The sequence below is a fragment of the Taudactylus pleione genome, unplaced genomic scaffold (genome assembly GCF_031769625.1).
Source record: "Taudactylus pleione unplaced genomic scaffold, aTauple2 ptg000250l, whole genome shotgun sequence".
Taxonomy (NCBI): Eukaryota; Metazoa; Chordata; class Amphibia; order Anura; family Myobatrachidae; genus Taudactylus; species Taudactylus pleione.
In genome coordinates this window covers 422,746-494,834 of record NW_028284652.1, presented here as the reverse complement: position 1 = coordinate 494,834, position 72,089 = coordinate 422,746, and the positions used below count along the sequence as shown (strand labels likewise).

Here is a 72,089-nt window from a genome sequence, read left to right as displayed (position 1 = left end):
CCTCATTAACTAAAGTACCACTTCTGAAAAGCTGCTCTTTTTGCGGAGCAGCTTTTCGGACTTGTGATACTTCTCCTCTTTACCTACGCTGTCTCCCTCCTAGCCCACAGCCTCTGGCCCGTGTCTACCCGTCTTACTACCTGCATCCTCTGCCGGTGTCTACCCTCTCCCTCCCCACAGCCTCTGCCTCTATCATCTCCTCTTTCTCCTATCCCTGCACTCCCCTGCCCGCTGCCTGTCTCCGGAGTCCCTTCTTCCTGTGCTCCCATTCCCGCAGCCTGTTCTAGTGTCCATGCTCCCTGCCCTTCCCTGCCAGCACCGGAGCCTGTCTCTGGGGTCAGAGAGACACCGGCAGTGTTGTAGATGGAAGCAGGAGCAGTGACAAGCCTCCGGAGGGGCTGCGGGTGCAGTGACAAGCCTCCGGAGGGGCTGCTGGTGCTGTGGAGGGAAGGAGCTGTAGCTCCCAGCCCACAGTCTGCCTCTATCCTCGCCCCCAGTGTTCCCTCTCCCCTCAATCAACTACCTACAGCCAGTCCAGAGTGTACCCCCCCCCTCCCTGCAGGTGTCCGATCACCCGCTGTGCCGCATCCCCTACCCTTCTCCCGGCTCACCTGTCTTCTTTCGGTAAGCCGGGCCATATGTTTGCAGTGCCCTGGTGCTCTCAGCTCTGGGGCTCGGCAGTGCAGACACAGCAGGGAGGGATCTAAATAGATCCCTCTGCTGTGGCGGTCTTGTACATTTTCACAGGCTGCCATGTAAACAGCAGCCTGTGAAGATTATAGGTGGCTGAACACCATATCAGAGTGACACCATCAAGTTCCGAAAAAAATGCTTTTACTTAATGAATGGGCCTGCCACTTAATTATCACATGCTTTTCTGAAAAATAAGTGATGATGAATAGGCCCAAATGAGTGATAATGATTAACAACAACACATTCATAAACCAACTGAGCCCTAAAACATTACCGTGAATCCAACCACAAATCGTCTTGTGTAAATAAGGGTTTTAGTGTTTTGTTTTGTACTGACAGGTGAACATATGACAGGTGTTTTTCTGACTTACAGTAAATGTACCAATAGTTGTCCACAATACACGGGCGTATTTAGGGTTTAGTGCGCCCCTAGGCACAACAGTAATGGCCACCCCCGCCATTCATTACTATTATTTTCGTTGTTTGATTATAAGCACTCATTTTGGTGATTGCTAATGGATTATTTTATTATCAGGTTATATTATACTAAACTACCAATTTCATTTATTTTTGATTATGTATACATATTTACCATGTAGGACAGCTTGCGGGGCAGTCTGCCCATGTCCTACCCATTCACACTCCACTGTACTGTACATTAGAGGGAAAATATTTTGTAGATACTGGTAATTTCGGACTGACAGTAATGAAACATGCGTCCAAGTGCCGCCCCCTAGTGTCTCTCCTAGGCACTTTCATCATGTGACTAATTGGAAATTCACCACTGCTACAATCCACGGGACCCTTTTATCTGGTGGGTTCTATCAGTTATTATCGCTACCCGTGATTCTCCATGTGTGTGAGCTGTGAACTGCCCTTTATTACTGTTTATGCGGATAGGCCATAATATGAGCCCGCTATGCTCATTTGCCATGTATGTAACATGAGAGGAGTGGTCTGGTTTACAGACAATGTATTGTGTGTAGAGGTTGAACAATGTTTGCATGTCATATAAAAATGTGCAAGTTTGATGCTGGAACTCTATTGATGTGGAATGTGTGAAGTACTCTTAGGCATTTACTTATTAAATTCGTAAATCTACCTTAAAATCTACAGATAGCCGTGAAATAAACACAGAACTATATGGAACATTAGCCACAGTAGGCCTGTGCCTAAGGACAGCAACAGCTGAGAGGTGGACATTTCTCTGCACACTGTGGATTTCAAACTTTATTTAATTTTTTCCACTAGCAAGGGAGGGGACGAAAGGAAGCAAGCCATGTATATTTATTGCAGATAGGAGGGAATCCGTATGTAATGCCGCTGGATCTATGCCCGGCGGATGAAATACCGATACCAGAAGATCCCGACTGGGGCAGGTAAGTACCCTAACCCTCCCCTCTCCCCCCCTAACCCTCCCTTAGTGGTGCCTAACCCTAAGACCCCCCGGGGGTGCCTAAACCCAACCCCCCCTCCCTGCACCCTAAACCTAACCCTCCTGGGGGGGGGGTGCCTAACCCTAACCTCCCCAGATGGTGCCTAACCCCCCTCCCCCTAGCCTAACCCTAAGTCCCTCCGCGGGTGCCTAAACCTAACTCTTCCCCCCCCCTCCACGGCTACATGCTACGATTCCTCAATTACCTTAATTCGGGATACCGACCATCGGGATTTTGGCATCTGGCTAAAAATAGGCGTCAGGATTTAGACACCTATATTTAGTACCAGGTCAAGCTTCCAGCATCGGGATTCCGTCAGCCGATTTAGAGGCCTATCTTTAGTACCAGGTCGGGCTTACAGCGTCGGGATTCCGTCAGCCGGCATTCCGGACGCCGGTAATTGAACTGCATCCTGATAGGGGTTAGGGATTATGTAGGGTTGTGCATGTATATTTTGCACCAGTACAGGACAAGCAAAGCTAAAGTATGTTCTGTATAAAATGGGTGGTTGTACCAATGTTAGTGCGCCTACATGCGCCAACTGTAATCCAGCATTGGGAATTCATATTCTACACTACATTTACTCTTTCGTGGCATGGATGGCGAAATGTGTCATGTTTATAGCAGGGAATATTATTTTACAATTCATCTACACATTTCGGAAATGTAAACTGTTTTTCAATACCACTATAGTCCTTTTTTTAAGATGATTGCGTTTGACATGCGGTAGTAACCAGCACTTATGCAGTAGCATTATAGAATGTAAGCAGAACCTTGTTTGTCTGCATTAGAGATTCAAAAAGTGAAATACAAAAAAATACAATCACTTATAAAATTGTAACTTAATCACAAATAAATAAAACCTGGAAATAATTGATTACATACATATTCTAATATCACCTGCATATTATAGTATAAGTTACATGCAAGTATCCTATAGCCATAATGTACTTTTTTTAAATGATAAATGTATAAAATTATATCAAAGTAATTGACTGCTCTTGTATATAGAGTTCCTCAGTAGCTTGCAAAATCCTTAAAAGTTGAGTATTTCTATGGCTTGTCAGTTTATTGTAATTGTTACCAGTATTACAGTATATAAGTAGTATACTTTAAGACAAATCAGCTGTTGTAGCAAAATGCCAGTGCACAAGCATTATTAACCCACCTTTCCCTTCAGAACTCCTCCACCACCACCAAAGACTTGTTTTTTCTCGATCCCCATCTGCTCAAATAGACCTCTACCTTTCAGTTCTTTTTCCTGGGATAGTCTGTTATGGTTTGTTTTTCTTGGTTCGTGGGTCAGGGATGATGCACTAAGATTGGCATCCTCCCGTTCTCCTCTACGCCAGGTGGAGGAAGATAAAGAGTCAGGACTGGAGCTCATGTCTCTATTTCTCCGAAGCCCTGGAGTTTCTACATTTGCCTTTGCCCTCGTAGCAGATAGAGTTCTCCCTTTCCTTCTCACCTCTTGCTGCTCCACTGCAGAGCTAAGTTGACTTCTCTTCCCTCTGGAACCTGAGCTATCAGTACTGGAATTCTTCCACTGCTCTCGGTTGCCAATACTCTGTTTTTCTTTTACTCCTAAAGAATTCAGATTTGAAGGACTTAACACCTGGACGGTTATTTCATCTAGAAACCGGGAGAACCTTTGCTTCTCCTCAGTGACTCTTTGGCCATTACCTTGTCTCTTCCTTGTTTCCTTTTCAGCTAGGGCTTCCATGGATCTGGCTCGACGAGCTCCATTTTTTAGGATTATTTTATCCTGTCTTTCACTCTTGCTGTTGGGCCCCACGTCCCTCACATGTCTAGAGTGACTCTTCTTGTTTGATCCACCTTTGTATATTCCTGGAGACAATCTCTCTGATCCATTTCTGTTGGATTTTTTAATATGTGAAGTATTCTTTTGCTGAGCAGAGAAATCCCTTTTCTCTTCATTTCCTCTCCCCTTCGCCACAGAAAGATCATTACAGGAGCGGGAGTGCATTGCTTGAGCATGATAACCAGAAAACCGCGCACGAGCCCCAAAATTAGATTCTGATGACCAAGGAGATGAAGAAGTTGAGGGTGAGGAAGAGGATATACACTCTTTATAGTACTTCTCTCTGATCCCTTCCCAGCTAGCTTCCTCCTTTGGCCTAACCTTGACTGTTCTACGGCCAGTATGGGGCAGTGGTGTAAAAAACTTCTCCATAACCTCAAGCTTTCCAGCTGCTACTTCAGAACTGCTCTGATCTTCCCAGGATGTCCTGGTTTCTGGAAGTCTAATTCTTCTAGCTACTTGCTGATTGTTCATGGTCTCTCAAATACACTGTGACTCCACCAGAAACCAAATATGTTCCCCCTCCTCTACAGGGTCTCAATATGAGTAAAGTGCTGATGTCTGTTGACGTAGAGAATGTGTTTAATAAAGGCACAAGGGTGGAAAATGTAACTCAACACAGTGAATAATATTGACTAGTTCAGAGGAATAGACCTTCAGCCATAGCTAAACTAAGAAAAAATCCATAACATGAACAAGAGCAACACAAAATGCAACTGACTGTGAATGTTTAAACTGGCATTTAATCAATTATCCATTGGCTGAGAGTGTGTACATGGCACAGTTATATAATAGCTCATATGCTGATTATTGTGTAGTGGAAGTTTTTAGCAGGAGAAATCATTATTCTATATTTTGTAGTAGTGTTGCAGGCTCAGTAGTACAAATTAAAGAAACGCTGACCCAATTTAAAAAAAAAAAAAAGCTTCTTAATGGGATTATAATACATTTATGTGCACAAAGTACAAAAGGGCTTTCTAAGGGCAGGATGTATTTAACCCAAAAATGCTGTCAAATCACCTTATGCATTAAAGTGGTCCACAGCGGATATTGAAGACATCTCCTGCGGCCCGCCGAATCTGCAGTCCCCATAGAATTCTATGGGGCTGCGTTGTGCCGGTATGGACCAAGCTCCAGAAAGTGAAGCCTGTACCGGATAGGCGTCGCCACCTATAGATGGTGTTGCCTATGGGCACTTTTGTGCAAAATTTCCCTTAAAGAGGTACAAAGAATCTCTCTCTGACCCCCTTGCCCCCATCACCACCTGTGTAGGCCAACACAGCACAGTAGGACTCCTGAGCCTTATTGGAAGAGCTGTCCTTTGTGTTGTTATTCACGCTTGTGGAGTTAATAAATGCTGCTTTGCATGCAATAAGTGTCGGGATAGTATCGCATGCAATATGCGATGAATGACACCAGTGTCGGACTGGGTCATGAAGGGCCCACCGGGGGAATACAGTGGTAGGGGCCCATGCTTAAGGGGTGTGGCCAGCCACCACAGATGTTTAGCTAACCAATAGGCAAATCTTGGTGTAGTTCCTATAGAAAGGAGCCAAGCACCTATGTTGATCAGTGGTACTACTCCACCAGGTAACTGACCATCTATTAGAGTAACAATGTATGATTGGAGGTCTGTAACCTGACAACTAAAGGATGGGGAGTGCGCCGTCAGGCAGTGGGCCCCACCGGGAATTTCCCCTGTGGGCCAGTCCAACCCTGCATGATATATCCCTCCCTTAATATATATTTTTTGAGTGAATGCAAAGAGATAATGTGAGGGAGCGAAAGGAACATCATGGATGTCAGTTATGTGTAAAAAATCCAAATCAGGGTTATTTAGGGGCCTATTTAGCAAGTTTTTTTTATAAAATGTAAAAACTGCAGTTTCTGCATAATTGTATGAATAGCACAATGCAGGAGATTTCACAGAGATCTCTGGCAGAATGGTAATTAGCACTGCAGATTGCAGTCCTCATTATTATAAATGTGGACTACGATTTGACCCCTATGTTTACATCATCTTCAAATGGCGCAAACTGCGTTAAGCCTATGGAGGCATACAAGCAAGAGAGAGCTTCCGTACTCTCTCCCGCAGCCTCCGGCTGACAGTGTGTGCATTCACAGTGTCAGCTTTTGCAAAATGCCGGGGATATAACTTGCAGGGACAGCGGTCACAGCAACTGCTGCAAGTTTCCCTTAGTACATAGCGGGGATGTTCTCATTAAAAATGAAAATATCCGCCGCAATACGGATCCGTAATAATCGTGGCAGTTCCTTCATTATTTATACATAGGCCCCTTAATGAGGTGCAATGTCTAAGTTTTAAGTATAACCATAACAATCATCAGCTATTTGAGTTCTCAGTTTAAATTGCACTAGATAGATAACAGCACATTCGGCACAGATGTTCACATCTCAGTAGGTAATCTTTACCAAAAAGTCTTTATACGAACAGGAAATAAGTGTTTTTGTATTTACTTGTCTGCACATAACATAAGTAAAAATGAAGATATAGGGCCTGATGCAGACCTGCTCGCGAGCGGGTCGATGTTTGGCCACTGCGCATGCGCAAGCCGGAGCCGGCTCCGACATGCGCGAGACCCGGCTAGCGACGGGTGCTCCGTCGCTCTGGGTCTCGCACCAAAAGGGGGCGGCTATTGATGTTGATTAACAGATCGCCCCGTTTGGAGGCGGGCAGGGGGGTGGCTGGCCAAACGGAGGCGTTCCCAACGGAACGACTGCCGTTTGGGGGCGGCCCCACTGACATCACGAGTGATGTCAGTGGTGAGCTTTCCGGCTCTATTAAGAGCCAGAAGCTCACTGGGACTTGCGGGAACGAGACCCTACCGCAAGGGTCTCATCGCAAGCCCCGAGACCATCACGACCATCACCTGGCCACACGCAATAGCTGTGGGTGGTCACCCACAGCTATGCGAGCGGCCAGGAGGCCGCACAATAAAAACAAAAAATTCCCTGATTCAGAGCGAGCGCTCTTTCAGAGCGTCCGGCTCTGAATCAGGCCCATAATCCCTTAATAATATCTATCACCAGAATTTAGTGCAGGGGTGGACAATAAGCGGCCCTCCAGCTGTTGTTGAACTACAAATCCCAGCATGCATTGCACCAGTTTTAGCATGGCCAAATAGCAAAACTGTGGCAGGGAATGTTGGGATGTGTAGTTCTACAACAGCTGGGGGGGGGTTTATTGCCTACCCCTAATTTAGTACATCATCCCTATTAAGCCTGTTATTAGCAAAGCTAAATATAAGTCATACTTGAGCAACAAGCTTTATAAAGGAAATACACAGAACCTGTCCATCAGAGCAGCTGCTATCCCCTAATTAGCTGCGTATAATGCATGCCAATTAGACATAAACTTGGCTGAAGGTCACTCAGCTATTACACCAGTCAGTGAGCAGTAACACAGGCATCGGAGCCACCAAGGTTCTGTTATATGATGGCAGTTTAACCTAATTCATTTAGACCTCGACCTGTGAACTTTCTTTCACTTGCTGTCCGATAGATGTCGGATTACCAGGGCAAGCTACAGCCACCGTGATAATAAAAATGTTTTAAACTCTGCAAACTATAAATTTGTCAGACAGCATTGTTAAAATGTTTTGTACATCAGTAAAATATATACGGTACAGGTAAATGAACCAAAGGTAAGGGCATGAAAAAGAAATCTGGAGGGGACAGCAGTGGTGCAAGTGATGTAGAGAGAGAAAATTAAATGAATATGTTCCTTTTTGTGTGCAAAGATCAGGTTTCAATTAAATACGCCTAAGTCGTTTAGGTAGATTCAACGATGGGGAGACCACAATATTCATACATGTAAAAAATAATAATAAATACAATAATAGTGTAATAAGGGCCTGATTCAGAGATTTACTGTAATCACACAGCTGCTGCATCCAAGGACACGGCCACTGGCTTCAACACACCCAAAAAACGTGGGTGATAGGCCCCCGCTCCGCCCCAAAATGGCCACAGCCTGTTATTCAGGCTACGGCATCTAGGGCACTGTAATATCTGCACATGCACAGCGCCAGGCACACCATCAGAGATGTACGTAAACCATACAGATTGTGCACATCTCTGAATTAGGCCCTAAGTCGAAATACAAAATAAGTCCACTGTGTGGTATGAGTTAGAGAAGTAATGGGCCACCTTCATCTCCAAATGGTATTATGGAGGAACACTCCTGAATCCATACACTCACAATAGTGTTTCTTTCATGTAGTGAACATAAAGTGTCTTTTTCACAAGACATTCTGCATCTATAGAATGGGATCCCGCTCCATATATGGATGAATATGCAGTCTCAATGAATAGAAAAAATACTTGATAATGTAATATTGCTTTTAATATGGTAAAAATTGTGAGATGAAATTTGAAACAGACATGACAAGTGAATAGGAAGAAATCCTAAATGAATAATGGTTTATACACACGGTATGACTTTCATGAACGATAACGATATCGTTCACTTTTTTGCAGTCACCGACCTGACAACAACCAACGATGCGCATGGACGATAAAGATATCTTTCATCGACCATGCATGCAGGCCACCTGGACGATATCGTCAACTTTGCCTGTTCAGAGATGTGGCAGGACCGTACACACGGTCATATCAGACAACGATCAGATATCGTTGTCTGATCGACCAGCATGTGCTACTATAACGACCCTCGATAAATGATAGTAACCAGGCTAACCTGGTCGATATCGACAAGGTTGGCCTGCATGCATGGACGATGGTCGATATCGACCATCCGTGCCCGCGCATCGTTTGATCGTTTAGCAGTTTGAGGGGGCAAAAAATGGTCGATTTAAACGATCAAACTATATAGTTTAAATCGACCAAGAAATCTGACCATGTGTATGCACCATTTGAAAGATATCTTTCAAGTCGTTGGTGGTACAGATCGTACCGTGTGTCTGCAGCTTAATGGGGCACATCAACTAATAGACTGTGAAACGTCTGCACTATTATGACATTGTAATCGTGCAGTCGTTTCAGTTTGTGCTGTGCCTACACTGTACGTTCAGTCGTTCAGTGTAGGCACATCAATCATCCCCTAACATGCTCAACCCAGGGCTGCAACTAGGGGGGGGCTAGAGGTGCACGTGCACCGGGTGCCAGATTGTAGGGGGTGAAAAAAGCTGACTCAAGGTGGCTTGGCGGCTGCAGACTCAGAAAATTGCCATCCAAAAATGGCCGCCGCCAAAGAGGAGACAAATGCTAGAGGTCCTTACTGGCCAGGGGGGTTTATGCTCATTGCCAGGGGGTTTATGCCAACCATCCGCATGGTCGAGCAAGGACAAACTTCAGGTACAGGAAGGGAGGGGGTGCAAAATTGCTGCCTTGCACCGGGTGACAGATATCCTAGTTTCGGCCCTGCTCAACCTGACGTTTACCAATGCGTTTCGATCCTGAATGGGTGAGCATCTGTCCTAAATTAAATACCTGAGGCACTAAATGAACAGGGGGAATGTCTGAGCAACAATTCAGTGTCTCAGTATACAATGAAAATGAGTCTCAGACTGCACACCCTGAACATTATATATATATATATATATATATATATATTTATATATATATATAAATATATATATATATATATAAATTGGAGGTGCTACCAGTGGAGACCATTGATATATACACAAAAAGAAGAAATACAAGTGCACAACTCCAAATTAACTGATTATATATAAATACATTTTGCAGTAAATAGAGGTGTTTGGCATAATCTTGGCCTAGGTTATGGGCCTACCCACCACATTCGGCTAACCTCTGTTGGGTAGGTCCCTAACATACTAAGGTTCAAATCCAGAGCGCAGGACACCCCCAAACTAGCCCAGCTAAGCCACCCCAAGGCACCACTCTAATAAGAAAAGTGAAGTGTAAAGGAAATAGTTAAGAGCAGCCGCATATAAAGAATAAAAAAGTGAAATACATATATAAAAAACAGACAGTGAAGCTTTAAAATGTGTTATAAACTAAAATGTGTTATAATGCGGTGCCCTGAAGCAGATCAACCAAAGCAATCCAGGGGGACCCATGGCCCAAAAATGAACCAAAGCTGCAGCACAGTCGAAATATTTGCAGGACTTACCTATATTGTGCCTCTGACTGGTGTGCATATTACAATGCCAGACTCCATGCTCTAAACCAGTGTTGGCTAACCTTGACACTCCAGCTGTTGTGGAACTATATATCCCAGCATGCCCTGCCAGTTTTAGCATGCCCTAATAGCAAAACTGTAGCAGTGCATGCTGGGTTATGTAGTTCCATAACAGCTGGAGTGTCAAGGTTAGCCAACACTGCTCTAAACCAATGTGGTAGGAGTGCTAGTCTGAGTAGAAAGTGTATCAAGCTTTCAGGTGTGCAAAGCAATGCACTGATTGCATTACATAGAAAATGGGTCTCAGACTGCACACCCTGAACATATATATAGTCCATTTGGACTTAGAGAATATTCATTTTGGGCCGTTTGTAGGATGAAAATTATTTAATAATGACTTTAATAATCCTATATTTATATTTTGAACTGTGAAGGATATGAAGTACAATTCTGAGTTTAATAATACTTTAAGAAATTATTATAAATGACAAATATATTTTGAGACTACTGTAGTTGATTTGGGTGATATTTCTATTTGCACGTTTGTTTTCCAATGTTGGGGCTTTGTCACACGTTTTTTTTAGACAATGAATATCTTACTTGATTGATGAACACATTCACAGGGCCAGATTATATTATTTATACACTATATATTTAGATTTTGGACACTATCACTTGATATAGATGTAATCATATATGAATTTGATATTAATATAGTATTTAATATTCTGCTACCTCTTGGTGATAAAGCAATTTTTTAGCATGTATATATTACTGGTGATCAGGAATACTATAAATATACATAAGTGTCGCTAACAAGTATATAGATCACAACAGGATAACCCTGATTCTGATAACAGTACAGAATTTCGAATGGGTTTATTATAAATAGATATAATTAGTCTGACCATATCACACAGAACTCATTAAATAAGCTATAGATGTGACATTTATAAGATTCTATATTATATCTATGTGAGAACACTGGTTTTAAACCACTATTTACACTATTTTATAAAAAATATATAATTTATAAACAATATTTCGCTGGTTTAAATATATAAATTTAATAAAAGTTGTTTTAGAATTAGTGGAGGTAATTTTTTGATCCAAAATATCTTTATATCAATCCATGAGTGCCTCTCTCTGGGAATACTTGTCTTTTCCTTTTGACTACCCATCCAGTCTTCAACAGCTTTGGCTACCCAGGCTCCAGCCATAGCTGGATGAGTAACAGCTCCAGAAGATGAAAATATTGCCTTAAGACATGCTTCAATTTTTCTGTTTGTAGAATCCTTCAGAGAAGATGCTGATGGAATAGGCAATGTAGCATTTCTGATTAAATGTGTCACGTGAGCATCCACAGTAGGCGGTACCTCCCACTTAGTACATAGAGAAGCTGGGAAAGGATACAATAATGTTATTCTTTTATTCACATAAAACAGTTTGTCCGGCTCAGTGAGCTGTTCAGATACAGGAAACTCCGTTTTGGCCACCTTCCAGTGGTGATGAAACACTGAAGCCTTCTTACTATGAGCTGGTTCATCATCCTGAATATCTAGGATTGGTTTAACCACCCTCACCAAAGAAGGAACATCCACTGTGGACCCGAACTAGACACTGGAGAGGAACCCTGCGCATCATCTGATTCCTCTGAATCCATATGTTGGGCAGACTGATAAAAAGATAACATTAGTTCAGCACGTAAAATATATACCTTCAAGCAATAGGTGAGGCCCAATGTCCTTAAAAAAACTAAAACAAAACACATTGAACTAGCAGTGCGCTAGATAGTAGGGCAAAATGTATAAATAGACAATGAACCAACAAGATGTTGCATAATTCAGGAGGTGTTTGTTATATTTGCCACCAACAAAATATCTGCTTCGGAGGGGAATTGGCACCTACTTCACATAAGGTGTAGATCATGCTGAATCAGTTTATTGAGCCTGACAGTAAAGGGTTTAAGGCGAATTCCCAAAGCAGCACTTGCCAATGCCGCCCCATCGTCAACATCTATATTAAATTGAGCAGTAATATTAAACACAAAGGCACTTGTGATTAATATTTTATATTATTGCCCCTCCAGATCCAGTGATTAAAACAGTCAGAACTTTGAAAAGTGGCACGTCGTAAATTTACCCCCAAGTCTCGCCTGCTTTGCTTTACCCATAATGCACTGCAGTGATGAGGGAAAAAAACAAAAACACTGTCTCTTAGTATACCATTGTTTTTGTGTGTGTTTATATGTGTAACATCAAGCTCTGATTTTATAGCAGTACCAATTAGGGGATGCTGCTGTGGATAGTTGCTAAGTAGCACACTGCTTAGGGAAGTAGGTAAGGAAAAGGTTTATTTTTTGTTGAACTTAGTGGTCAGAAATATACATGAATAAATGTCTCTGCAAAATGGTAAAATGTACTATTTGTAATCATGTTCTGGCTTATATTACAGGTATTGTAATAAAATTTGTATTTTTATATAAAAGAGGAGAAACATTAACTAGTGCACCAGTACAAAAACAACGTAACCTAAAGCTTCTAATCAGATGTTAGTAACTTTGATTGGTTTAGTGCAAGGGTAGGCAACCTGTGGTCTTCCTGCTACTGTGGAACTATACCTCCCAGCATGCCCTGCCACAACTTTGCAGTTAGGGAATGCTAAAACTGAGGCAGACCATGCTGGGATGTTTGTTCCACAGCAGCTGAAGTGCCATAGGTTGCTTACCCCAGGTATAGGTGGTATAGTGCATGGTAGACCAATAAGAGGGAGATGGTACTTGCTAGTTGCAGTAAGGGGATGTAATTTAAATCCCAGCTGTCGGGAAGCTGGTGCTCAGAATGCCAGCACCGGAATCCCAACACCAGCGGGTTTAGGCACTAGGGGGAGCGTTAGGATTAGGCTGCCGGTGGTTGGGGGGGGGGGGGAAATGGAGGGTTTAGGTGTTGGTATCCTAACCCTGTCAGGATGCCAGAGCTGGGATTCTGACCAGCGGCTTACCGAGCGCAGGCACCCTGTACCGAACCCGCAGTAAGCACTGTGTAACACAGCGGTTTTCAACCGCTGTGCCGCGGCACACCGGTGTGCCGTGGGCAGTTGTTTAGTGTGCCGCGCCGCCGTTGGAGTCTGCTGTCAGAGTCGCCGATCAGATTACTGCAGTACAGTCATTGCGGCCCGGGCAGCGCTGCCGCTGAGCTCTTCTGGGAAGCTCAGGCGCTCCCGGGCCGTGACTCTGTAGGCGCGGCGGCGTGACATCACAGGTCACGCCTGCCCGCTCAGCCAGCCAGTCATCCCGCCTGATTCCCCCAGCCCTCCCTCCCGCTCCACCTGTCCCCTAGTGTGCTTAGCGGCCCGCTCCACCCGACGGCTGCACTCTGCTGCACTGACAGCTCTGCACAGCCTGGTAGGTGCCAATAAATCTTTATTTATTTTTAACATGGGAGCAATGTGGGTTTTTTTCTGTAGGGGTCAGCCAGTGTTGTTGATTTTTTGTGTGTGGAGAGCATTGTGGTTTATTCTGTGTGGCCAGCCAATGTAATTGTTTTTTCTGTGGGGGCCAATGTATTGTTTTTTTTTCTGTGGGGGCCAATGTAGTGTGTTATTATTCTGGGACCAATGTATGAGTGTTTATTCCTGCGGAGGCCATTGTATGTGTGTTTTATTCTTGCGGAGGCCAATGTATGTGTTTTATTCCTGCGGAGGCCAATGTATGTGTGTTTTATTCCTGCGGAGGCCAATGTATGTGTGTCTTATTACTGCGGAGGCCAATGTATGTGTGTCTTATTACTGCGGAGGCCAATGTATGTGTGTCTTATTCCTGCGGAGGCCAATGTATGTGTGTCTTATTCCTGCGGAGGCCAATGTACGTGTGTCTTATTCCTGCGGAGGCCAATGTATGTGTGTCTTATTCCTGCGGAGGCCAATGTATGTGTGTTTTGTTCCTGCGGAGGCCAATGTATGTGTGTTTTGTTCCTGCGGAGGCCAATGTATGTGTGTGTTTTATTCCTGCGGAGGCCAATGTCTGTGTGTTTTATTCCTGCGGAGGCCAATATATGTGTTTTATTCCCGCGGAGGCCAATATATGTGTGTTTTATTCCCGCGGAGGCCATTGTAGTGTGTTTTATTCCTGCGGAGGCCATTGTAGTGTGTTTTATTCCTGCGACGGCCATTGTAGTGTGTTTTATTCCTGCGGAGGCCATTGTAGTGTGTTTTATTCCGGCGGAGACCATTGTAGTGTGTTTTATTCCTGCAGAGGCCAATGTATGTGTTTTATTCTTGTGGACGCCCATGTATGTGTTTTATTCCTGCAGAGGCCAATGTCTGTGTGTTTTATTCCTGCGGAGGCCAATATATGTGTGTTTTATTCCCGCGGAGGCCATTGTAGTGTGTTTTATTCCTGCGGACTCCAATGTGTGTGTGTTTTATTCCTGCGGAAGCCAGTGTTTGTGTGTTTTATTCCTGTGGAGGCCAATGTATGTGTGTTTTATTCCTGCGGACTCCAATGTATGTGTGTTTTATTCCTGTGGAAGCCAGTGTTTGTGTGTATTATTCCTGCGGAGGCCAATGTATGTGTGTATTATTCCTGCGGAGGCCAATGTATGTGTGTTTTTTCATCTGTCTCGCACCCCGCATTGCCGGATGGTGTGCCTTGGCAATTTTAAAATCTTGAGCTGTGTGCCTCAAGTTGAAAAAGGTTGACAATCACTGGTGTAACACATACCAATCAGCTGCCAGACTAATGAAAACCAAGACTTCTCCCTCTTTACCTCACCACATTTACCAGTATGCATATTTACTGCACAAATGTGTATTAAAGTACAATATATAATGCAGTACAAGGTTTTAGTATGTGTTTTAAAGTTGGCATGGTTGCATTAGGTTACAATGCTGTGTTCTAATTAGAATGTTTTATTAATTAGGCGCTAGCAATTGCTTTATATGAAATATAACATCCACAAAATACATGTAATCATTCCCATAACAGTTCATGATTCACATATTTACACTTGGCATGCAACTAAATTCAATCTATTCTTGCTTGCCATCAGCCATTTCTAAGTGATCGGTGCAAATGTCTGGTTAGCATAGGAGATAGGCTGCATTCTGCCACTTATATAGTAATCTTACATTTAGTAAAATGTGAATAATTACAGAAATAGTTCATACACTGAACAAACAATCCCAATGTAGGAGAGGAGAGAAATGATAACATGAATAGTTGACAGACTGTTACATAATAAAGTAAATTTCATAGTGCTGATTTACTAGCCAATGGGAATCATTCCTTGCCCAAGCAATTTACATAATCCTCATTGATAAGCATGTGTGCAGGTCCCGGATAGCTGACACTCATTCTTTTGTTTATAAGACCAGTAACAAGACATCTTAAACATTAAACATATTTAATAACCTCTCTTCTCCAATAACCCTATATGAAATTCATTTCACAAGTAGATGTGACATTATTGTTATAAGATCGCTTTCCAACATTCTTTTTTACACAAAAATAGGAGAGAATGATTACATTCTATATAAAACAACCTGACACTTTTTTTGTAAAATGCATACACAATAAAGGTGAGAACAACTGAAGACCTCTCTAAGGAGTACAACAAAGTCTATATACAAGTAGCGATTCGGGGTGGTGTGGTTCTCAGCTCGGTTACTCCACTAGGAGATCAAATTTTTCTGCCTCATCAAACTCTGCATTCATGGTCGCAGCCCAGTCATCCAGGTCCGATTTCTAGGAAAGGAAAAAAGAAAATAAATTAAAAAAACAACCATATAGTAGCATATTTATTTGTTACCTTATTTTATTAGGCAGTGTACTTGTATTAGATCAGTACGGTACAACACTAGGCATAAGACTAGGTAACATACTACCTCTGTGCATTAGCTGTCTATTGTGTGATTTATTATGGCACCAGTATCTGGGGCCCTTAATCTCTTAGTGTGCACAGATTACTTTTAACCATAGGTTCTCAAACTCTGTCCTCAGGACCCCAAACAGTGCATGTTTTCCAGGTATCCTCACAGAATCACAAGTGAAATCGTTAGGTCCACCTGTGGATCTTATAAAATGTGGCAGTGAGTAATTACTGCACCTGCTGGGTGACCTGGGAACTGTGTGTGGTCCTGAGGACAAAGTTTGAGAACCGCTGCTTTAATAAAGATCATTATGTGTTTACAAAAGTGCAGTACAATGTTGTGAGTCTTTGTGTAAAGCAATCAAATGGCGACAGCTGCAAACATCTCATAATGGGGGGTTATGAGCCGGCCCTTGCAGAAGGTGAGCTAGGCCTAATTATGCACCCACATGCAAACAAGAGATTATATGCAACATGATTAAATGAGACTCAAAGGAAGGACAGGGTGCATAAAGGGGCATTCCCTGCTCAGGGGGGCTACAGAGCACACCGCTGAATGTGGCAGAACCCAGGACAACTGTGGTGTTATCAGGGAGGACACCTTTTTGCAACCTCCGGACGCTCTTGTGTACCCAGCATTAAGCGAGGTTGGGATCTGTTCTGCTTTACAAGTAATCCACCTGAGGCCCTGTAAACTGACTTTTAAACCCTTTTGAATAACATACTTAGCACAGGATGGCAAAAATTCCTTGTGTGTGTTGCCTTTACTGATCAAACCAGTTTATAGTGACCAATGGCCTCGGTTATTCAAAGAGGGGCAATGTCAGTGTTATCAGAGCAGTGAGCTTTAAGATCTGCAGTAAATTCCATGAAGTCACTTACTTAAGCTGCATACGCACGGAACGATATTGTGAACCATATGAACGATATAGTTATCATTCAATATCATTCCGTGTATGCAAAACATCATTAAGGATGCGCACTACCGCAGATCGTTAACGATATCTGTCATCGGCCGTACTTGCAGGCCAATCTGACGATATTGTCAGATCCTGCAAGTTCAGGGATGCAGCTGGCGACATCACTGAATAATATCGTTAACGATACCGTTCAGTGTGTATGCTCAATGTTGGGAATGACATTGAGTCCGGCAGGGGAGGGACAACACTGAACGATATCGCTCTGGTTACCAGACCCGCAGTAGTTAAATTAACCTGAACAACATTCTTTATGGTCATGATTCATATATGAAAATTACATTTTTAGGGGTTTGCTTCTTTAACCTATTTACAATGAAGGGTATGTGCTACAGATATACAGGATGCAGATGATATGTCAGCGGACGCGATGCAGGCAGTCAAAATACAGACGCCGGAATCCCGCTGCCCCTGCAAAAGAAATATTAACAGAAAACAAACAGCATCCCGAACATCGGTAAGTATGTGTGCTTAGCCAGGGATGGGGGGGGGTTTAGGATTAGGCACTCCCCTGGGGTGTTTAGGTACCACTAATGGAGGGTTACTTTTTTTTGCATTTTGTTTGTAATTAAACAAAAAATGGTTTGGTTTTTATTATTTTCACTTTTTTTCTTTCAAAAAATGCACATATCAGCCATTTGCAAGCATTTTTAAAGATTAAAATATCTTTCTTTGGGACAGTAATAAACATTATTACTGTTTTTTTTTCCATTTCCTGCAGGTATTTGTAGTAAAAATTACTGCAACCATTTTTTTTCAATTGGATAGCGCAAGAAACGGAAGAGCGCTTTACCCATGTTAATGAAAAATGAATGAGATGGTCTCTAATTTTTACTGCAAACATCGCACACCTAGGGCCGGATTCAATTAGAGGCGAAAAGTTTGGAGAAAAGTTTCCGCCGATTTAGACTTTGTCTCTTTTCAAAGTATCTCCATATTCAATTCCAGGACGATTTAGCCCAAGCGGAAAGTCAATGCATTGTAATAGGTGGAAAAGTATCTCCTATGAATTGCAGATGAAAAAAAAGTGCAAAATCGTTATTTTGGGGTGCAAACGTGGGGAAACGACTCAGAACCCTTGGGACAGCCCCCCAAAGAACAAAAAAATTACCCCAGAACACCCGAAAAAAGTACTTTCATTTTGGGGGCAAAAAGGTGAAAAGTGTGTGGGTGGGGGAGGCAAGCATACAAACTAGCAAAAGACTTCTTGAGGGTCTGCAAGGATGGATCAGGTGTGTTTGGGATTGCAGGTGCATGTAGCAGGTGCGTTGACATTTTTTAAAAATTCACTTTAGAAACATTAAAATATGCTAGCACCCATTTTCAAGTACCCCAAATTTGACTAGATTACTTATTTTCACCCAAAAATACTGCTTTATGCCATTCTTCACTACTTTCGCGACATTCCGATGGTGATCGCAGAGCTGGGAACATGCAGATGAAGCAAGGTGGTGTCTGATACCTCCTTCTGCTTTTGCATTTTAAATGGAGGAAATTGCACAGCTGCTTCTGTGCGGCTGTGCGCTTCTGTGCAATTCCCTCCATCTGTGAATCAGGCCCTCAGTTTATCAGTGAATGGTGGTGGTAGTTTGATCAAGAGCGTGACAAATGGATAAAAGTACATTAAAATTTAGTGCTGTAACCCATTTGATATTAAAGGACACAGCAGCAGTAGAAAACCATTATCAGGCACAGGTTCCTCAGCAGGAATATTGAATATATGCTTTTTTAATAACTTTTGCAATATTTACGGCTTTCCTTTTGCAATCGTTTCTTCTTTCACTCTTTTCAAGTGATGCTCCCACACTGCTTAAACTTTCATTTAATGACTGCATTCAGTCCTGCATGTTGGGTCAATCCATATTAAATGGTGAAGAAATTATTTTTTTGGTTTGCTTCACCATTTTTAAAATTTTCATTTCTTGTGTGAGATGTCCCCTGTAAGTTAGTAGTCAGAGTTCAAGCCACATTTTTGTCATATAACTATCCCCTAACTCACTTCCTTATGACTGAAATTTAAGCCCAAAGTTAATTGTCAGATTTTATTTTAAAAAAGTCTGTATTTTGGATTGTATTTCAGTGGGAAGGAATAAGATTTCAGAGCTGTAATTTTTGGGGGAATAGCTATATACTCAAAGATTTACCAAACAAATTTTGATTTATCTGTCTTGTCTACTTTTTTTTTTTTTATTAGAGCACTTTAACATTATTTTTCACCTAAATTGACCTCAATATCTCTGGTGGGGACCTGATAAAAATTTCAAATTCACAACATGCACATTACTCTATGAGGGGTAACTGTAAAAAAAACTAAAGTAATTGTGGTTTCTGACTACTAACTTACAGGGGTCATCACACACACACAAAATATATATTTAAATAGTCAAGCAATGATTCACTGACCCCTGTTGCCACTTCTGTGCCACTTTCCTCATCAATTGATGTGCTTGGTTCTTCCTCAGCAGTTAAAGAATCCCTTTTAATTTGTTTCCTACAGTTATCACAAATCATTTGATCACTATTGACATGTGGCTGTATTTTAATCTTCCATGGTAGCACCATCCTTAATTGTTTTCTACTGCTGCTGTGTCCTTTAAAATCAAATGGGTTGCAGCAGCGAGTCCTAATGTACTTCTTATTCTTGATCAAACGACCACTATTCACTGATAAACTGTATTATATCTCTTTTCCACCAAAAACCCAGGTCCGACCTGGGTTTTTGGACATGGTTCCAACCCTGGTCAGACCCATTTACACTGCACCTTCGATCTGGGTTACTCCCAGGCCAGCCCTGGTCCCGAGTCCATCCTGGTAACTACCTGGGTTGGATTGCTGGGTCACTTGACCTGGGTTATTTTTTCAGGGACCCTTTTACACTGAGCTGCGACCCGGGTAGACCCAGCAAAAACCCAGGTTTTTGCTCTGGTTTAAAAGGTATTAGATAAACCAGAGGTTCCCAAAGGCACCCCAACAGTTCAGGTTTTAGAGAGATCCATGATTGAGCACAGGTGATTAAATCAAACTGACTGAGGTACTAATTAAGTCACCTGTGGTCAAGCATGGATATCCTTAAAACCTGGACTGTTAAGATGCCCTGAGGACTGTGTTTGGGAAACTCTGAGATAAACTGTCTTAAGCCGGCCACACACTAGACCAACTTTCATCCAACCATCCAACTAGTTGATTGGTTGGAATGAAAATCTGGTAAGGAATGGGAGTAAATGATGATCAGCAATTTGCTCCTAAATGCCAGAAAACAGATGAAAATGACATCAGACAAGTTTGTTAAATGTTTGATCTAAACAATTTGTTCAAACAGCAGATTTTGTCCATTTTCCGGCATTTGGGAGCAAATTGCTGATTGTCATTTGCTTTCATACCTTACCAGATTTTCATTCCAACCAATCAACTAGTTGGCTGGTCGGACAGATAATCCAGCGTTCTCCCCAGAAATTTTTTCCAGCCGGGTGGCATCCAAAAGTAGCCGGGTGGGGGCCTTCGCAATTATGCGCGTGCCGGGAAAAGGGGCATCTCCCAGACCAATCCAGCCCGACATGCCTCAGGCTGCTCCCCCACTGGCTCTCAGTCAAAAGTGCCCATTATGCAGTGCCCCCTGTATTTGTGCCCTTTATACAGAGCCCCCTGTAGTTTTCCCCTTTATGCATTGCTCCCTGTAGTTTAGCTTTGACCTTATGCAGTGCCCCCGGCTGAAGTAGTGCCCCTAAGTAGTGCCGCAGACTAATCCCTTATGTAGTGCCCCCAGGCTGGCCCCTTATGCAGTGCCCCCAGGTTTAAAGTGTCCCTTATGCAGTGCCCCCAGGCTGGCCCCTTATGCAGTGCCCCCAGGTTTAAAGTGTCCCTTATGCAGTGCCTCCAGGCTGGCCCCTTATGCAGTGCCCCCAGGTTTAAAGTGTCCCTTGTGCAGTGCCCCCAGGCTGGCCCCTTTGTGCAGTGCCCCCAGGCTGGCCCCTTTGTGCAGTGCCCCCAGGCTGGTCCTGGTCCCGGCCCCAGCACTTATCTTTACTTGCTGGCCGGTCTCCCGCTCGTCGCTGCCGCGCGCTGACTGGTTCTAACTAGATCCAGCAGGCGTACGGGGCAGGCTCTTCACGTCGCGGGTGACATCATGACGTCACCCGCGCAGTGCATCATTGGGAACGCTGGCCTCTGAAGTGATCGGAGGCTTCTTTAGCCTCTGTTCACTTCAGAGGCCAGTGTTCCACAGCGGGGGTCAGCGGGGAAAAGTGCAGGGCGGCAGGCTGTTTCTGCCGGGCGATGTGCCCGCAGAAAACAGCCTGGGGAGAACACTAATCTTTAGATGTGTGGCCAGCTTTAGTCCCTTGCATCATACTTACCTACTCTCCCGGGAACAGATGGGAGCCTCCGAATATTGAGTGGCACTCCCGGCCCCCCGGAAAAGCAGGAAAGCCACGCGTCATCATGGCCCCGCCATTTCCGGTAATCTTGGTGGCGGACCAAAATGATGCGCTTCTAATGCCACGCTCCCTATTCAAAACCGCCTAGCAGGAATGCTACTACAAGACAAGTCTGAACTTGCCAGCTGCATGGTTAACGCAATTGTTCAAATGCTGTTTTTACGCCTGTTCCCAAAATGAAACGAGAGATTGTATTTAAGTGTATAACAAGGTCCAATATCACATCATGTGACCTTGAAATGTATAAGTCAATATTTAAATATAGAACTATTTTTTATGAAACCTATGGTCCCTTAGCTTCAAAACAAGACCATGCATGAACGTTCTACTGCAATTAGAAGCACAATTATGATTGGTTTTAGTTGACCTTGCAAGCATAAAATATGAGATATGGTAAGAACTTACCGTTGTTATCTCTATTTCTACGAGTCCATAGGGTTCCACAGGATACCTTGGGGTATAGGTGATGACGTCAAGCATTGGGCACCATAGAGTTAAGCTTTTCAGCCTCCCAGGATGCACTAGGGTCCCCCTCCTATACCCCGCCCCCGAGCCAAGGCATCTCAGTTACGTACCAAGCCATAGGCCGGAGGAGGAGAAGGAAGAGAGAACAAAGATCTGGACACACACAAGAATCACATTCTCACCAGAGGGAGGCGGAAAAACTAGTGACCAGAGTAAAGCCCATCTGCAGCACAGGTTCGACAGGGCGGGAGTCCTGTGGAACCCTATGGACTTCGTAGAAATAGAGATAACAAAGGTAAGTTCTTACCATATCTCATATTTTCTACATCAGGGTCCATAGGGTATCCACAGGATACCTTGGGGATGTCCCAAAGCAGTATCCTTCAAGGGTGGTGACGCTCCTGTGCTGAAAGGAGAATCCGCCGCCCGAAGGAAGCATCCTGAGAGGTAAAGGTGTCAAACGCGTAATACCTCACAAAGGTATGGACCGAGGACCATGTGGCAGCCTTGCAGATCTGGACTGCAGAGGCACCACGTCAAGCAGCCCACGAAGGACCCACAGACCTAGTGGAATGAGCCCTCACAGAGGAAGGAACCGGAAGGCCTTCATGAAGATAAGCTTCTGAAATGGCCATACGAATCCAGCCTGCCAAAGTCTGCTTTGAAGCAGGCCAACCCTTTTTACGGAAGCCATAGAGGACAAACAAGGCGTCCGACTTCCTAAACGAAGAAGTGCGGTCAACATAAATCCTTAAGGCCCGCACAACATCCAAAGTGGCCTCACCCACTGAAAGATCAGGTGAGTTAAAAGCCGGCACAACGATTTCCTCGTTGATGTGAAAACAACTTTAGGTAGGAAACCAGGACAAGTGCGCAGCACCGCCCTGTTCCTATGAAAAATCAGAAAAGGGGGTCTACAGGAGAGAGCCCCTAAGTCAGAAACACGTCTGGCCGAAGCAATGGCCAGAAGGAAAATAGTTTTAGCTGTCAGCCATTTGAGGTCCACTGAGCCCAATGGTTCAAACGGCGGTCCCTGGAGAGCCCTCAGGACCACAGCTAAATCCCAAGGCACCACCGGTGGAACAAAAGGTGGCTGAATTCTGAGAACACCTTGCATAAAGGTGAGCACATCAGGGATTGCAGCAATCCTACGATGGAACCAGACGAACAGGGCAGACGCCTGCACCTTCAGAGACGCAAGGCAAAGCCCATGGTCCAGTCCCGCCTGTAGGAAAGCTAATACTCCCGAGGAGCATAACCTCTCGGCCGACACCACTGGAAGAACGTATGCCACACACGATGGCATATCCTTGCAGAGGATGGTTTCCGAGCCCTTAGCATGGTTTGCACTACAGAGCTGGAAAACCCCCTGGACCTTAACATGGCCGTCTCAAATGCCACGCCGTCAAAGACAGCAGAGTCAGGTCCGGGTGAAGACAAGGACCCTGTGACAGGAGGTCCGGACGTAACGGCAACCGCAGAGGAATGTCCACGGACAGTCCCTGGAGGTCTGAGAACCAGTGCCTCCGGGGCCACGCGGGAGCTATCAACAGGAGCGTCCCTCCTTCCTGTTTGAATTTCCGGATTACCCGTGGAAGAAGGGAAAACGGAGGAAACAGATAAGCAAACCGGAACGTCCACCGGACGGACAGGGCATCCACCAGAGACGCCTTTTCATCTCTTGTGCGAGACCCGTACACCGGCAACTTGTTGTTGTGCAGTGACGCCATGAGGTCGATCTCTGGAAGACCCCACCTGTCCACCAGAAGTTGAAAAACGTCCTGGCGCAGAGACCATTCCCCCGGATGAACGTCCTGGCGACTGAGAAAGTCCACCTCCCAGTTTAGGACTCCCGGGATGAAGACTGCTGATATGGCCGGGAGATTGCGCTCCGCCCAAACCAGGATTCGGGACACCTCTACGAGAGCCGCCCGACTTCGGGTTCCTCCTTGCCGATTTATGTAGGCCACGGTGGTAGCGTTGTCCGACTGGACCTGTACTGGGTGACCTTGAAGAACCCGATGTGCCTGCTGGAGAGCATTGAATACCGCACAGAGCTCCAAGATGTTTATTGGAAGCTCTGTTTCTGCCAGAGTCCACCTGCCCTGGAACAAGCGTGGACCCGTGACTGCTCCCCAGCCTCGCAGACTGGCATCCGTTGTCAACCGGACCCAATTCGCCACCCAGAATGGACGACCCCTATTGAGATGGGTCGTCTGCAACCACCAGGCTAGGGACAGGCGAACCTCCGGAGTGAGCACCATCGTCTGGGATTTTAGACTCTGAGGCAGTCCATTCCATTTGGACAGGATCAACTGCTGCAGAGGTCTGGAGTGAAACTGGGCATATTCCACCATGTCGAATACCGACACCATGGAGCCCAGTAACCTCATCGCCGAGTGCAGAGACACCCGGCGGCTCTGTAGACAACTGCGCACCCTCAACTGCAAGGCAGAGATCTTTTCCCCCGTCACAAAGATCCTTTGCTGTCCTGAGTCCAATAAGGCTTCGAGGTGCAGAATCCTCTGAGACGGGATCAGGGTGGACTTCTGCCAGTTTATCAACCAGCCGTGCCGTTGCAGTATCGCAATGGTCACGTCCAAGTGGCGTAGAAGGAGCTCTGGAGATCCTGCCACTAACAGAAGGTCGTCCAAGTACGGTAACATGCGGACTCCCTGCAGCCGCAGGGAAGCCGCCATGACCGCCATCACCTTGGTGAATACACGTGGTGCTGTCGCCAGCCCAAAGGGTAACGCCCGGAACTGAAAGTGTTTGTTGTGGATTGCAAACCTGAGGAACTGTTGATGGCATAAAAGAATAGGGACATGCAGGTAAGCGTCCTGTATGTCCAACGACACCATGTAATCCCCAGGTACCAGCGCCAGAATGATGGACCGTAGGGTCTCCATCCGAAACCTCGGCACCCGCAAAGACTTGTTGAGTGCTTTGAGGTTGAGGATCGGACGATACGACCCATTGGGTTTCTGCACCAAAAACAGATTGTAATAGAAACCATGGCCCCTCTGGGAGAATGGAACAGGCACTATAACTCCAGCCTGGAGCACAGTGTGCAAATTCTTCCGCAGTTCCACGGCTTTGTTCTGGTCTGATGGAAAACCCTTGGTGAAGAATCGAGACGGGGGCCTGTACTGAAAGGAGAGGGCGTACCCGTGAGAAACCACCTCGAGAACCCAAGTGTCTGTCGAGGTAACCGACCAACACTGGGCGAACTGCAGCAGGCGGCCTCCCACTTTGGGATCCCCCAAAGGGAGGCCCGGACCGCCAGGCCGCAGGCTTGTCATCGGGCTTAGGGGCCGGACGTCTGGTACTCCAGGCCTGTTTCCGGGGCTTGGCCGATTTTTTGGGGCCAGCCTGTCTGGGAAAAGACTGCATATTAGGCCTACCCTGGGCCCTGTAAGGCAGAAAGGACGACGTACCTGAACCGGAAGGAACCGCAGCAGACGGAAGACATGCCGATTTGGCTGCTGCCAGCGTGGCTACGATTTTGTCCAGATCCAGACCAAAGAGGACTTCTCCATTGAAAGGCAAAACTTCCAAGCCCTTCTTGGAATCAGCGTCCGCCTTCCAAGATCGCAACCATAAGGTGCGACGAGCAGTGACAGCCGCCGAAGAAATCCGAGACGCCAGGGTACTGATATCCAAGGCCGCCTCATTGATATAAGTGGCCGAGTCCCGGAGATTGCCTATCAACTCGGTCTGTTCAGCCGAACAGTTGGAATCGAAAGACTCCTCCAAATTATCCGCCCAGCGCTCCATAGCTCTGGCTACCCAACAAATGGCCATAGCCAGCGTAGCTGCCCCCCCCCCCCCGCAAGGGAATAAACAGACTTTAGGCAAATCTCTACCTTACGCTCCGTAGCACCCTTCAAGGAAGACATGAAGGGCATGGGCAATGTGGCACTGCGGACTAGGCGTGTCACATGGGAATCCACCTGTGGAGGGGATTCCCACTTAGAAAAATAATTATCCGCAAACTGATAAGCCACCGCAAAACGCCTCTGAGGCTGATACCGTTTGCCTGGATGTTTCCACGCCTCCTCTAAATGGTCTACTAAATGACCCGAAAGAGGAAACACTGTGGCGTCACCCTTAATATCCTTAAAAAAGGCATATTTAGATTTTGACACCGGAGGATTTTCATCCTCAATCACTAAAGCTGTGCGGACTGCCCGAATAAATCCAGGAATATAAACCTTGGACCTAGCGTCCGACTCTTTAGTACGGAGAGGTTCCTGGTCCGAAAGATCCAGAATCTCCCCATCATCAGAAGTCACGTCGTCATCCTCATAAGGAGCGGACAGAGACGCCACCGACCGCTTATGCGGCCTCAAAACAGACTCCCCTTGTAACAAACACTCCTGAGAGACTTGGGGAGAGGAAATAGGGAGACTGTGTGGTACCATCAATTGTCTCGGGAAACCCTGCATGGGTGACGACACCACCGACTGCTGGGACAAACCCATCTGTGAGAACGCAGGCTGCGGAGCTAACTGGCCCACGAGGGTTGTAAGCGCTTTGGCGAAACAAGCCCAGGGCGGCTCCTGTACCGGGGCCGTGACAGTAATTGGCCGCGCCAATAACACTGCCGACATAGCCCCTCCGCACTACCTTCCCCCTCCGCTATAGGTACCTTGCACGTAGTACACAAAAGCTGGAGAGGAAAGTCACTCTCAGACATGATGGTAAGTATGTGACCCCTCTCACTGATACTCGTAGTATAGTGTGAGACCAACCTGCAATCACCGCACCGCAAGGGCTTTAGCAGAAAAAGATCAGGGACAGTGAAAAGGCTGACAGCAGAAAATGAAAGTACAGGCAGCAGCGCTAGCAGAAGTCACATACAGTGCAAAGAAAATCAATTCCTGCACTAACAGCGCTGATAATCAACTACACAGACACAGAGCCTGGTAGGACACAGCGTTGCATACACAAACCTGAACCATACGGAGGAGAGGTATGCCGGGGGACCCAGACCCCGGCATGCCACCGCTTCCAAGCTTCCAGCAGCGTTCACCATGCGCTTGTAAAGATGGCCACCGAGGAGCATAGAGGAGGCCGGCCTGGGCGAGGAGCGCTCCCACAGGGCCAGTCAGCACAGTGCAGAGAGCTGGGTGCAGCGGGGGAGGCGCGCTCCCCTGGCATGCAATTAACCCCTGGGACGCCGCGGCGCTACCGCTCAGATGCGGTCCGCTGTCCCAGGGGGGTAGTGGAAGCGCAGGTTAGGTACCTGGCTCCACGCTGCAGCCAGTCCCCAGGGAGCCCCCTGCCTAGGGACTCTGGACCATGTTTCAGCAGGGTCCCACCGCGGGACCCCGCTGCTTACCTGCTGCCCCCTTGGATCCGGCCATGGTCCCAAACATCTGGGGTCACCGCTAGCTGTGACCCCAGATGCTTACCAGCATCCCCGGATCGGTACCGGCGGGGGTGTAGGGTAGACAGCATGGACGTCAGCACTGACGGTCCATGCTGTACTTCCAGATGAAGAAACTTCAGGGGCTATTCTTAGCCCCCCTCTAACAGGTGCATCCGACTCCAGCCGGGCACCAAACGAAACTGAGATGCCTTGGCTCGGGGGCGGGGTATAGTAGGGGGACCCTAGTGCATCCTGGGAGGCTGAAAACTTAACTCAATGGTGCCCGATGCCTGACGTCATCACGTATACCCCAAGGTATCCTGTGGATACCCTATAGACCCTGATGTAGAAATTTGACATTTTTTGTCATGCTGCAACCCTGTTGCATGAGCACTGTGTATCACTGAGGGCTAAAATTTTACATATGAAAGTTACTTTATGGAGTCTATCATCCTGCCACATTTCATGAAAATCTGAGACAGTCGGGTTGGAAGCTGTGATGATTAGGCATGAAATGACACCTGGTTTTAATCAGTCACAGAAATGTAATTCATGTGTCCCTTATTAAAGGGATGATCTGACAATCCTAGTCATCGCTCAAAATAGGTTTCAGCCATGGAGAAGTGGACCTCTTCATACTATTTAATATAAATGGGCTCTTCCTTCCAGTGCAGCACGTTAGTGATTGATACTTGGCTTAATTTTGAAGACCTCCTCCCATAAATTATTAATTGGGGTTCAGCAGTGTGTGGCATACCATGAATGGTGGGTGCCCTGCGGTGTTCGCGGCATACCATGAATGGGGTGGTCCCCTACAGTGTGCGGCATACCATGAATGGGGGTCCCCTGCAGTGTTCACAGCATACCAAGAATGGGAGTCCCCTGCAGTGTTCACAGCATACCATGAATGGGGGTCCCCTGCAGTGTTCACAGCATACCATGAATGGGGGTCCCCTGCAGTGTTCACAGCATACCATGAATGGGGGTCCCCTGCAGTGTTCACAGCATATCATGAATGGGGGTCCCCTGCATTGTTCACGGCATACCATGAATGGGGGTCCCCTGCATTGTTCATGGCATACCATGAATGGGGGGACCCTGCAGTGTACGGCATACCATGAATGGGGGGACCCTGCAGTGTGGCATACTGAATTGGGCCGCAGAGACTTGCATATGGCAGGATCTGATGGCATGTGGGAAGTCAGGGCGCATTGAAAGAGTACAGTGCATCCGGAAAGTATTTACAGCGCTTCACTTTTTCCACATTTTATTATGTTACAGCCTTATTCCAAAATGGAATAAATTCATTTTTGTCCTCAAAAATTCTACACACAACCCCCCATTTTGGAAAAAGTTTGAGATTTTTGCAAATTTAGTTTATAAAAAATAAAATAAATAATCACATGTACATAAGTATTCACAACCTTTGCTCAATACTTTGTTGATGCACCTTTGGCAGCAATTACAGCCTCAAGTCTTTTTGAATATGATGCCACAAGCCTGGTAAACCTATCTTTGGGCAGTTTCGCCCATTCCTCTTTGCAGCACCTCTCAAGCTCCATCAGGTTGGATGGGAAGCGTCGGTGCACAGCCATTTTCAGATCTCTCCAGAGATGTTCAATTGGATTCAAGTCTGGGCCACTCAAGGACATTCACAGAGTTGTCCTGAAGCCACTCCTTTGATATCTTGGTTGTGTGCTTAGGGTCGTTGTCCTGCTGAAAGATGAACCGTCGTCCCAGTCTGAGGTCAAGAGCACTCTGGAGCAGGTTTTCATCCAGGATGTTTCCGTACATTGCTGCATCAAGTTTCCCTCTATCCTGACTAATCTCCCAGTTCCTGCCGCTGAAAAACATCCCCACAGCATGATGCTGCCACCACCATGCTTCACTGTAGGGATGGTATTGGCATGGTGATGAGCGGTGCCTGGTTTCCGCCAGACATAACGCCTGGCATTCACGCCAAACAGTTCAATGTTTGTCTCATCAGACCAGAGAATTTTGTTTCTCATGGTCAGATAGTCCTTCAGGTGCATTTTGGCAAACTCCAGGTGGGCTGCCAAGTGCTATTTACCAAGGAGTGGCTTCCATCTGGCCACCCTACCATACAGGCCTGATTGGTGGATTGCTGCAGAGATGGCTTTCCTTCTGGAAGGTTCTCCTCTCTCCACAGAGTAATGCTGTAAGCTCTGACAAAGTGACCATCGGGTTCTTGGTCACCTCCCTGACTAGGGCCCTTTCCCACGATCGTTCAGTTTAGATGGCCGGCCAACTCTAGAAAGAGTCCTGGTGGTTCGGAACGTCTACCATTTACAGATGATGGAGGCCACTTGGGACCTTCAAAGCAGCAGATATTTTTCTGTACCCATCCCCAGATTTGTGCCTCGAGACAATCCTGTCTCGGAGGTCTACAGACAATTCCTTGGACTTCATGCTTGTTTGTGCTCTGACATGCACTGTCAAGTGTGGGACCTTGTATAGACAGGTGTATGCCTTTCAAAATCATGTCCAATCAACTGAATTTACCACAGGTGGACTCCAATTAAGCTGTAGGAACATCTCAAGGATGATCAGTGGAAACCAGATGCACCTGAGCTCAATTTTGAGCTTCATGGCACTATGTACATGTGATTTCTAGTTTTTTTTAAATTAAATTTGCAAAAATCTCAAAAAAACGTTTTACCCGTGGTCATTATGGGGTATTGCGTGTAGAATTTTGAGGACAAAAATTAATTGAATCCATTTTGGAATAAGGCTGTAACATAACAAAATGTGGATAAAGTGAAGCGCTGTGAATACTTTCCGGATGCATTGTATGTGTAGTGGTGTGTGGAGGTTTTCCTATATTTTCGTATGGGACAATGGTCTGGCTCCTAGAGTTTAGAAAAATTTGTAGAGCCCTGGTGTAAGGTAAGTGGTAGTCTGTGTCACAAAAATATGAGATATGGTAAGAACTTACCCTTGTTATCTCTATTTCTACGAAGTCCATAGGGTTCCACAGGATACCTTGGGTATAGGTGTGACGTCAGTCGCAGGGCACCAAAGAGTTAAGCTTTCAGCCTCCCAGGATGCACTAGGTCCCCCTCCTATACCCCGCCCCCGGGCCAAGGCACCTCAGTTAGTTACCAAGCCATAGGCCGGAGGAGGAGAAGGAAGAGAGAGAACAAAGATCTGGACACATACAAGAATCACATTCTCACCAGAGGGAGACGGAAAACCGGTGACCAGAGCAAAGCCCATCTGCAGCACAGGTGCGACAGGGCGGGAGTCCTGTGGAACCCTATGGACTTCGTAGAAATAGAGATAACAAGGGTAAGTTCTTACCATATCTCATATTTTCTACTTCAGGGTCCATAGGGTATCCACAGGATACCTTGGGGATGTCCCAAAGCAGTATCCTTTAAGGGTGGGGACGCTCCTGTGCAGAAAGGAGAATCCGCCGCCCGAAGGAAGCATCCTGAGAGGCGAAGGTGTCAAACCTGTAATACCTCACGAAGGTATGGACAGAAGACCACGTAGCAGCCTTGCAGATCTGAACTGCCGAGGCACCACGTCGAGCTGCCCACGAAGGACCCACAGACCTAGTGGAATGAGCCTTCAGAGAAGGAGGGACCGGTAGGCCTTCATGAAGATAAGCTTCAGAAATAGCCATACGGATCCAGGCTGCCAAAGTTTGCTTTGAAGCAGGCCAACCCTTTTTACGGAAGCCAAAGAGGACAAACAAAGCGTCCGACTTCCTAAACGAAGAAGTGCGGTCAACATAAGTCCTTAAGGCCCGCACAACATCCAAAGAGGCCTCACCCACGGAAAGACCCGGTGAGTTAAAGGCCGGAACAACTATTTCCTCGTTAATATGAAACTGGGAAATAACTTTGGGAAGAAACTCGGGCCGAGTGCGGAGCACTGCCCTGTTCCCATAAAAAACCAAGAAAGGGGGTCTACAAGAAAGAGCCCCTAACTCAGAAACACGTCTGGCCGAAGCAATGGCCAGAAGGAAAACAGTCTTAGCTGTTAGCCATTTAAGATCCACTGAGCCCAGTGGTTCAAACGGCGGTCCTTGGAGAGCCCTCAGGACCACAGCCAAATCCCAAGGCGCCACAGGTGGAACAAAGGGCGGCTGAATGCGGAGAACACCCTGCATAAAGGTGCGCACATCCGGGATTGTAGCAATCCTACGGTGAAACCAGACAGATAGGGCCGAAACCTGTACCTTCAAAGAAGCAAGGCGAAGCCCATGATCTAGTCCCGCTTGCAGGAAGGCGAGAATCCGAGACAGACGAAACTCCCGCGGTGCATAACCTCTCGGTCGACACCACTGGAAGAACGTATGCCACACGCGATGGTATATCCTCGCGGAAGACGGTTTCCGAGCTCGTAACATGGTACGCACCACAGAGCTGGAAAACCCCCGGGACCTCAGCATGGCCGTCTCAACAGCCACGCCGTCAAAGACAGCCGAGTCAGGTCCGGGTGAAGGCAAGGACCCTGAGACAGAAGGTCCGGTCGTAGCGGCAACCGCAGAGGAATGTCCACGGACAGACCCTGAAGGTCTGAGAACCAGTGCCGTCTGGGCCACGCGGGAGCTATCAACAGGAGCGTCCCTCCTTCCTGTTTGAATTTCCGGATTACCCGTGGAAGAAGGGAGACCGGAGGGAACAGGTATGCGAACCGGAACGTCCACCGGACGGACAGAGCATCCACCAGAGACGCCCCTTCGTCTCTTGTGCGAGACCCGTACACCGGCAACTTGTTGTTGTGCCGGGACGCCATGAGGTCGATTTCTGGAAGACCCCACCTGTCCACCAGTAGTTGAAAAACGTCCGGGTGCAGGGACCATTCCCCCGGATGAACGTCCTGGCGACTTAGAAAGTCCGCCTCCCAATTGAGCACTCCCGGGATGAAGACCGCTGATATGGCCGGAAGATTGCGCTCCGCCCAAACCAGGATCCGAGAGACCTCTACGAGAGCCGCCCGACTGCGAGTTCCTCCTTGCCTGTTTATGTAGGCCACGGTGGTAGCGTTGTCCGACTGGACCTGCACCGGGCGACCCTGGAGAAACCGCTGTGCCTGCTGGAGAGCATTGAAGACCGCACGGAGTTCCAAGATATTTATTGGAAGCTCCGCTTCTGTCGGCGTCCACCTGCCCTGGAACAAGTGTGGACCCGAAACTGCTCCCCAGCCCCGAAGACTGGCGTCCGTTGTCAACAGGACCCAATTTGGAACCCAGAACGGACGTCCCTTGTTGAGGTGGGTCGTCTGTAACCACCACGTAAGGGACAGGCGAACCTCCTGGGTGAGCACAATCGTCTGGGACTTCAGAGACTGAGTCAGCCCGTTCCACTTGGACAGGATCAGGTGCTGCAGAGGTCTGGAGTGAAACTGGGCGTATTCCACCATGTCGAACACCGACACCATGGAGCCCAGTAACCTCATCGCCGAGTGTAAGGACACCCGGCGGCTGTGCAGACAACTGCGCACCCTTGACTGTAAAGCAGAGATCTTGTCCTCCGTCACGAAGATCCTTTGCTGTCCCGAGTCCAATAAGGCTCCAAGATGCAGAATCCTCCGAGACGGGATTAGAGTGGACTTCTGCCAGTTGATTAGCCAGCCGTGCCGTTGCAGCAGTGCAATGGTCAGGTCCAAGTGGCGTAACAGGAGCTCTGGAGATCCTGCCACCAATAACAGGTCGTCCAAATACGGCAACATGCGGACTCCCTGCAGCCGCAGAGAAGCCGCCATGACCGCCATCACCTTGGTGAAAACACGTGGTGCTGTTGCCAGGCCAAAAGGTAACGCCCGAAACTGGAAGTGGTCGCTGCTGATTGCAAACCTGAGGAACTGTTGATGGCGCCAAAGAATAGGGACATGCAGGTAAGCGTCCTGTATGTCCAATGACACCAAGTAGTCCCCAGGTTCCAGCGCCAGAATGATGGACCGTAGGGTCTCCATCCAAAACTTCGGGACCCGCAAAGACTTGTTGAGTGCTTTGAGGTTGAGAATCGGACGATATGACCCATTGGGTTTCTGTACCAAAAATAGATTTGAATAGAAACCCTGGCCCCTCTGGGAGAATGGAACCGCCACTATAACTCCAGCCTGGAGCATAGTGTGCAATACCTTCCGCAGCTCCGTAGCCTTGTTCCGGTCTGATGGGAGACCCGTGGTGAAGAAGCGAGCCGGGGGTCTGTGCCGGAAGGAGAGGGCGTATCCGTGGGAAACCACCTCCAGAACCCAAGTGTCTGTCGTAGTGGTCGACCAACACTGGGCGAACTGTAGCAGGCGGCCTCCCACCCTGGGATCCCCCAAAGGGAGGCCCGGACCGTCAGGCCGCAGGCTTGCCATCTGGCTTGGGGGCCGGACGTCTGGTACTCCATGCCTGCTTCCGGGGCTTGACCGATTTCTTAGGGCCAGCCTGTCGAGGAAACGACTGTGGTTTGGGCCTGCCCTGGGCCCTAGATGACCGAAAGGACGATGGTCCCGAACCAGAAGGAGCAGCGGCCGACGGGAGACAGGCAGATTTGGCTGCCGCCAGCGTGGCCACAATCTTATCCAGATCCGGACCGAAGAGAACTTCTCCGGTAAACGGCAACGCTTCCAGACCTTTCTTGGAATCTGCGTCCGCCTTCCAGGATCGCAGCCACAAGGTGCGACGAGCAGCTACCGCTGCTGAAGAAATTCTAGACACCAGAGTACTAATGTCTAGAGCCGCCTCGTTGATGTAGGTGGCCGAATCACGGAGATTGCCAATCAACTCCGCCTGATCGGCCGGACAGTCGGATTCAAAAGAAGCCTCTAATGAATCCGCCCAGCGCTCCATCGCTCTGGCAACCCAGCAAATGGCCATAGCCGGCCGTGCTGCCCCCCCAGCAAGGGAATAAGCGGACTTCAGGCAGATTTCTACCTTGCGGTCCGTAGCATCCTTAAGGGAGGACATGGATGGCATCGGCAATGTGGCACTACGGAGAAGACGGGTCACGTGAGAATCCACCTGTGGAGGGGATTCCCACTTCGCAAAATAATTATCCGCGAACGGATAAGCCACCGCCAGGCGTCTCTGCGGCTGGTATCTTTTGCCAGGTTGTTTCCACGCCTCCTCTAAATGGTCCACCAACTGACCCGAAAGAGGAAAGACTGTGGCATCGCCCTTCACATCTTTGAAAAAGGCATACTTAGATTTAGCCGCTGGGGGAACTTCGTCCTCAATCACCAAGGCTGTGCGGACCGCCCGAATAAGTCCAGGAATATATACTTTGGACTTAGCATCAGCGTCCTTAGTATGGAGAGGTTCCTGATCGTAAGGATCTAGAATCTCCCCATCATCAGACGTCCCTTCGTCATCCTCATAAGGAGCGGACAGAGACGCCACCGGCCTTTTATGAGACCGCATCACAGACTCCCCTTGCAACACATCCGACAAGTGCTGTACAGAACTCGTCAGGGAGTTAACCCACGCTGGCTCCTGAGAACCCGGGAGCGGGGAAATAGGGAGACTGTGGGGTACCACCAATTGTCGTGGGAACCCCTGCATGGGTGACGACACCACAGACTGCTGGGACAAACCCATCGGAGTAAACGCGGGCTGCGGAGCTAACTGGCCCACTAAAGCTGTTAACGCCTGAGCGAAACAAGCCCAGGGCGGCTCCTGTACCGGTGCTGTAACCGTAATAGGCCGCGCCATGGACAAACACTGCCGGCAAAGGCCCTCCGCGCTACCCTCCCCCTCCGCTAACGGTACTTTGCACGTGGTACACTGTAGCCGGAGGGGAAAATCACTTTCAGACATGATGGCACCACGTATGTGACCTCTCTCACCAATTAAGTATTAAATAGGCGAGAGACCACCCTGCAGCACCGCACCGCAAGGGCTTTAGCAGAAAGAACAGGGACAGTAATAAAGCTGACAGTTTAGAGAAGAAAAGATTACAGGCAGCAGCGCTAGCACAGTCACATACAATGCAGAAAAATAACAATTCCTGCACTAACAGCGCTGATCACTCAACTACACAGACACAGGGCCTGGTAGGACACAGCGCTGCATACACAGACCTGACCACAGCGGAGGAGAGGTATGCGGGGGGACCCAGACCACGATGCTTCCGTCCAGCGCTTCCAGCAGCGTTCACCATGCGTTCTGGAGAAGATGGCCGCCGAGGAGCAGAGAGGAGGCTGGCCTGGGGGAGGAGCGCTGCCACAGGACCAGTCGGCAGCATGCAGAGAGGGCTGTGTGCAGCGGGGGAGGCGCCGGCTGTGAGACAGGGAAGGCGCGCTCCCCTGGCATGCATTTAACCCCTGGGACGCCGCAGCGCTACCGCTCTGCTGCGGTCCGCTGTCCCAGGGGGTAGTGGAAGCGCAGGTTGGTCGCCTGGCTCCACGCTGCAGCCAGTCCCCAGGGAGCCCCCTGCCTGGGGACTTAGGACCATGTGATCAGCGGGGACCCACCGCGGGACCCCGCTGCTTACCTCTGTCCCCCTTGAATCCGGCCATGGTCCGGAGCATCTGGGGTCACCGCTAGCTGTGACCCCAGACGCCCACCAGCATCCCCGGATCAGTACCGGCGTTCTGGTACCGGCGGGGTGTAGGGAAGACAGCATGGACGTCAGGACTGACTGTCCATGCTGTACATCCAGATGTGCAGCCACAGCTGCATGAAGAATAAGCTTCAGGGGCTCTTCTAGCCCCCACTCCAACAGGTGCACCCGACTCCGGCCGGGCACCAAACTAAACTGAGGTGCCTTGGCCCGGGGGCGGGGTATAGGAGGGGGACCTAGTGCATCCTGGGAGGCTGAAAGCTTAACTCTTTGGTGCCCTGCGACTGACGTCACACCTATACCCAAGGTATCCTGTGGATACCCTATGGACCCTGAAGTAGAAAATGTAGGTTTGTGTCCTATGGGGACACTGGGTATAGTGTGTAGTGACAGGAGCTTGCCAGAAAATATTAAAGCCCCCTAATGACTGCTGCCTCCTCTTCACACCCCCAACCTCTGCAATGCTCTTCCACCCGCAAACAAAACATTCTGATTCTGTGCAATAGTTGGATTTCTATGGGAGTGTGCCTCCTATACACCCGGAAACTCAACTGAGTTTGAAAAACTGCTGTAAATAAGGCTCTTATAGTGTGTGAACTAATGAATCTTGTGTATTGTAAGGGTAAAGCTGGCCATACACTGTACGATGGCACCATGCAATGCGACGGGGGATCCGACGTCCGACATATCGGGCAGTACCCACACACAGTGCGATCGGGTGGCTGACCACCCGATATGCTGACTCCCCTCTCCCCCACCCGTATAGCGCTGCACGGGATCGCACATCGCATCCCGATCAGATCAGGGGGTATGATGTACGACCCCATGGGTGCGCGCTCATTCCGACATCATGCAATATAGCAGCCAAATCGTACCAATCCGTTGCATCGGCTGCTTCATCACACGTGTATGGCCCGCTTTAGACAAGATAAAAGCCAAAACAAACATACACGTTATAATTATGGATATTAAAAGTCATACGCATACTTATCCTGTACATTTTTTAATTGTAAACATCAGGTGCCCCCACCACACCACACTTTCAAAGAACCCCACGTATACATGATAGCATGCTGCAATCCCCAGTTCCCCATTATTCTTAATAAGTAACTGTTAATATGTATTCTTACCGTAATCTGTAAGAGTTTAGGTTTCCTCCTCTTCTGTTTCACCAGGGTTACTCCAGGAATATTATGATCCGGCTCTTCCACAGAGACTTTTATTGTAGTCCCACTTGTGCTTTCATTATTTGTAGGTCCAGTCTCTTCCAATTTTTTCAGTGTCCACATTTTTTCTGGCTCTTCAGAGCTGAGTTTATCAAACCCAAAAAGTGACTTCCGGCCTGCTTTTGGGACAAGATTTGGGGTAGAAGTATCCGATGAATCATTATTTCTGGTGGGACTGTATAGAAGTGAGCTTCCATTCATTGACATTTCTAATCGGCTATAGGAACGTCGCACTTTCTGGGACATCACTTTTTCTCTGTCATCGAAGGTAGGCGACTGAGGGACATTCAGCGGAATAGGCGACAGGATGTCTATTTTAGAGGGTGAGGAATGGTTGGTTCCTCCTTTAGTGATAACCTGGGACTTCTCATGTGCTATATTCTCTTTTTCTGAGTTTAGTGAAACCTGAAGAGACAATTGAGATGAAAAGGCTGTTAATAACCTAAACATCGCTAAATATTGTAGTTATATACAAGTGTTCAAATTAGTCTCTGTAGAGATTATAGGGATGTTAAGACATTGTAGTGAGGAAGCTGTTGTCCAAATGATAAATGTATATATTAACTTTTTTTGTAAATATGTAATTGAGGGAAGAATCTGTCCTTTTGTCAGGTTTTCCATTAGCATGTTACTCAGGAAACCTTAGTAGGGGTCTGGTAAATTTGAATTAAAATGTACATCCCTTATGGTAGCCTTTACGCAGGAAAAAGAAATTACCTGGACAGGATGGGTCAACATAGCCTTTTGTCTATGCTCATATATAGATTATGGATATGAAGCTGGCACTAAACACAGCAGAGGCAAGCACTTAGCAGTCTGGTCACCAGGTGTGACTGCACATAAACAGAGATCAAAGACCTCACCATATTTTATCTGTTTTGGATGTAAATTTATATAGTAGCTGGGTGCTTCCAAAATCATAAAACTATATATGAATGCTATACGCAGGTCTGCTGTGTAGTCTTCATTCTAGCACCTGTCCCAACCCGTGCAGTTCCTCTTTCCTGTCTGGAGTGTCTCTCTGCTCTGGAGCTTCTGGCACACCGACTGCTGAATCTCAGCAGTTTGTTGCATCAGCTGAGTGTGCTAGAAGCACCAGAGCAACACCCCAGGTAGGATAGAGGAACTGCATGAGTTGTGACAGGTGCAGGGTGCTAAAATACTATATGTGAGGGAAGAGCACCTAGGATGTATGGTTTGGGAGAAATGTGGTATCTAACCAATCACAACACACTTGTGTTTACAATCAAATTATATCTTACATCAGGGGTAACCAATCTCGGTCCTTGAGAGCTACTAACAGTTCAAGCTTTCCAGACCACCTAGCTGATGCACAGGTGTATTCATTACTCAAACACATTTGAAAATATCCACAGGTGGAGCTAATTATTTCACTTGTGATACTGTGAGGAGATCTGGAAAACAAGCACTGTTGGTAGCTCTCGATGACCAAGATTGGCTACCCTTGTCTTACAAAATTAATGTAAACATACCATAGCATGCACTTATGAAAAGGGGGTGTGGCCGACCAGGGAAGGGGCACACACCCAATTTGTCACACATGGTGGCATGCCTAGCACTTATGGAGGTGTTGGGATCCCCCAATCTCTCCTCTCACTATGAATGCGTACGGCATCTATTCGCCTGGTGGCGTTCGATAACTGCAACTTTTCCCACTCGCGGGACACTGCAGCCCGCAGGTGGGGAAGGCACAGGGCAGTCTGCTTCAGCCGGGTGCTGAAGCAGGGAGGGAGCATTTTGCCACTTTAAAAATCGAGCAGGGCGCGGAGCCCCGCTAAAAGAGCCTAGCGGATACCTGATCGGCCACTGTTTTGGCAGAGCGTGCACTTAGCTTTACACTTCAATTATAACCGGCGTTCTGTTATTAACGCTGCTTCATACAAGTTGTATTGTTTGTTTAGACCTCCTTTAATAATACCCAGTAATCAGTGTTCTCCCCAGACATTTTTTCCAGCTGGGCGGCATCAAGTAGCAGCCGGGTGGGGGCCTTTGCAATAAATAAAATATTTGAAACCCTGACCTTATAAAGATTTAAACTTAAAATAACATTTTATATATTAATTCTCTTCTTATTAGCGGCCCAGTCGTCCGATTATGAAAAAGCTGCAAAGTCTGTAAGATCTGTTCCTTTTTATACAGCTCCCAGATACTGTCCCCACTTGCAGGCTCCCAAAGTTCCGGGTGGTAGGCTGTTTCGTGCCGGGTGGTGCACTTGCAAAAAACAGCCTGGGGAGAACACTGATTGTTATCATTATCCAAAAAATAAAAAACACACAATATCAAACATGACAACGTCCAAATAACATTTGTGTAGTTTAACTTACTCTTGAACTTCTTCGAGGAACTGCTGTAAAATCTGAAACCTAAAATTGAAAAAAATATACAATTAAAACAGACTCAAAGGGACGATCTCATAAGGTGCGAGATGCTGTTGCAACAGTGTAGAAAACGCCGGCAATGGAACCGCAACTCGCCTCCCTCACAACCTGATCTCACCCCATACTCACAGGTTTTTTGCGCACAGCCCTGTGGGGCTAAGAATAATAAATCAGAGAGTATGGAGGTACCGTAAGTGCGGAAAATAGCTGCCTTTACTCAAATAACTGGGCTCATTTCTGTGAGGTTTGTATGGTTAACTAAAGTGCTTAGGGCTTATATTAAATCTCTGGATCTTACACACATGTTCCTCCATCCTTGAAACACCATTAAATGGGTATTTGACAGTTTGAATTACATAAAGTAAAAAAAAGTAAAATAGATTACAAGAGGACAACCAGACCCTTGTAGATTGTATAGATTGTAAAGGACAACCAGACCCTTCTTACTGCCAGCAGCGAATTATTCAATGCAAACTATAATGGAGGCGAGACCTCACAATGTTTTATTATTTACACTAAAAGTGTTCAGCTGGCGTCAAACAGCGCACGGCAGCCACAGTGCGAGTGTCTGTGAGAGCACAGTCATCATCTCTGTGACCTGTCTATGCATAGCAATGGTGCACATGTTTTTTGATGTTTAGAAGATACTTATTACTTAAACAAGTTAAAAGACAACAAAGCTGGATTAGCCATACAAGCAAAGTAAGAGAAGTGCAAAGTATGTGTACCCACCGCTTAGTAGAGTGTAAAACAGCAATACGAGACCAGCAGTTACGTAAATACATGTAATGGAGCAAGCGTAGTTTTACATTTCCAAGGTCAGTCCATCTAACAGGGGCCAGATAAGAAAAGGCACATAGCTCGCGCGCAGCTTGGCGTCAGTAGAAATAAAATAAATTACACTTACATGGCCATTGTACGTGTACTACACTGATCTATGTGCATGTAATTGTCACTCTCTGGTCTAGTACTGCCAATGTTATTTCATTCGTCAGGAACTACAGGAGGGTTGGCAAACGTGGAGTATCTGGATAACAAGGTCTCTAAGCATTAACCATAGTTACCAAGTAAAATTGGATTATTAGGGCTCATATACACAATCCTAGAAACCATCGTAGTGAAAAGTAGACAAAACCATGTACCTTTTTACTAATTTTATCAGAAGGACATTCAAAGCTTTAATGCAACAATGTAGTAAAGTACATAATGCTTCTTTACACTGAAAGCAATCTTCACATTGACGAAAACAAACAACAGAAAGCAAGCCTGCAAAAGGCCATTCCCTTACATTATTCCTCAGACTATCTGCCTCAGTGTGTTCAGTAGACTAAGAGCCCACGTTAAATACTTACAATAAACCCAAGACCTTGAGGAGGAGAGGGAAGGTTACTTACAATAGGTGCTTGGATTTGGTCATATATACATAGGAAAGATACTATATTTGCACTCACAGATTAGCAAGATTATGGTTTAATGCTGCTAAACAAGCAAGCCTTGTTCCATCCCTGAACCATAGAGATAAGCATGAAGCACATTTAAAGAGGGTCACAAGATAATTGGTAGCAGAGTGTTTGTAGTCTATATTTTACATGACACAGGTTTCTTCAAACCTTATATCAGCAATATTAGTCACACACTCTGAAGAACTTACATTAGGGGTACACTGGGGTGCAGCAGCGGTGACGGTGTTGGGCTGAGTTGTAGCAGTGGAAATGGTAGGTTGAGATTCAGCAGAGACAAGTGCAGCCTGCAAAAAATAAAATATTCGTTTTCTGAACAACATTATTTCTTTCACACTGATGAAAAATTGCCCAAGTCTCCATTTGACATGTATAGAATCAAGATGTTGAGTGCCGTAAAGGCTGGTATAGGATTGCTTGTAACCGGCCCAAAACACCCAGCCACTTACAGTGGTGGCAGACATTTTTGCTGGACTGATCAAATAGTCACGAGAATTCTGCATATCAATGTACCTCATAAATATTAGGTGTCTTTCTAGCAAAATGGAAGGTCGCATACTGTCCCAGCATATAACACCGACTATTTCACCATTTGTAAACAGGTTCCCTCTAATCAGATTACATCCTTTACTACACTCAACACACCCTGTACTTTACAAAGTTCTGACACCGATATCTAAAGCAGATTTTAGCATATACATACAACAGAGTTCACAACCCCATTAAGACAGCTACTAAGATAATCTATTCAATACACCAGTGATTCCCAAAGGCACCCTAGTACAGTGTTGGCTAACCTTGACACTCCAGCTGTTGTGGAACTATATATCCCAGCATGCCCTGCCACAGTTTTAGCATGCCCTAATAGCAAAACTGTAGCAGTGCATGCTGGGTTATGTAGTTCCATAACAGCTGGAGTGTCAAGGTTAGCCAACACTGCCCTAGTACATCAGCATTGTTTCCACGGCACCCCTAAGCCAAAAGTTTGTTATTGAGAAATTCAGAAAATAATGTAGCGAAGTAGTATAGTAAATATAAATGTAGTATAGTACAGTGAAGTAAATTGTGCTGACCTGTCATCCTTAGGTTTGGTTATATAGTGGTGGACAGGTTTGTGCCCATATTTACATTACATTGACCATAAAGAATTTGATTTGGTGCTGGACCACCAACCTGAGGCACCCCTGCAAGTGTCCCAAGGGGCCCCAGGGTGCCGCGGCGCACAGTTTGGGAACCACTGCAATATACCCTTATATATGTAAACTAAGGAGTTGATCCAATTAGCTGCGAGTCTTCTCGCGGCATAAATAAGTGTGGCTATAGGAGATCGGCCCACGAGGGAGGCGAGTAGCAATGCCCTTACTGGCATTTCTACTCCATTGCAACGGCAACTCGTCCATAATAGGATGGACCCCCACGTCTCATACATACTGCACAGTCATGGCCAAAAGTTTTCAGAATGACACAAGTATTGGTTTTCACAAAGTGTGCTGCTTCTGTAATTTTAGAACTTTTTGTCAGATGTTACTATTGACTCTTTGCATAAACTTAATGTAATTGCCAATAAAAGCCTTTGACACTTATGAAATGCTTGTAATGTTACTTCGGTATACCATAGTAACATCTGACAAAAGGTCTAAAAACACTGAAGCAGCAAACTTTGTGAAAACCAATACTTGTGTCATTCTCAAAACTTTTGGCCATGGCTGTACATTATGTATATTAAGATAATGCATAATAGGAGTACAATATGTAATGAGCGAATGAATGTATTAAATGTTATACAGACTCAGACTGTTTTTGACATAATGTTATAGAAACTCAGACTAGCGTTAGCTTCCCAAACCCGAACCTTGAGGACCCGTTTGGGAACATCTATGCTAGGCTGTTTCAGCAGGGCGCCGCGCCCTGTCTGATTTTAAAATGACAAAATGCGCTCTGCCCATATTGTGGCTCCCCCTGAAAAAACCTGCACTCAGCCATCCCCATCTGCGGGTGGTAAAGTTGCGATTTAGCATTCACAGGCGGTGAATAGATGCCTTGCGCATCTACTCACAGTGAAGGGAGAGTGTTTGGGGGTAGCCCAGCATCTCTGCAAGTGCTGGGCATGCACCTGAGAGTGATGAACAAGGGATGTGATATGAAGCCACGCCCCCTATTCAGGAGCATCCGCAAACAGAAGTGGCCCTTCTCTTGAACAGCACCCTGCCCACTGTTCACCCGAGGGTGAACATTATTTCCTCCAGATAATGAAAACTAGAATTAACAAGACTGAAAGAGATTTATCACATCCCCTTAAATCTACAGCAAAGGCTTCCCTATAACTCTTCCCATAAATACAGTGTTCCCCCAAATGGGCTGTGGGTTCAGATCCAAACTACTCTTCAGTAGATTACATAAAATGTTGATGTGTACTAGTAGAAGATGCTGACCATATAGATGTGCACCAGGACTGTTGAGATGTGTTGGCAAATTAAACATCTATTAGGTCACTTGGTCCTGAAGGCAAAGTCTGTCCATGTAAGAGCATATGCGTAATACAAAACATTTAGGAACATAACGTGCATTTTACCAAAGCTGTTGAAAGCAGGTGTCTGATACCTAAAGTGCACTAAAACTGGGGTTCTCGTCCTTTTCTTGGAGAGTACCATATAGTGACTATGGGAATAGCTCAAGTACCACATTGCAGAAGATACAAATATTTATAAATATTTGTGACATTCGTTCCCCCTACAACATTGCCTAATCCATAGCTCTCACTGCCCCCTCCACAGAGCTAAATCCTGTCTAAATGCTGCTTCTCTGCCCTCCATCCAATTTAGCTTAAACAAAATAAATTCAGGTTCACATTCTTTCTGAGCTCTGTGGGGCAGCTGTGTGACATGTCTCCTCTAATCGCTCAGTGATTCGGGGAGACTGCTGACAGATTAGCCTCATACATTTAAAATACAAGAGGCTAATCAGTGTGTGCTCGCTATAAGTGTGACCTCTCTGCTCTGTGCAGAGGAGGTAACGTAGATGTCAGTCCCTCCTGTCAGATTGGGAGCAGCCGGCTGGGGTCACAAGGCTGTGTAGGTGGTACTCGAGCGCGTAGCTAGTCTTGCTAATTGTACCTCTGGTTGAGAACCATTGCACTATAAAGAGAAAATCAGATTGGTTGCTATGATTCAGTTCACATTTTGCATCTAATTCAATGTTAGGAAACTAGCTCCACCATTTTTCCTTCATATATATATCCCCTATTTAATACAATACATGCATCTTGTCACTTCGGTATAACGGAAAATAAAATGTTGGGTGTTGTAAGGTAGAGGCGGTGGATGGATATTGTTAGATTTGTATCCTGGAAAAAAAAAAACACAATCAGCAGCTTAGTCATGTAACACACCCCAGGATGTTATATTTACCAGTGTCTTCCTAGGCATTATTTTCTTAGCGGTGATTGATCGTTTAGTGACTTGTACAGGCATCTAAAATGAAAAATACACTATTGGTAACTACATTTAAAAAAAATGTATACATTCTAGTTTACAAAAAAAACAACCTAATATCGTCTGACAGTGAGCTCTCCTATAGATAGAATGAGTGTGTGATCAGGCATCGCTTTTCTCTACTCCTGGGATCTCTCTCACCAGCAGGTTACACCCCATACCCTGTAAAGTCAGACGATAGCTGGGCATGTAGGCTGTATCCCTTATGTAAGCAGAAGTGCCCTTACTCTACATTCTAAACCAGCAGCCTCCATCTGTCCTCCCATCCATCGCCCTATACTTTATGTAAGACGACGGGACTGCAGAGACGGGTTTATAGGCAGACTGGATTTCATTATTCTTACTTAATAAATTATCAAGGGCTGACATAGTGCACATTATTAGATGCAATGGCTATTTATGACACCAACTAACAATTGCTGTTAATTATGCGTTTTAAACTATATTGCAATAAATAATGGTTAATAAATAAGCAAATGAAGAGATGGAAGTGACTGTCAGCTGTGGCTCCATATTTGCATGATAAGAAACTCCTAGGTTAATCCTGGGATGGGATATTGATGTAAATGGATTATACTTTATGATAAACAAAGTGGGTGCCATTTGTTCTTTCCAACTTTAGCCGCAATACCCAGAGCCCTTTTCTGCACAGTGCCAGCTGTCATCCGTGAAACTGGGTAAGTTCAGCAGTTGACCCTCGTTAAGTAGGCAGCCAATCTAGCGAGGAATTGTTGTCTAAGGCTCAGCCCCAGTGAAGCCACATCACTGTGGAACCAGACCGGTTTAAAAGAAGCCAACCACTGAGTCACTGTTCTACATTGGACAGGTTATCTAGGAGTAACTACTGTTGGAATAGTCCAGGATTGTGCTTTTATGAATATCTTTCCTTGTGGACCTTTCAAAAAAATAGGAGGACAAGGCGTTCGGTCCCCGTCTCGACAGCAGATGAATGGAAATTGTAGTTTGCTGCCTGGACTGCACTCTAGAGAATACAGTGTTAATAGCCCGTTAGGTTAGGGATGAGTAGTAGGTTCCCTGGCTATTGGTTATTATGTAATAAACTTGATTTTGAAAATAAAAAAATTGAGTGGAGAGAATGTGCTACTGGCAAAGAGAGGGGAAAGAACAGGAATTACAGATAGAATTTTTTGAAAATAAAACCTGACATACTGGACTGTCTGCAGAATTGCTTGAGGAGGCAGAATTTCTCTGGGATCTTCTGGCTGGAGGTGATGACAGGCCTGCAAAAGAAAAACAACAGTAATCACATTGCAGATGGTAGCACATGACAATTCTGAACTTGTGCATATAACAAAATAGTCTATAAAAAGAATAAAATAAAATATTGCCTGAACTAGTCTTCAGGATAGTTCTAATTTGTAAGTCATAATCTATAATGGGTAATCAAACTTTACATGCATTTAACCATTTTATAACTCTAAGAGGGGTATTCAATATGAAAGGTTAACTTCCCTGGCGAAGTTAACGTTTCATATCGGAGAATTTTTCTGCGTAAAGGTATGGTGTGCGCTCCCGCTTATCCCCGTATTCAATATCAAATTAATGAAAACGGGAAACTCCGAAGTTGGATTTGCGTAAAGTTACGAATTTTTCCTTAAAATAATTGTAAGACCCCCCCTAAAGTTGTAAAAACATGGGGGAACACTATGGGTACCCCCGTTTTAGCCTTTAATTGAAAGTCGGGGCTTTAAATAGCAGCAGCAGGCGTTTTTTTCCCGACATTGAAGAAGTGATGCAGAAGAGCACTTAGGTTGTTTTTTTAAGTGGTCCCATCAAATTTGGGGTACATGAAAATGGGTACTAGCATATTTTGATGTCCCTAAAGTAATTTTTAAAAAATTCTGCATTTGTGCACCTGCCGCTATAATTCTATTCTAGAAAACACCTGCGGCATACTTGCAGCATAGCCCTGAACCTATTTCCCTATTGCTGTACAATTTTTTCCCTTTTTTTTTTTTTTTTTTTTGCACCCCTATTTTTTAATTAATTTTTTGGGGTGTCCCTAATTTTTTTAAAACTTTTTTTTGACACAGTTCTTTTTTAAATGTCATTCCCAGGGGTGCAGGCTATTTTTTTTAAGCCTGCACCCCTAAACCCCAATTCTGCACTTTTTTTCGACACCTATTCAATGGTGAAAAGTTATCACCGTTTTTTATCAAAGACTTTTCAAAACTGCGATAAGTCTTTGAAATTGAATAGGGTGTAAAAGTAAAACAAGTGATATTAACGCAAAAACATTAAAAAGTGCGATATTAACGCAAAAAACGATGTTATCGCACCCATATTGAATACCCCTATAAATCTTATGATTAGCCATTCCTCTCTTCCGCCAAAGCAAATGTCCTCTCTGCAATCAGCAGGACAAGCCACGGGCCTCTATACTCTCTCTGTGGTGAAGGCCGGCAATGAGAAATATGCTGCTACATACTGCTGCTGGTCCGTCATCCCCTCATGGGGATTTAGTAGTTATCCCGCTGGTCAGGACCCGGCACTTTCAGAATACAGATGCCAGAATCTCATGTACCTCCTTTGGCTATGCCAGGAGACTTTTGGCATGTACAAGCGCAGACGAAGCAGGAACAGAGCAGATGCAACAACAGTCATTTAACTAGTCAATCAGGCGATGTGGTACGCAGTGGTTGCTAGGGTCATTTTTCATAAGGAGGAAGGATAGAAAGGCTAATTATTAAGGGGTGTGATATGTATTCAATTCCCAACAGCGGCTACCTGACAGCACTGGAAATCCCGGTCATCCTAAAGGTAAGTATCAACTAACCTAACCCCCCTAACCCTCCTTAGGGGTGCCTAACCCTAACCTCCCCCCCTGTGCCTAACCCCCCGTCTAAGTGCCTAAACCTAACCCCCCCTTCCTCGCTGCCTAACCCTAAGTCCCTCGGGGGGGGGGGGGGGCCTAACCCTAACCCTCCCTCTAGCCTAACCCTAACCCTCCCCCCCTGCTGCGGCGCCCGGCATCCGCTCGATCGGGGTGCCGGGCGCCAGACATCGGGCAAATTACAGGCGTCTACATTTAGACGCGTGTCATTTGTCCCTAGTCGGGATAAAGCAGTCTGGAAGCCGGCGGTCGGCATTTAAACAGTTGGGTTCCAGACTACATCCCTTATTAAGCTAGGAACTTTTAGTTACAAGATAGGACCAATGCACCTAAATGACAATTACACCATTCATTTATGTCACTTTTACCCAATACTAGTAAGTAAAAATAAAACACATGTATAGTATGGTTACCATCACAATACAAAGTTTGTTTTGCTTCTAACTCCATTTCTCAACTGAATCACTTCATAGGAAATAAGAAAGCAGGAAACTACCCACTCTAATACATTCCCCTCAGTGTGCTGCATTATTGTATGCAAGTAATACTGATGAATGCTCCACATAAACATATATATACACACACACATACAGACATATATGCACACACACACATACATACATATATGTGCACACACACACACATACATACAGACAGACAGCTGCTCAGTAGAACTGTACTGTGAAGCACCCTGTAGTCGTCCCCTGCACTACTCACCCTCCCTCCTCCAGGTGACCGTGGCGCCCCTGCTGCCCCGCTTCTTCCGATCAGACATGGTAATAGTGCTCCGATCTCCAGGCCAGGACTCTCACCTCTCCCCGATGGGCAGTGACGGCACCGCGCTGCGATATGTCTGACAGCCCGAACTGTGTAAATGCAGATGCCGCGACAGCAGATCTATATCGCTACATATCAGGGAATAGGCCTCTTATGAATGGTGCACAGCTCCCTAATGCCCGGCACAGGGCTCCATGCTACCCGGATGACCTATAGCGCCGCTACCGCTGCTTTTCCCCCAGCGAATATGATAACAGCATCGAAGGAAATTGTTCAAACGTCCCGCGCCCGCTTTCTTTCCGGAACCGGAAGTGACACGACGTCGGTTCGCCCATCGGCATGTTGTGTGTGGTGGAAGTGACGACCTGGACGCTGCGCGAAGAGAGACAGGCGCTGTCAGTGTCACCCGGAAGAGACGTGGCAAGCTGGAGGAAGAGAGAAGCCAGAATGCAATGAGAGTAAAAGGACGAATGTAACTAATAAGCAGAGTTTTTTCTTTCCAGATATACAGATAAGGCGGGGCACAATACAGACAGGAAGGACCCTGGCAGGAAGGTAGGTACACGGGCACACTGATACGCTGTTTATGTGTCTGTGCTGTACATAGCGTGCAGTATGTCGGACACTGGGGGGAGATGTACTAAGCCATGAGCGAGATCAAGTGGATGGTGATAAAGTACCAATCATTCAGCTCCTGTCACTTAACAGGCTGTTTTTGAAAAATTACAGTTACGAGCTGGTTGGTACTTTATCTTCATTCACTTTTATCTCCAAGGTTTAGTGTATCTGCCCCTCGGTATATATAAAATATCACACACACTCCTGCTGGCCTCACTCCCCGATTTGCCTACTCCCACATCATAGAGTTCCAGCCTTTAATTAGCCATTAGACATGATCATAGTTTGAGTGAAATCTCTCGCTAATCAAATCTTAAAGAGGAACAGGCAATTCCGGAGTAGTATGTACAAAGATTGCTGCACTGGAAAATCACACAGTTCGGATGAGTTCTACCACAAATCAGAATATCAATCAAAAGAAAATACAACAATGAATGGTAGCAGGTGCTCCCAAAGTCTAAGCTCTTTTTCCATCCCCTAATATTTTGTGTTCCGCAGAAAGGAGTTCTGCTTTGTTTTGTCATACGGTAGAATGGCATTTTGCATTGTATTTGAAAATTAGCATATGGTTGAATTTATATTCTAGGAGAGCAGTCATTTTATTCTTCTGTATATTCTGTTTGTGTAGCAGCTGTATGCACATAAAAGTTCCTTGTATGAATTGTTGCAAACAACACATTTTCCCCATTGACTGATGAATGTAGCTCACTATCTTGTGGTATCACTTCTTGGGCACTGAGGATAATCCTAATCCGTATTCCATGTTATCTGTGGTGTTGGAATAATTAATAATTCTGAACTTTATTATTATACTGTTCTGGTATTCATTGCAACAAATTACATGTCTTTTGTATGTTACCTGTTGCTGCTACAAAGTGGTTTATAGAGCATCACTTTCACTACAGAAAAGCCTCACCTGCTTACTTTACACACATAACTACTTCCCCGACTCATAGGGCCTTACTCAATTAGGCTGCGAAAAGCTGTTATCAGCGATAATTTATCGCTGATGACGTCATTTTCGCCATTTTCTCCATTCCCCATATTCAATTTCAAAGACTTTTCGCAGGTGTGAAATGTCTTTGTCAAAAAACAGGGATAACTTTTCACCATAGAATAGGTGGCAATAAAAAGTGCCGAATTGGGGTTTTGGGGTGCAGACTTAAAAAAAAAACAAAAGTACCCTTTACCCCTTGGAATGTCTCCTAAAAGTAATCTGTGTAAAAAAAAAAAAAAAAAGTACCATAGGACACCCCAAAAAGTGGTTTCATTTTGGGGGTGAAAAAAAAAAAGTTGGGGGACAAACTTATAAACTGGCGAAATAGACTCGGGGAGTCCCCAAGTATGCGGCAGATGTTTTTTTTGTTGCGGCAGGTGGATTTTTAAAGAATTTTTAGAGTTCACTTTAGGGAGTTAAAAATATGCTTGCACCCATTTTCCTATACCGTAAATTAGATCGGACCAGTTATCTAAAAAAAAAATGTTGCTAAATGCTATTCTTCACCACTTTGTTAAAGACGCATTAAAGCACCTGTAGAGACTGTTTAAAAACCCTATTACCTTTTAGCAGGGCTTTTCGGGGGTACCCATAGTGATCCCCCATGTTAGTACATCCTTTGGGGGGTGACAGGCTGATTTCCCCAAAACTGACAGGACTTTTCACTACTTACCTTTCCCGCCGGGTTCCGTTTTCTCCGATTCCAAATTGAATACGGGGATACGCGCCCAATACTTTATCCCCAACAAGAGCTCCGATGACGGCGAAAAGTCCGGCAACTGACTTTTCGCCTCTAATTGAATATGGCCCATAGTCACATTGAGCCACAAGTTTATAACTATCTCCCTATGCTTAATTAATGCTCAATAATTTATCCCAAGTCTTCCTGCTGTATTCATCAGTCTCATCAAGCAGACACTGTTTTGTGTTGTGACTATTAAGAAAAGAAATGTTTCACCCCATATTTCACCTATTTTTATACATATTGCCGAACTAGAGGTCTGACAGTAATATACCTATCTAATAAATATATATATGTGTGTGTGTGTGTAAAAACACAGCACTGGTAGAATGCAAAACAATGGACACACCAATATAAAGTAATTTTGCAAGGCATTAAGCCGCTACGTGATGTGTGACTATTATATCCAGATTGCCATGGCATTGAGGCTATTGCTATTTGGAAGGGGTAAGGGGTGCAGCACTTTTCTTCCGTAAGAAAGTCACTCATTTTATGCCTGGTTGATGGTGATGGAAACCCTTCTTCCAGTATCTTCGTCGTTCTCACCCTCCCATGAGGATATGCATAGTGTCAGAAATCCACTGTCCTAAGACACTGGAAATGGGCGTCTCAGTTGTTTGATAAAACAAACACCGCATTAGCATAAAGTCACGGACACAGCTGCAGCAACAGGTTACGTCTGCGTCCACCGTAGAATCAGGCTCTGTAGCAAGTGAGAATAATTTGCAAGGGTAACCAAGGAGGGGGACTACAAAGTAAATCACTACTAACTATTTCTGAACCCAACAAGTGGGCAGATGGAGAGGCTCAGAGTCGCTGATGGGGAATGAGAGACAATGGAACAAAGGTGCACTAGTATCAGGGATAGTGCTAGGAAGAGATAATGAGGTAGGAGGGCCCAGCCAGTGTGGTCTTATAGTGTAAGAGGGAAGAGAGTAGGTGTAGGGGTCAGAGGAGTAGAGTAGAGAGCTTTGAGGATAGCTGATAGGCCTTTATGACTGAGTGAAGTAGGGCTCAATTGGTGTGAATACTGGAAGCGAGTCTGATAGGATGAGAAAGAGAGTTCTGGGGCAAAGTAGGAGAAACCTAGGATGCAGGAGGTAGATGAGGTGACCAGAGCAGAGGTGACACTGCAGTCAGTGGAGGAGCAGCTGTGGCAGGAAGGAATGTGAACAGTAATGAGTTTGGATATGAAGGAGGGGGTAAAGTGATTAAGGGCTTTATATGTGAGGGTGAGGAGTCAGTGCAATTGTCAGAAGGTTCAGGCTGGTGCAGAATGGTGGGAGTGGTACATGAGATGGACAATAGCATTACGGATGGATTGGAGAGGTGATTAGACAGGAAGAGGGAAGGTTGCAGTAGACTAGGCAGGAAATGACAAATGTATGGATGATTTTTGGTGGCATCCAAATAATTGTTACAAGGTGGAAGTATCACTCTGCAATTAAGTAGTGAGTAATCGTTTCTCCTAAAAGTATGACTGTACCCAAACCATGCAAGGTAAATGTGCTCCACAACATCATAGATTAACCAGAACCATTCACAGTTTGAAACAAGCACTCCATTATATAGTTTGTCAAAACATTAGTGTTCCTACTAGGCTGTTTTAGCGGGGCGCCCTGCCTGATTTGTAAGCGTTGAAATGCACCATGCCCTTATGGTGGCGCACCGCTAATACAGCCGTCCCCACCCTCAGGCCGCAGTGTCCCGTGGGGGAGAAGTGCCAGTGAAACAATCACCGTGAGTGAATAGATGCCATGCGCATATCTATTCCCACTGTAGGGAGAGCTTGGGGGCAGCCCAGCATCTCTGAGTGCTGGGCATTGCCCCCTACAGTGATGAAAAGGGGGCATGTCTCAAGGACATACCTCCTTTCTCAAGTGCCCCATGCCCCTTTTCTGTCAGGCGCCTTGCTTCCTGCCTGCTCTAGTGTGGAGACTAAAACATGTAACTATCTGTTTGTTGAGAACATGGTGCAGGATGATTCATCTGATCCCATCACCTTCCTCCACTGTTCGCTAGTTAGAGGTTCCCAAACTCCGCCATTACAGTCAAGGTTTTAATGCTTGAGTCCAGATGATTAAATCATATTGACTGAGGAACTAATTATCACCTGTGCTCTAGCATGGATATACTTAAAACGTGGAGTGTAATGGCAGGGTTTGGGAACCTCTGCGTTAGTCCATTGTCTTTGATCTTTGCAACACTGAACTCACAAGCATGGGTCTGATGAGCAGTCAATGTCCTGTGACCCAACTATTATATTCTTCTTTATATAGTTCTCCTTTGACCGGTTTTGATGAAACTATCTGCATAGACAACATTATTCATTAATAAAGTGATGCATGTTGTATATATAGGCGTTATATATGTCTAGGCACTAGTGAACCTTGGGCCTGATTCAGAGCCAGACGCTATTTGCGCTCGCTCGTTCAGAAAATAGGGGTGACTATTCAAATGAACCGTTCGCTCTTTGCGGTCTGTTCACGCCTCTATGTCTGAACGAGCGAACAAAACTTGCGGTCGTTTTGTGAAAAAATACGCCCCCTGGCCGCTCGCATCCTACATCATGTCCGCTATTTATTAGATTAATCGAGTACATCGACCAGGGTATGAACTGCTCGCTATTCTTGTGGTTGGTTTTTGCTACCATTGCGAGCAGTTCTGGCTATAAAATAACCCAGTGAAGTGGTCAATGACGCTGCTATATTAATTATGCACACCCTTAAAACGCCCGTTTTGACCTTTAAACACGCCTGCGTTCGGATCTCCACTCCCCGTTTTCAAGCACCTTCCCGTTACCACCCACATACGCCTCATTCTGTCACTCAAAATAGCAGGCATTCGCTATTTAGCGAACAAACGATTTTCGGCCGCACTGACTGGTTCGCGCATGCGTAGTTGGGCAAACATCGCTAGGAGCGAACGAGCGGCCGCTTACGAGCGGCTCTGAATCAGGCCCCTTGTCTCTTAGTTGGCACACGGGTTGACTAAGGGCCTGATTCAGCATGGATCACTATTCTGCTTATACGCAATTATAGTAGCAATTTCGTTGCTACTATCAGCGGAGATATGTAAATGTTTGCATTCGCATTGCGGATACAGCCTGACATAAGGACGCCCGCTTGCCCTTACTCACATCTGTACACTTGCCCAACATAGCGAAACAATCAGTAACATTGAACCCAGACGCAGAGTTATGGAAGCACAGACCTCACTCAGGAATTGCTAACTTCTGTGCACGCTATGATTACTCAGGATGTGTCTGATATCGCAGTGGATAATTTATGTACGCCCCTGCAACGGCGTTGAAACGCCCTGGCACGCCTGCGCATGCACGGCCACATACCGCCCCCCGTCACCACCCAAAATGGCACTTCCTGTCAATCACTCTGTCGTTTATCTGCGTACACAGTTCTGACCGCAGCGTCTGGCTTGCGCAGACGCAGTCCGAATTAATCGACCGATTGCGTGCGTATACGCAACTGCGTTCCTTGCTGAATCAGGTCCTAAGCCCGGTAAGGTAATAAAACCCTAAGCCTGGTAAGGTCCCTTCCCTGTATAGTTTTAGTTTAGACTTCTCAGTTCCACTTGTAATGTTTTCATGGTTGGTTGATTTCCTGAAATGAAATGCTTCTTACTGCGTGTGTTGGGATAGCAGTACGGTATGATGAATACAATGAATGGACCAGCAGGATTACTTGTGAAGATTATTTGGCTACTCCCCAAGTGCCTGTGCAGCTGCCAAGAACATCTCATGTGCATGCTGTTCCTCTATATGCATATGTGAAATATATATTTCTAATTTTGTGTGTGCTATATCTCTTCTGCAGGTGTCTCTGTCATCATGGGTCTCTGCAAATGTCCCAAGAGAAAAGTGACAAATTTATTCTGCTTTGAACACCGTGTAAATGTGTGTGAGCATTGTCTAGTAGCCAATCACGCCAAGGTGAGGTTGCTGGTGGCAACACCTTTGTTAAGTGATATTAGTGTGTGTTGTCTTGGGTCATTGACGATTCGGATTATACTATTACTGCCTCCTTGCTTATAAAAGGGAGCAGGTAGTAATATTTACTTTTCAAACCTTATGTTGTATAAATTCTTTGACTTTTCCTTTCCCTCCTTGACCGTGGTCATTCTTTCCTTTTTCTTTTTTTTTTAAATATGTTTTATTCAGTGGATCACAGTGAACAACAGGGACCAATGAAAATCACAACATTACAGAGAGTGAATAAAATAATGGTCAGGTCTATACAAAATCAAACGGAATCATGATCCGTTTTTAAACCATAGTATAGGTAACAAGGACAGATAATTCCAGCATACACAACAGTGAGGTAGGCCGTAGAAAGGATAGGACAGAAACAATGTGTAGAGAAAGAGGAAACAAGTAAATGAAGAGCAGAAAGAAATAGAAAGGGAGAATCTCTGTACCTTGGTCATTCTTTTCATATCTGTATTCTTTCTGTTCCAGTGTATTGTCCAGTCATACCTGCAGTGGCTTCAGGACAGTGATTACAATCCAAACTGCCGTCTGTGTAACACACTATTGTCCTCTAAGGAGACTGCTCGCCTTGTGTGTTACGGTATGATATTTTGTATCTTTGTCAGAAAACAAGAAGGGGTTTCTTGGCTTTTATGAGGCATTTCTTGTTAAGGTGCGTCCACTTGCAGATAGTGGAACTACAGTACGATTACAACATTGTAATCGTACTGTCGTTCCTCCTCCCCTGCAGTGCCCACACTGATCGATATGTCGCTCTGTGCAGGCTCCCTCCCTCCTACCGAACATAGCCAATCTGTCGTTACCGGCAGATTGTCCAGCATGTTCAGGCGATGATTGATGTAGAAAACGACCAGCGGGAGCTCACATCGCTGGTCGTTTTCAACAATTTCATGCCCGACTAATGAGTGATTGCATGATTACGATGTCGTAATCGTGCAATCGCTCATTATTATCTGCTAGTGGATACGTGGCTTTAGTCATAAATCAGCCATAGTTGTCCTACAGTATAGTACTTGTCCTTTTTATTATTGGGAATTGAAACCATTTCTTTCTTTTTACTGTGTTGCATCAGATTTATTTCACTGGTCCTGTTTGAATGACCTGGCCTCACAGCTACCACCAAACACAGCACCTGCTGGGTACCAATGCCCAAGCTGCCAGGGTCCCATCTTTCCCCCTAGTAATCTGGTCAGCCCTGTGGCCTCTACCCTGCGGGAGAAACTCTCTACCGTCAACTGGGCAAGAGCTGGGCTGGGCCTTCCTTTGGTAAGTCCCTACTAAGGGTATACTGGAAGTGTATATGCACTGTACCTGGCCCATTTTTCTGTTTTTCACTTATTATGTGTAATATATTATTATTCCCTTATTCATCACTCACACTGAGTTTTAACTCTCCATTCTTACTTTTTTTCATTTTCCCTTTTCTCAACATATTTTATTTTACAGTTATCCTACTAAACAATCATATTCTAATTTGCGTTCCTTTATCTGAATGTTTTACTGCTTTTCATTCACTACTTTAATTTCTTTGGTACTTACAAACATGCCAGTGTTGCTCTTCTATGAAGCTATTTTTCTGTCTAGATTGAAGAACTGGAGCCTGTAGATGCGGTCACACAACATGACGTCACAGATTACAGGGATTGGACAGTAGTTAATTGTGAGTTTCATCACATTTGCATTGAATGATGTCATTATAGTTTTTTACCAATATGTTTACAGGTGTTTGCTTATAAATTCTGTTTTGGTTCCTTTTCAGCCTCCTCTGATCACCTATCTGAAAGCCCAGAAGTACTACAGCAGACAGGGTATCTATATGCCTCTGCCCCCACCTTGCCCGCACAGCATGGGATGTCACAGGATCATGCTGTAATGATTGGACAAACAGAAGCTGATGGTGTTACTATCAATGCAGGTGAGATTGGTGTGAATAACTGAACAAGGAGGCAACAATATGATCTTTGAATGTAGCGAGTTGTTATAGATAGAACACTGAGTGATTGAGAGACCTTGTATCGGAGAGAATTACTCATGTTGGGTGAGTTGCAGAGATAGCACGTGCTCATGGCAATTGATGGACAAAGTAGAAAGTTATTTAGGATGTAACACTGATTTTACTCCTTTGTAGCCTCAACCCCTAGGAAAGTGTACGACACTCGAGATGTTGCTGGCTCCCAAGACACATTGATTGACTTTGATGATCACAAATACAGGAGGAGACCCACGCTGAGTTGGTTGGCAAGGATACTTCGGTTAGTTCTGTACTAATCTATTTTGCAATATGTTGCTAGTATACACATATACAGTAGCTATTGTTGACCCCTAGCAGTGCTTATTGTCAGACTTCACCCATACACCTAGTAAATTCTTATTATCTAATATGCCAGACTTAAATGTTATTTTAATTGCAAAATATTGCATGTTAGCAGGGCCTGCTTTTGGGAGTACTTAATGTGTCTGGTGTCTCCATTGGCCCTGTGTTAGAGTTGGTATCATGGTAATACCCACTGTTACAAGGACATCTGCAGCTCTACTTTTCATTTTGTCAGTGTTCCAGTTTTACTATGAACACAATACTTAACTTGGAGAACCTGGCTCTTCTTTTTACATGATTCGAGCCGCTGCCCACATAGGATAGAGGGGGAGAGGAGGGAGGAGGTGGTGGAAAGACACAAGATGTGTGTGTGTGTGTGTGTGTGTGTGTGTGTGTCTCTGTCTCTGTCTGTCGGGTCAAGAGTAACTGATGAGAAGGGGTGAGAGGGAGGACTGGGGAGCGAGTACAGAACCTGATAAGGGAGGTCTTACTATAGATATAGCACATGGCCCCACAATTGCAAACGCTGGACCTGCATGTCATTATCTATTGTTCTGTTATGCCAAATGCAGGTAAAAGCATGTCTGCAGGTGTTGGCTCAGCAATTGTAACAACGATGCATGTCGTTCTAGGGCAGTGTTTCCCAAACTAATTTCTCAGGGAGCACTAACAGTGCATGTTTTCCATCTCTCCTCACAGAATCACAAGTGAAATAATTAGCTCCACTTGTGGATGTGTTAGCCAGTAATGAATACACCTGTGCACCAAGTAGGAAAAATGGAAACCATGTACTGTTAGTGCTCTCTGAGGATGAATTTGGGATAGATTGTTCTAGAGGCAGAGAGGAAGGTAGCTTACCATTAACATGGTGTTCTTCATTGCTTGTTAGGTCCACTGACTATGAATTAGGGAATTATTATGCTACTGGTGTAATGCACCAATAAACATTTACAGTAGGTCTCTCTAGAATTGGTAAATAAATCAAATCTTTTCTGATGAATGATGCTAAAACATAAAATACATTTTAAAAGTTCAGCGACTTTATATTACTAATATGAATTTATTTTAATAGTAGCATGGAAAGGGACGTCACTGTTGGCTTCCCAAATCCCTTGGCAGATGCTAGCTCAATCTATTTAATTCTAAATTTGGATATGGATTGTTTTGAGTTGCAGTTGGTCTTGTCACAGTTTCTTAGATTTCCTTATAAAGTCTAATTTTCCTGCCAGGACACCCGGTCGTCGTCCCCTCCCCCTCTCCCTCCCCCCCTTTTCCCCTCCACATGGCATTAAAATTGTTCCATTTTATTACAGAAACCGGACCGGCTCAAAATCCCTGCCAACTTCCAGCACACAACGGTTCCTTGTTATCCTAATTATTGGCGTCTTGGGTTTTCTAACCCTCATTTTACTCATGTCAAAATGGGGCAGAGCGTCGGCTGACAACGACCCCAATCTTGACCCGCTTTTCAACCCTCATATTCGAGTTGGGCAGGAGTAGATCGCTACACCATTCCAGGGAATAATAAAAGATTGAACTGTGTCCCTATTGCAATTTTAGACTTTCTTATAAAGGTCTAAGAAATCCAGATGTACCAGGTAGAGCAGTAATTTGATGGCCTCACTTGTGTAATCGAATGGCCTGGAACGGTTGATGTCACTTAATCCAAGCCCCTGTGATATATGCGCTGTGAATAACAGGAGTAAGTTGGGCCACTTGTGATGGCTATGGTGTGTTTGGTTCTCCAGAGGAGAGATTGGACATATGGATACAGGAGCTGGTGTATTGGCTAAGAGGTCCCTGTACCTTTTAGAAATTACATAAACAGCAATCTGCCACTTCTACAGTACATGAATTGTGTACAACATACATATTCTTTTTCTTAATTTATTATTAATAGTTTTCTATATATATATATATATAGTGGAACACTCAGATTTGTAAATGGAAACCAACAAAATTAACATAAACTAGAGATATAACGTCATGTACACCTCTGTGTACAAATGTTTTTTAGTGACGATCTTCCAAAATTTCCCTGTGTTTTCTGTATCTGGTTATGGTTCTTATTGCTCACATCTTCAAAAGCAGTAAGAAGTCGCCAATGCCAGGTTCTCTATATAAGAACACAGTGGATCTAGGCTCTGCACACTTTTGTTACTTGCAAACTTTGTGCTGTGGACTGAAATGAAATAATGATGTAATGTTCTGGAGTACGGCATCGCTATTCTCAGAGGAAGCGAGATTAACAATGAAGCACTGTTAAATTATAAAGGATCTCTAATTAACAGGCAATGATTAATATGCACATGTACGACATCATTCTACAAAAACATTGTTGGTTTCCAAATGCAAGGTGCTACATAGTTTGGGGGTGCACACAATATGGCCTAGCTTACTTTGAATGGGTCAGGGAATGTGTGCAAGATTTACGGTTAGTCACCTAAAACGGCCTTATATTTGGAAGTATAATTTAGTGGAATATAATAAGTAAACTTAGTCCCGCAAAGACCATTTACCTGGGATCTGACGTTTAGATGATCCAGCGTTCACTTGTATGGCGCTGCTCGGTTTATGCCAAGGTCACTCCTGCTGTGCCAGTTGGAGGACAACACTCTATAGGAAAAACAGACTGGGTTGGCAGAAGTGAGAAGACCCACTATGTCTGTTGTTCTCTCTCTGCTTCTGCTGACCTGGGCTATTTTGTCTTCCATTCAGACAACACACGGCCAGCAGGACTGAGCTGACCAGTGCAGGACACATACAAGATGTAATGGGGAACGCCAGACCCTGGCTAAGTATAAATTAAAATTGGATTTTAACGGAGGTCCTCCATCCAAAACTGAACTTTCAGATTTGGGTAAATTATCCCTTTAGATGTGTCCACCTCGGGTGTAGGGTTTTTGCACAGTTTTTCCTGCCGTGCTGTTGTCACAGAGGGGCCCTTCTCTTGTGCATTCTCTAGCTAGGTAACAAGGGGCGCACTGCTTTTCTACTAGTTGAATATGGGGGGATTGTATAAAAAAAAACACACACAAAAAAAGTTCACTTTTCTGAAAGGGGCAGTTGGAATATCCATTTTAAATATCCGTTTTTTTTAACGTTATATTGAGTTTAAAACTTAAATTTGATTCATCACAAAACTTCAAATTTATTGTATTTATTGTTGTTCTAAGATGCATCTTTCTTTCTTACATATTTTTTTCAACTATTCTATAATAGCCTATAGTTGTCAAAGCAATGGCTGGTTTACCTGTGACCAAATCTCACCATAGATGGCAAAGATCCACAGTGGAGTACATCAGAATAGCACATTATACTAAAAAACTCTTAACTGCTCAATTACTTTGCCAAATATTTAAAAAAAAAAGTATTTTGATGACATCTTATTTTTTTAAGCAAAGTTCATGCAGACGTGCATTAAATATTGGTGATACCAGTGAAATTTGGAGTTTGGAGATATTAAAAGGAATGCTGTGTGCACAGACCATCATAAATATGACCTTACAAAAACAATTCATTTTACCTAGTACTTTTTCCTTTATTTACTTCCATACTTACTGATTTTTTTTTCACCTAAAATATTTTTTTAATAAATGTAACATGGCAGTGTTGTAGAAACTGATATCCACATTATGATAAACACATAGGCGACAATACAATTCAAATAGCTAAGTAGCCCCGGGAATGAGTTCTCAGAGCTATTCAATTCACCACACTGTTAGCCCGACTAAAGGATTTCTTCTCGCACACTCCTGAGGGTGCGAGAAGAAATCCGACTAAAGTGCCAGCCACAATGCTGTATTTTCAGCTTAGCGTATGGCTAACGCCTCCGAGCCAGCACTTTAGTCGGAAAATGCCAGTTAATGCGACTGAACACCCAGCTTTAGGAGTACTAACCGGCATTCTCCAACTTAAGTGGTTTTATTCGGACTTAACACTGCGGTGAATTCCGGGGCTATTCACATCGCGCTGAATTGAATCGCCCCCATAGTAGTTTGTAAAAAAAAAAAAGCAAATCTAATAGTTGACCCTTTCATAAAGACTACTGTTATTTTGTATATAAGCTCACTCATAGAAATGCACTACACAGTTATTCACTGAAATCTTATTCAAAACAGATTTAAATCTAAAGATTACCTACACCTTATTTAGGCAATCTTGCTTTCCAGTTGTTACGGAACAGGCAGGCCGGCCATGTTGGTAGTTGTGATTCTGCAACAGCCGGAGAAACAGACTCTGACTCTGCCTCTTCTGTGCACTATATAGTATTATGCATCATTTTGGAGGTTATGAGCAACTAATGGGCAGATGGCAGCTCTTGCAGAGTCAGTTTGGCTTATTATGATTAAACAAATTTGTAATATTTATTTCCTTTGATTTAATAAAATTTTAACAAAAATGTGTTTAATGTTTTTGGGAATTTGAATTAACAAGTCGACACAGCTGACCTAAACCTGAAGTGTAATCTGGGGAATATTGGATTTGGAGCTTAAAGCAATGTGACCTGGTTCTTGTGTTATAAAAATCAATCAATGCTGTCAAATAGTGACATAATTAATGGCTCATTTGTCCCTGGGAAAAAGTGACCTAATGACATTTTCTGGCTAAAAGGAAATAACGCTTTAAAGGAAAACTATGGGTAAAGCATATCTTGTGTTTTTAAATTCTACTAAAGGAAATTTAATACTAAAATATTAAATGTGTACAAAATAGAATATTGCCATTTAATTTACAATACTCATGTCATGCTGTGTTTAGTTATGTTAATCCGATTTTTAGGCCCGTAATCAATTTGGAGCGAAAAGCCGGAATCGGTGAAAATGTTTCGCTGATGACGTCATTTCGCCAGGCGAAAAAGTATCGCCGTATTCAATTTGAAAGACTCTAGGCGGAAGGTAAATGTAATAGGGTTTCGCCTATTAATAGCAGGCGGAAAAAATTGCAAAATTGGAGTGCAACATTGCGGGAACCCCCATGCAGCCTTCAGACAGTCCCACAAAAGGTAAACAGTGAAAAAAAATAGTGAAGAACACCCCAAAAAATTACTTTCATTTTGGAGGTGAAAAAAAATGTTGGGGGACAAAGTTAAAAACTAGCGAACTAGACTCCAGAGGGGGTCCCCAAGTATGCACCAGGTGTTTTTTTTCATTGCAGGTTCTTGCAGCAGGTGGATTTTTCACGATTTTTGAAACTTTAGCAACTTAAAATATGCTGGCCCCCATTTACAAGTACCCCAAATTTGCTGGGATTAGTTATTTTCAGCAAAACAACCTCCTGAATACTATTCACCACTTTTACAAAAACGCTATTTAGCAGCTATTGAGCCCGTTTAAAAACACCAAATACCTTCAGCAAGCCAAATGGGGGGGTACCATAGTGAACCCCCATGTCAGAGCATCTTTTGGGGGGGGTCTCAGGCTGATTTCCCCAAATCTGACATGACTTTCCGCTTGTTTGTTTGGCCGGGTCCCGTTTTCGCATACCTTCAAATTGAATATGGAGATACACGGGCAATACTTTTCCGCTTGCAAAACAGGCAAAGTAGGCGAAAAGTCCGGGAGGCAGAAAAGTATTGCGGGTCCGCTCAAATTGAATACGGCTCTTAGTGTGTTACAGTCTAATTTTTGCTGGAATTGCATTTGACTACTTCAATTGCTTAAATTTCAATAAAAACTGGAAAAATGGTTCTTAATCCCAATCAAACCTTAGGGAAAATAGATCAGTTTCAAGGATCGGTTGTAGTATGAAAAGTCTACATTCAGAATGTTGACAGGTTCTGATGTCAACATGGACTTTAGGTCGACACCAGAATGTCTGCATAGTCATAATCTCAAAATACTATTTTTTTGTTTATTTCAGGCTAATGGGAGCCCATACATCAACAATCTAATGACACAATGCTCTGTTTTGCCGATAGATTCTGTAAAAAAAAAAAAAAGAAAAAAAAGGCAAAATTCAGCATGTTGGAAATCAAAAACTAACTGATTCATATCCAATAATTCTCTGAATCGTTGAGTCAGGCATTTCTAACGTTGAATTTGGCCAATTGTCTGAGAAGTGGAGATCAGGAATCGAAGATCGGATCGAATAAATCAGTCAAATGATGTATGGTACCCTTTTCCCTAAATCTAACCCTATTAAGAAAATATAGGGACAATAAAATGTGCAGTGAACATAACGTATGCAGCTCAGAAACTTACTTATATACCTGTAACTTGGGGACATATTCAAAATAAACAATATTTAACTATATAATATCAGGCTATAATCATTCGATTTTTTTCAGGAGAAATTATGATAAAAATGGAGAATAAAAACAAAAAAAAAATTATTTGTGAATCGCAGTACAACATTTCATATAAGGTGCAAGAAACAAATTTCATATGCAATATAATTTACAAAGTGCAAAAATAGTGCAATTAAAGTATAAGAAATAAACATATAGGATTCCCCTAGTCTTATACCCTTTGGTGAGAGTAAACACTTCAGATGGCAAAAAGCCCTTGTAGAAAGAGGAAGTTTAAACTACTCACCACGTTGATCATCTGGGAGAGCAGTGGCGGGCTGGGCCGGGGGGCAGGGTGCCATCTGCCCCCCGGGCCGCTACACTAGGGGCTGCTCTGTAAGAAGATATAAGTGACAGCCCGGGGAGGTTCCTATGCCTGCCTCCCGGCTGTCACTGTCAGCAGTGCAACTAAAGAAGGTGCCGGCAGACAAACAGGCACTGGGGAAACTACTCAGGTGGTCCGGGGCTGCACCGCACCACCCGTCCTGGCCGCGGCATGTACAAAGTGTGCCGAATCCTAAAGCTGCCTGGAGGTTCTCTCTGTTCGTGTAAGATGTGGTCAGGGGCGGAACTACCGAATACAATGGAGGAGGGAGCCTCCATTGCTCCAGGCCCCGGAGGTATGTGCTGCTGACTGCCGAAAGAAGGGAGGGCACATATGGGAGGGCGGAGGGTTAGGGGACCACCTGCTGGGCCTGCATTAAATTGAGAGATCAGTGCTTTCAGGGTGGTGTTGTATGGGCGGAGTGGCACTGATCTCAATGTAATGCAGACTCAGCAGGTGATCTCCCCCCGTGTGTTCTGTGTTAGGGGCGGGGGAATCTATGTGGGTGAAGCGCCGTGTGAAGGGTTTGGGGATCCTGAGTGAGTAGGGAGAGGGTTTGTGTGAGGGGGTTTTAAGGGGGAAGATCTTTGTGTGGTGAGGATCTGTATGGGTGCAGCACTGTATGTATGTGAGGAGGTGATCTTAGTGATTAGGGAGAGCTGTGTGCGTGAGGGGGTTTCTGAGAGTTGGAGGCTGTGTGTGTGTAATGGGGGAGCTGAGTGAGTGGGCAGAGAACTGTATGGGGGGGATATGAGTAAGTGGAGAGAGCTACGTGGTGGGGGGTCTGTGTGTGAGGAAGGGAGAGCTATAAGAGGGTGGGATCTGTGTGAGGAGGGGATAGCTATATGAGGGGAAAGATCTGAGTGAGGGGCGGGAGCTGTGTGAGATATATATATATATATAATGTTTGTATTTATATATACATTAGTATGGGGCCCCAAAGCAGCATTTTTATTAATTATCAGTTCCTAGTCTCGATAATTATAATTTCTTGTAACCAATATTGCACGTGTGTTTATATATAAATAGAGAGTGCTGCATTGCCGCACCCCTTCCCCCCCCTCAGTGTTTATCCAGTAACGCCAGCGCGAGGGTGGGGGGCGGGATTTTCCGGTGATGGTGCGTTCAGGCATTACCCTTTCGGGGCCAAGCTGCTAAATGGTTCACAATATGCTGAAAGAAAAGCCGGGGCCACTGGCTTGTGTTTGCCCCCCAGGCTGAAAGTTGCCAGCCAGCCCCTGTGGGAGAGAGTCCAACATAGGGGTCCATTCAATGCAGCTTGGTAGTAGCACAACGCGTTTCGGATGCCTCAAATCGTCTTTTTTCGAGTGCAGGATCCTGCACTTGAAAAAGGACGCTTGGAGGCATCCAATGCTTGGTGTGTAGTTTAAGCTGCCTATTGAATACTAAGCCTAACCCTAAAAATAAGCATAAAACTGTATTTTGACATTCTGGTGTCGACATGTTAACATTATGAACATGTCAATATGTTAACCGTGTCGATATATTTGAATGTTGACATATTGGTTGTGGACCTAAAGTCCATGTTGACATTCAGAACCTGTTGATATTCTGAATAACGACATTCTGACCATGTCCCACAATGATCATTGCTCCCTATTGGAAATTTACCTTATTCACACAGGTTCCATTTCCCCGATTGCAGTAGTTAAAAAGCATGTTCCGGAATGAACAAGGAGAATTCCCTGTTATTGCTCTATTTTGCATCTTGTTTTAAATTTAACCATAGTTAACATGTTGCATTATAACACAAATTGCAACTGGTTGGATATATAATTAATTGGTTAGGTATATAGATCTATTAATGAAAGCTCAAACACAGATATAATAAATATATACATTAATTGTCATATTTTGGTACAGCAGCATTTTTCCAGTTTGTTTTTAAATCCAAGTAATTCAAGTCCAGTGAATAATCTGACGTGGTACAACAGTAAGATGGAAAACTGCTTAAGGTTTAAAAAAAAAAAAAATAAGTTTAGGTTAGCAAAAACTGAAAAATAACATACATTTCCGATTTATTAAAATAGGTCTTTTCCAGGATACTAATAATGGTACAAAAACTTACAGCTGTCCTGCAGCAATGAAAATGTTCTAAAAACCCCTGGAGTACTGCAGAAGCGGAATCGGTATGAAATGCCGGCCATGCGGCCGGCGGTTCGATTCTTTCGGCAGTGGTAGCCCGACACTGGAACAGATCCCGGCAGCATGAGCCCAACAGCGCTGGAAATCCCAATCGTTGTAAGGTAAGTATAGACTAACCTAACCACCCTAACCCTCCTTAGGGGTGCCTAACCTCCCCCCCAAGTGCCTAACCCTAATCCCCCCTGTAAGTGCGGGGTGCCTAACCCTCCCTCCCCCTAGCCTAACCCTAACCTCCCAGGGGGGTGCCTAACTCTAAGTCTCCCCCGGGAGCCCTAAACCTAACCCTTCCCCCCTCACCCGCGGCTGTCCACTCGCGGCGCCAGGCGTCGGGGAAATGAGTGGCATCTACATCTAGAGGCCGGGCATTTCACCCTCGCCGGGATATGACAGTCGGGAAGCCGGCTGTCTGTTTAATGTCAGCCGGCTTCCCGATTGCATCCCGCAGAAGCACAATGTCATGAAATACAATAGCACAAAATGTCTATTAAAAGTTTTGGAAAATGATGGCAGGGAGGTGCAGATGAATAAACAGTAGACTGATAAGTAAGTACCGGTTCCTAAATCTTGACCGATGTAATGGTTCACATTTGCAAAAGTCCAGAAACACCCATGTGCTGGGAACACAGAATTTGCATGTATAATAAACAGCAGACTTAACTTTGAGAAATGCAGATGAATAAACAGCAGACTGTTAAGTAGACACTGGGTTATTAAATCTTGACTGAATAAATGGTTCACATTTGCAAAAGTCCAGAATCATCCATATGCTGGGAACACATAGAACTGTAGGGATACCTTAATTTTGTAGATAGGGAGATTCCGATGACTCAGACAGACCGAATTACATGCAAGGAAAACAAACAATGACAAGCACTCCATGCTGGGTTCCAAGCAGCCTATAAGGCTAGCAAACAGGTGATACTAATTAACAATGATTTTACCAGGAAACTAAATCAAGAAATGTTCAGAGAGCAGCACCTCTGGCCGGGACCAGAACTGTAGTACATTTCTGAAGGGCCTGGTGACCCCTGCTGGTAAAAAACAACCACAAGGATGATAACACAAACAAACAATACTAACATTATGCCCCCCTCTGGATGGTGGATTTCAGACACCTTAAGGTCATTATTTCCTCCTCTTCCTCTTTTTGACAACAGAGGAAGAATGTAAAGAGGCATTTGTACAATCTGCAGAATTAAAGCAGTCATCCAAGTGAGCAAGGACATTTGGTGAGCTGAATATTTTCACAACTGCCTGAAATAAACCAAACAGAATCTGTAATATTGGGTCTTTAGAATCAACTAAAGAAAATGACCACACCAAAGCTTCTCCTCTGAACCTCAGCAACATATTAGCTACTATATTCTCTTGGGTAACATCAGTTAATTCCATATATTGGTGCATAAAAGCTTCAAACTGGGAGATATTACTATCAAAATAAATGGGCTGACAACCGGAGGATCCGTTAACTTGATCATCTGTGGAGTTAGGCAAGGCAGGCACCTCAGGAGAAACAGGCATCTGTGGCATCTTAGGCATTGCAGAACTCTGTTGCACCAAAGGCAAAGCGGACACGTTTAGACCCTCTCGGACCCCCAATAAAGCATACACGGGTAGACCCTCTCGGACGTCTGGCAAGGCGGACACGTCGGACCTCTGGCAAGGCGGACACCTCTCGGACCTCTGGCAAGGCGGACATCTCTCGGACCTCTGGCAAGGCAGGCACCTCTCGAGCCTCTGGCAAGGAAGGCACCTCTTGGACCTCTGGCAAATCGGAAGCTTTTGGTGACCGGACAACCCTGAAAGAAAAAACACCTGAACTGGCAGCCGACAAGACGGCACTCTCCTCAGGCCCGGAGGCCAGGGCATTAGGGTCCTCAGGCCCAGAGGCCAGGGGGGCATTAGGGTTCTCAGGCCCAGAGGCCAAGGGGAATTAGGGTCCTCAGGCCCAGAGGCCATGGGAGCATTAGGGTCCTCAGGCCCAGAGGCCAGGGCATCAGGGTCAGTTGACAGACAAGTCAGCACCTTTTCAGGAATTAGTAGGATACCTGAAGCCCCCTCTTGAGGCAAAATACTTGGCAATATACTCAAAACCCCTTCCTGGGGCACGATACTCATGGGCCTCTCCTGGGGCACAATGCTCACAGACTCCTCTTGGGGCGGAACACTCGGGAAAAGTCCAGGGACCCTACTTGAACTGAGGCACTGGCGACCTCTCCTGGGTCTGCGGGTCTCTGAGGGAACTTTGGCTGGGTAGCTTTGTGAGGAAACCCCGGCTGGGCAGCTCTGTGAGGAAACTCCGGCTGGGCAGTTCTGTTTAAATTTACAAACAGTCCTTCCATGGGACCAGCAGACAAGACACGAAGTCCTTCCATGGGACCAGCAGACAAGACATGAAGTCCCTCCTTGGGACCAGCAGACATAATGGCTCCATCTGAGACTGACAAGGCGTGCAATTCCCATTGAGGAACTAACTGGGCATGAGACCCCTTGTGGAACAGACAGGCATGAATCCCATTTCAGGGGCTAAACACCCAAAACCTCCTCCAATCCTAGACCTGTGATAAGGACATGAACGCAGAAAATGTTCAGGACTAGCACAATATAAACAGATGATTAGATTTGCGAAAAGCTCTCTGTTTCGGTAAGGGGAGCACGAGGGCCACTTGAATTATTGATTTTCCCAGTAGCTGGTTGCACTGCATTAAGGGCTGCAACAAAACCTGGAACAGAGTCCCTCTGTAAATTGGTGTGATTAATAGGCCCTGGTTGTGGTGCAGATGTGTAACTTTCTGCCAGCCATTCAGGGACAGCAGTTACACTAGAAGGAAAATTAACTTGGGTGAGTGTAGAAATTTTCTCTAGAACTTTAGGTAAAATTGTTAGAAGTTGTGCTAGGTGAGCACGCAGCAGTATAATGTCGGTCTACAGATTGTGCAGCGAAACATATTTAAAGGGAGGAATGGCATGATTGAGTATTCCAGGAAGTTCTGTAATAAAGACTTGTATTAGAAAATCCAAGGTGATAGCATTCTCTTGTTTGTTTGACAAGACAAAGACAACACAATGAGGGGCGCACCAAACACTAAATGTGTATATACAAACAGCAGCTCACCTATGGATAGGCTAATCCATGTGCTAGGCAGAGAAAACAAAGGAACAGGGAGCGCTACTATGTATAGCAATAATAAACCTGAATAGGTTGAAAATTAGATGATTTAATATCTTGATAGATTAAAATAAACACATAAATTAAAAGAAATATCTAAAAATATATAGACATAATATAGTACCTTGACACTGGTAATGGACCAATTAATCAACAGTTGATAGAATAATATACATGCATGAATTATAGTAAATAATAATGATAAATGAATCTGATTATTGGTACTCAATCTAATAAGACATGTGCTTAATAGTCACAGTTCATCCCGGCCGGGAAACAAAAAATAGTGTCAATAAAAAGGTATACCTCTTGCATATCTTTACCGATGATGAGTACTTAGAGATGTGATACCAATTCAGAACAAATGTTAGTAATTCAATGGAAAGCTGTGTCTCATATAGGGATGACCGTGATGATGGTGAACAGCTTAGCCCATAAGCATCAGATGTATGCTGTCTGCCAAGGTGAAAAAAGTCACGGCAATGGTCCTGTGTGGAACAGCAAGCCGCCTGGTATAAAGGGTCTCTCGCGACATGTGTGCTGATGCCCAGCACTGTGGAGCGGTCTCCCACAGCACATGCACCGGCCGTGCAGGTGCTCTGTGTGTAGCGGCAGTCGGCCAGCTGTTCTGAGTGGCAGGAATAGACGTGGTGTCTGGAATGTCCTGCCGCATCTGCCGGTCTCCTACACTTATGCAAAAACGTGGTTCTAGGTGGCAAAGGAGACCGTGATGTGCGGGTTGCAAGGAAAGTGGATCTGGCAATCAGACCGGTCCGATGATGAGAGTCCTGGCCTAACGCATTTCTCGGCTCCAAATACTGGCCATTTTCTCAGAGGCAATGTGTCTCACCATGCCAGACTTGTCAGATATAGTGTTACTAATTAATTAATGAGTTCAATAGTAACAGGTGTTTAACTTAAATGCTGTGATTATCAATTAGTCAGCATTTATTGTTATTTAAACCCTTAAATCATTACATAATGTTCTATTTAGTACATATTGCTTTTACTTACAATAATTAAAAATACATAGACAAATGAATAAGAAAAATAAATAAATAATTCTATATAATATATAATCTGTCTTCAATGTATCATATTAATCAATCTAATGTTAGAATAATATTCTCATTTAAATTCAAAAAGGTGTCCAATTCGTATGAACATTAAAATATATTTATAAAATATATGTCTTTAAACATAAAGATACACATAGATATATGTTTTTTGAACACATAAAAAATAAGTAATGAATTAATGAATACACATATAAATTAATTAAGTAATACTAACCCATATAGAATCAATTCATATATATATATATATATATATTCATATACACCAGTCAATCAGAAAGATACTAAAAAAAATAAAAAATTAATAAAAATTTAAAATTGATAAAAATAAATATAAATTGAATGAATGAACCCAATAGTATTATGAAAAAAATTATGAATAAAATCACGTTCATATATATGTGACCCATTCAAAACTTGAATGGGAACTGCAAATAAAGTGGCTTGTAAATATTAAAAATTAAAAATGAATAATAATTACTAAACATCTATATAAAGCTCAAGTGATTGAATGATCAATTACTATAACTTACTATGGTGAATTAATAATATAGTGAATTTCCAATTATGTTAGACCCAAACAAATTCATAAAAGATGAAAGTAGAATTATATAATGGATATAATTGATGTGATTAAAACGACTTGTTGTCGTGTGATATGATACATAAATAGACAAGTGGAAGAGTGAAAAATCCAAAGATGGATAAAGCAAGAATGAAAAAAAAATATATATATAAAATATAAAATATAAAAAAATATAAAAAAAAAATACAAAATAAATAAAATAAAATATAAAAAAATATAAAAAAAAAAATATATATATATATATATATAAAAAAGAAAAATGTAAAAAAAGCAAAGATAAGAATGAAAAAACAGATGAAAGAACATGCGGTGCAGCAGTGACCCATCCATACAGTGAGATATGTTTAGACTCAAAGGTCCCAGATGGGTCAGTGGTGCACCACACTGTAAGGTGATCCACTGGACTAGTCCTGAATCTGGTACTGCAAAAACCAAGGATAACATCTCACTGTTGAAACATGACGCCCCCATAATCAACCACAGAGTTACTAAATGCCTTATTTATCTCACCCACAGGGACCTGTGGTCTGAGAAGAATGGGCATTGGGATATATATTAACAATGGTTAAGTTCAACCGTGTCATTGAGACCTTTAGGGGATAAAGTATCAAGTTTGAAGATCCAATATGCTACACGTTTGCACAAAAGGCTGTATCTGTCCCCCCCCTCTTGGCGAACAGTTAATTTTTTCTATAACTGTAGCAAAACTGTTGTCAATTTTGCTATTCTGACAATGATGACTATGTTGAGACAGGCTATGTTGTTTATAACCTTTGATGATATTGCGTCTGTGTTCTAAGAATCTTAAATGAAAACTGCGAATAGTTCTTCCAACATATTGGATCCCACAATGACACTGAATAACATAGATGACAAATTGTGATCTACAATTAAGAAAACTATTAATCTCAAATGTCCCATTAGTACTAAAGGATATAATAGATGTACTACTTTTGTGCACATGTTTACATGTTAAACAATTGGAACGTCCACACTTAAAAAAACCTTTAGGTTTAGGTAGTAACCAATCAATAACTTTAGGGATAGGATCTGTGTGTGTGGATGGGAAAGAAACTAGGAGCCAGTGTTTGTTTTAAAGTTTTAGCTTTTCTAAATAGTACTCGGCTGTGATGAGGAAAAAGTGGACCCATATATCTATCATGTTGTAATATTGACATATTCTTAGTAACAATTTTCTTTATTTCACTAGCAGCTGAATTAAATTGAGTAATAAATGAAAAAGATCGTTCAGATGGATCGCATATATCTAAAGTCATAGTCTCAACATTAGTAGTCTTATTTTGTTTTCTTGATGACTTATTGGATAACAGAGAGACTCTTTGAACCATTTTGACCTCATTTAGTGCTTGATCTAATAGATCTTTGGGGTAACCTTTATTTAGAAAGCTTGGTACATATAATGACTGCAATTATAATGCAGATAATTTTGACAGTCTACTTCTTTAATATATGTTGTTGATTCTAACTTCCCATCAACAACATTGACAGTAATATCTAAATAATTAATCATATGAAAATCAAAATTGTGGGTGAATTTTAATCCAAATGTATTGTGATTAAGGTGATGAACAAAAAGATCGAGTGTGGATAGATCCCCATCCCAAATAATGAAAATGTCATCGATATATCGGCTATAGAGGACCAGGTTCGCCCCGAAATCACCCGTCCACACATGGCATTCCTCAAAGGAGCCCATGTACAGATTGGCATAATTCGGGGCAAACCTGGTCCCCATCACCGTGCCATGTGTCTGAAGAAAGAATTGTGCATTAAATGAAAAATAATTGTGTTCTAAAATAAAATGAATCGAAGAAAGTAAAAAATTCCTTAGATTAGTCTCAATTCCTATAT

The 72,089-nt window shown here is 44.5% G+C and overlaps 3 protein-coding genes across 4 annotated transcripts in view; 1 reads left to right on the top strand and 2 right to left on the bottom strand.

Moving 5' to 3' along the window:
- LOC148515304 (uncharacterized) overlaps positions 1–4,425 on the bottom strand; it is an 18,589-nt gene extending 14,164 nt beyond the window's left edge. Inside the window, exon 1 of the mRNA XM_088480122.1 lies at positions 3,298–4,425. Within this exon, the coding sequence (XP_088336248.1) occupies positions 3,298–4,425 (1,128 nt within the window). The remainder of the gene's footprint in view (positions 1–3,297) is intronic.
- A 10,546-nt stretch (positions 4,426–14,971) lies between these two features.
- CDCA5 (cell division cycle associated 5) lies at positions 14,972–48,295 on the bottom strand. The gene is made up of 7 exons (XM_088480009.1): positions 47,870–48,295; positions 45,469–45,539; positions 44,215–44,277; positions 40,999–41,094; positions 39,294–39,332; positions 36,853–37,353; positions 14,972–15,824 (listed from the first exon to the last, which is right to left on the bottom strand). The coding sequence occupies exons 1-7, from the start codon at positions 47,925–47,927 to the stop codon at positions 15,744–15,746; spliced, it is 909 nt and encodes a 302-aa protein (XP_088336135.1). The 5' UTR covers positions 47,928–48,295; the 3' UTR covers positions 14,972–15,743.
- Positions 48,251–58,148, top strand: ZFPL1 (zinc finger protein like 1). Of its 2 annotated transcripts, none has more exons than XM_088480008.1 (8): positions 48,251–48,401; positions 54,120–54,235; positions 54,761–54,872; positions 55,365–55,558; positions 55,877–55,952; positions 56,052–56,207; positions 56,421–56,544; positions 57,920–58,148. In XM_088480008.1, exons 2-8 carry the CDS (start codon positions 54,134–54,136, stop codon positions 58,104–58,106), a joined length of 951 nt encoding a protein of 316 aa, XP_088336134.1. In that variant the 5' UTR covers positions 48,251–48,401; positions 54,120–54,133; the 3' UTR covers positions 58,107–58,148. The 2 variants fall into 2 exon arrangements, with proteins under 2 accessions (XP_088336134.1, XP_088336133.1); XM_088480007.1 differs by having other exon boundaries at positions 48,252–48,484.
- Positions 58,149–72,089: the final 13,941 nt, after the last annotated feature.

What these genes read in the sequence shown, in the direction of transcription:
- CDCA5 (XM_088480009.1), bottom strand. Translation starts at nt 47,927, where the DNA reads ATGTCTGATCGGAAGAAGCGGGGCAGCAGGGGCGCCACGGTCACCTGG. An exon ending in CACCCCAGTGTACCCCTAAT is followed by an intron (nt 39,333 to 40,998) that starts GTAAGTTCTTCA and finishes TTTCAATTTTAG; the next exon opens with GTTTCAGATTTTACAGCAGT. An exon ending in CTAAACTCTTACAGATTACG is followed by an intron (nt 15,825 to 36,852) that starts GTAAGAATACAT and finishes TTCCTTTCCTAG; the next exon opens with AAATCGGACCTGGATGACTG.
- ZFPL1 (XM_088480008.1), top strand. Translation starts at nt 54,134, where the DNA reads ATGGGTCTCTGCAAATGTCCCAAGAGAAAAGTGACAAATTTATTCTGC. An exon ending in TGCTCGCCTTGTGTGTTACG is followed by an intron (nt 54,873 to 55,364) that starts GTATGATATTTT and finishes GTGTTGCATCAG; the next exon opens with ATTTATTTCACTGGTCCTGT. An exon ending in TGGTTGGCAAGGATACTTCG is followed by an intron (nt 56,545 to 57,919) that starts GTTAGTTCTGTA and finishes ATTTTATTACAG; the next exon opens with AAACCGGACCGGCTCAAAAT.